Source organism: Sander lucioperca, chromosome 10, assembly GCF_008315115.2.
Source record: "Sander lucioperca isolate FBNREF2018 chromosome 10, SLUC_FBN_1.2, whole genome shotgun sequence".
In the NCBI taxonomy this organism is placed as follows: Eukaryota; Metazoa; Chordata; class Actinopteri; order Perciformes; family Percidae; genus Sander; species Sander lucioperca.
Window position 1 is genome coordinate 7,958,442 of NC_050182.1, and position 51,190 is coordinate 8,009,631.

Consider the following 51,190-nt stretch of genomic DNA (forward strand, 5'->3'; position numbering starts at 1 on the left):
TAATACATCCATGGGTCCACCGTTTCAAACACTCCTTATTCCCAGCCCTTAACTCTACCTAGGCTAATAGCTATATCGTAGCTGTCCTTGTCCTTATGGATCACCGTTTATAGTCTATTTGTATTATGTGTGTACCTGTTCTGATGTAGATCGATGGGCATGTACAATTGATAAATTAATATATTTGTTGTTTTTTTTGGCTGTGATTTTATATTGCAGACCCTGTCATGGCCAAGGCAAATTTCACTCTGGGGAAATAAAGTCTATCTTATCTTTCGTTACCTTACACGCATTTATATTCAAAGGACGACTGGCTCGACCGGCTTTTCGCCTATGGTTTTCGCATACGACGATAAAACACACTCACGGTGCTGTCTTTTGAGCCCAATGGCCTTTAAAACTACATCACCCACACTGCATAGCACCTAGACGTCATCACAACAGGAAGTATCAGAGACTGGGCAATAACGTTGTCGGTGTATGTGTATGTGTATGGCCAGAGCACTGTGGCTGGAAAAAAAAAATGTGTGTACTGTAAGTCAGTGTGTCTGAAGAGACACGGTTCCCCTTCTGCCAGCGCCCATGGACGACGCCCAGGAACAACACACCCCCATTAGGAACAAATAAATCCGACGGGCGAGCCTGTTCCCTCGGTTCATCTCGGTGGACAGTTCACCTATGATGGAACGGGCGATGGAGCAGCTCAACGTACAGCTCAGTCGGCTGACCCGTTCCCTTCGCCGGGCCAGGACCGTGGAACTCCCAGAAGGTAACCCATACAGGATGCTAAAGGCTTTAGCTAAAACAGCGCGAGCTGGCAGTGTAAACAATGGTGTTCACATGGTAATACAGTCATACTGAGGTGTCATAGCACCCTGCCTCGGCCTCTGTCACTGTCAGCCACACTGGTTTTTATTCTATAGCCTGTAGGTCCAGTCATGTCTGTTAAGTTGGTCAATGTAACGTTAACGTTACTCCTTTTTTGTATTCAGTTTGCTAGCTTTGACAGTCTAGCATACAGCAGCAGGCAGCCAGAGGGAGTTTCAGTGTTTTCTTATTCAGTCTGACTTGACAGCAGAAACTGAGGCTCAATTTACTATATACATTTTATTTTCTTTATTGTGCTATTGGAATTCTCTTAACTGGACTGTTTATGAGGAAGCAGGCAGCAGACCAACGCAATGTCTTTTAGGTTTTTGCAAATATGTTAACTTTTTTTCTCTAAAATATGTCTAAAAAAGTATAAAATATGTTAAGCACATGGGGTCCATCAATGGGGTGTTATTATGACTGATTTACAACAAAAGTGTTTCTGGAGTTCAGCAAGGAAACCTGTCCAGTCCGGGGTATTTCTTATTTGGCTTCTGGTGTAGGTCTTTGTATAGTTCATCTGAAGTCTGTGGTGCGTCTAGTAGGGTTGTTACAATTCCCCAAATCCACAATTAGTTTTTACATTCAATAGTCACAATTCAGTGCAAACCGGTAAGGGTTCAGGTATACTTGGTAAGACATATCGTCTGTTTGGAAGTGTTAAATTTGTCAGGTTTTGTCAAGTTTAATGGTTTTGTCTTCTGTTTCTCCCAACGCAGACAATGAGACTGCAGTGTACACACTTATGCCAATGGTCATGGCTGACCAGCACAGGTAAGCATCAAACCAGACTGTACAGCATGTGCAATGTATTGGCGTTTGCCACACTGTGATCCCAGCGCTTGAGTAACAGTGCACGCAATGTGGCATACTCTTCTGCTTTTGGTAGTTGTAACAATTGTCTCATTATGTCTTTACTTTTTTCTTTATATCTGTTACCACTGATGTATAGTGAATTTGCGTTGTCTCCAGAGGAAATGATGTACTTGTTCCATCCTGTCTCTAAAAGGTCAGTGTCAGAGTTGCTGCTCAACTCAAAGTTTGATGTGAACTACGCCTTTGGACGGGTCAAGAGAAGTCTGCTACACATCGCTGCCAAGTAAGATATTACTCTGTTCTCATTTAAAAGTAGGCACACCCTTAAATTCCTTCCTGTTCGGCATATTTAAAAAAAGTAGTAGGGAAGAAAATGTTTGAGGTGCAGTGCAGCCTTGTGCCCAAGTAATGTGTGACAACCCAGTAGAGCTAGACCAGCCGATATTAGCTCATTGCAGATATATTGGTATGTGTGTCGGCTGAGGTAATACAGAAACAGTGTCTTCCTTACATAGTTTGTCTATCGGTGACTTTTTGCAGTTGATTTTTCAACTATAAAATGTCATGATCAGAAATCCAGTATCGGTCGGGCTATAACTCATAGGGGGGGATACAGAGGTTGGGGACCTTATATGTGTTGCTCACGTGGTTTCCATGTGTTAAAAGCATCCAAACACTTTGCTACAATGCTTCTTCTGTGAAAGGTGGATGCTGTGTAAGGTAGTTTCCATTGGGTGCCAACACACCAGGGATATCGTCGGAAATCGTTCCAAGTTGCGGCGGCTTTTTTTTTTTTTGGCCGACTCAACATGTTAAATCAGGGTCGGAGTTGCCGGTGAAAGGAATCATTCTGATTGGCTGTTCAGCATAAGCAAATTAGTGCATGAGAAGAAACACAAAGTGAGAAAAGCAAGCAAACGACTGAAGTAAAGAGGGCGCACACAGAAGGCTCTTCTCATTTTTCATCTTCATCTCCTTTCATCAATACAATATACAATAGAGCTTTCAGAACTGGCCAAAAATGAAATTAGAATGTTCCTTCTAAAAAAAACAGAGATTCAAACTATTCTATTTATATATATATATTTTATTTTTTATTTTATTATCTCCATAAGAGGGCAAATGTACAACAACATACATATTTACTTGTACAGGTATATTTATCTCAACATTAGAGCTGGGCGATATGGAAAACATCTAATATCACGATATTGTTGAGCAAATACCTCAATATCGATATAGCGGCAATATTGTAGGGTTGACAATTGGTGCTTACAAAAAGATATTTACACAATGAGATTTTAGATAAATAATCATCATTAATGTGTATATAATAACTAAGTGGGTAAAGGCAAATAATGGCGTTTTTCCATTACATGTTACCTGCTCGATTGTGTCGACTCACCTCGCCTCGACTCTACTCGCCTCACTGTGCGTCCATTTTCCATTGCAGATTTTAGTACCGCCTCAGCGTGGCTTGTCGTCATAGCAGCGCCGTGACCTAACGCGACACACACACACACACACACACACACACACACACACACACACACACACACACAGAACGTCGAAGGTGTGTTGTTGTTGCCACAGCCAGAAGACACATTTTGTTTCAAAAGAAGCTGGAGGCAGCAAAAAAAAACCACAGCTGGCTAAACTATTTAAAAATGGCGGGTTTGTTCAGGACACCCCCGTCTGTCGCTTTCACGTCACCTTTTGGTATCGACTCAGCTCGCTTGGAACCTCGACTGAGGTGGTACTAAAAAAAGGACCTGCTAGCAGGTACCAGGTACTTTTTTTCTTAATGGAAAACCAAAAAAGGCGAGTAGAGTCGAGCAGGTACCATGTAATGGAAAAGCGCCATAATAGAAAAGCTAGAACAGTCTGGTAAGTTAAAAACATTACATCACTTCACTGTAATCCAGCCATTAAAACCAGGGACAGATAACACTTGTGTCACATCACGATATTAAAGCGTAACTCTCGCCAAAATGCAACCTAGTGTCTTTTTGTGAATGTACCTGAGTCAAACTTTCTTTTAAAAGCATATTTAGGACGGAATCGCCACTTTTAAGATTTACCGCACTTTTATGCTAGCCTCAAAATAGCTATTTTTAAAACACTAAGAAGGCTCGACACAACTTTGCTCCAAGTATCACCAGGGGCTCTACACATGAACTACACCGGTGCACAAGGATATGCTAAATCTGTGGCTACTTGTTTTGATATTGACTCGTTTTGACTGCCGAGGTGGTAGCAGCCAGAAACAACAAGACCTACTACGGTGAGTTGTTCAAAACCTTTCTTTTTAGTGAACTCTGGGTACACAAACAATGTTGTCAATGCTTTCGTTAAGGTGTAGAGCCCCTGGTGATACTTTGAGCAAAGTTTCATGTTGTGTCGAACCTTCTTAGTGTTTTAAAAATAGCTATTTTGAGGCTAGCATAAAAGTGCCCCTAGCACTCCCATTCAAAAGGCCATTTGACCGAAAAACGAAAATACGGTACATCTTAAAAGTGGCGCTTCCGTCCTAAATATGCTTTTAAAAGAAAGTTTGACTCGGGTACATTCACAAAAAGACACTAGGTTGCATTTTGGCGAGAGTTACACTTTAAGATATCCAAAATCTAAGACGATATCCAGTCTCATATCACGATATCGATATAATATCTTGCCCATATATTGCCCATCCCTACTCAACATAAACATGTCTTTTTGAAAGATCTACATACCTACACATTACAAGTATAACAAATAGAATGATGTCCTGTACCATATAACATAGACATATCTTGCTCTTTCCATCTGCACTGTGGTTGGTGCTAGTCTGAGCACTGAGCCCCCTAGCAAGCAAGGTAGCTAAGTAGCCAGCCGGCCAGCCACTAAATTAGTAAAATGTAACAACTTAATGTTTCATTCACACACTGTGGTCACAGCGTAGGAAAGACGTCCTGGCAGGGAGTGAGGCAGAGGGACATAGGTTCTGTGCTGTTGCTTGCTGATTGCGGCAAACGCTGTTTTGTTGTATGTATCATAGCGATGGTTGGAATATCCGGTTTCCTTTTTTGAATGATAAATAGATTACGTTTGCCTGCTGGCATGGGGAGCTATTTCCTCTCATGCAGGCCCATGCTAGTTGGCCAGCGACTGTAGTCTTTACGGTGTGTTCAAGTGAAACTTTTTGGCCAAGACAAAGGCGAGGTGAGGCGATGCCACAGTCAGCCTTCGTCGCCACTAGTTCTTTGCCGTCTACCTAGTGTTTCAGCACCTTTTTAGAGTGTAACATCACTACAATAAGTGATCCAAACAATGATTGATGACAGATATGGATTGCAGAATATTGGAAATATCAGTAGAGGGTCCAAAAATCGATTTTGGTGCATCCCTATCATCCTGATGACCTCGAAGGGAAAATAATTATTACGTTATTACTCAGCGAAAATCGGTATCTTGTATAGCACCCAATAAGCAATGCCAATGTATTTGCTTCACACATAACTGTATTTTTGGATCACTTTGAAATCTACGTATGTGTTTTTTTTATTACATAATAAGTATTAGTTTTATATTACATAAAACATACACCTGCACACTCAATTATTCATATTGTACAGATTTCTGTTCCATGATCTCCAATGAAAGGGTAACTGCCGTTTTTTATAACCTGGACCCTATTTTCCTATGTTTTTGATAGGAACAACAATCTTTGAAATTGGTCCAGTATTAAGCTTGAACACTGTAATTGGCAGCCACAGACCGGGCTGCAATGTAACCCTATGGGGCAAATGTTCAGGGTCAGTTGGGTCCACTAAAAGTGCTGTTTTTGCCACTGACTTTTTAGGCGCAGATTAATATTCTAAGTGTCTGACAACATTATGGAAAGGATCCCTTCAGAGATAGACCTTTAAAACCTCTTTGAGACTTTTCTGATTAACCAGAAACAGCTCTGAAGTTGCTAGCTCTAAACCCACCAGACTCCATTTAAAAAAACAATACTTTTAGCGTGTATAGAGCCAACATATTTTCACATGTATATCGGTAAACTATGTGTTTATTACAACCAAAACTAGTTGTTATTGTTAGAAAAGTGGAAACACGACCCAAAACGGCTTTTCATAGTTATATTTTGTTTCTGTGTCGACTTTGAATGAAGTTTACTTTACGATGCTACAATTACTGTTTATTTACATGGAGTCTGGTGGGTTTAAGCGAACGCAAGTTCGCAGATGTTTTTATGTTTAAAAAAAGGATCTTACTCTTTAACAGAAAGATCGACCTCCTTAGAAATCCTTTCCATAATGTTGTCAGACACTTAGAATATTAATCTGAGCCTGTCAGTGACAAAACAAGCACTTTTGTGAAGGTAAATACAAGCTGCACAATTGCACTATTAACTTACATTGTCGCATTTTTCTTCGCTGCGGCCTGCAGCGATCTCACTTAATACTGGACCAATGTCAAAGATTGTTGTTCCCATCAGTCACTTAGACACAAAAACATAGGAAAATAGGGTTGAAAAAACTGTAGTTACCTTTTAAGCTCATCTCAATTATTGAAGGGTCAGTTCATCCAAATTGTGAAAAAAACAATTTTGGGGTCTATTTTTGGGTAGTCCTCTCCAGTGAGATCTATGGATTATCGAAAAGTAACTGGGACACTGTTTCTGGAAAGAGATGTTGCCGTTGAATTCTTTAAAGGGGTGATATAATGATTATATAGGGTATTTCACACTGTTCCTTAAGGTCTCCTAATAGGGTATGTAACATTGGTTGGGCTGAAGATGTCCCAGGTGCTATTCTTTTGGCCCTAATGCATCCCTGTGGAATGTCTCTATTTGGAACGACAGCTTTTCTTCCAAATATGGAATGCTCATGAATATTTAGATGAGCTGCGCGCTGACTGACCCTGAACCACTCACACATACATTGGAGACGATACAGCATGTCTCATTTCAGACACACACACAACACACAACACACACACACACACACACACACACACACACACACACACACACACACGGCGCACAGGGCACATACACAAACACAGACAGACACAGCGCTGCGCACACACAAACAGAGACAGACACACTGTCTGTTACATGCCCAGACATGCCCGGCCGCGAGCCGCGGCCAAAATAAAACGTTTCGACACTTTCATTACAACTAATGTTGTTGTAACGTTACCCTTGGGACATAAAAAAAACCTCCACCAAAGAATCTCTGGGCCAGTAGGCTATTCCGTTGTACAGTCTGGAACACTGCATTTACGACCGTGGTTAATTTTCACTATCCTTGAAAAACTTCCAAACTTTCTTCTTTCTAAAGTACACAGCGCAGCTCGTGTGTGGGATCCTGACAGAGCTCCAGCGCAGCGGGTTTGTGAAGGGGGAGAGGCCGACAGGGAAGGCAGCAAACCCGGCCAACAGCCGCCACCTGTCCCGGCAGATTGTGGAGCTTGTGAAGTCCGACACTGTCTTAACAAATTTGCAATTAGCCATCGATTTTCGTAAAATGGCCCATATTTGAGCTTTACATAGTTGACTTCTCGCATAAAAAAGTCTCAGAAGTGAATTTATGGAATGTCAGAGATCTGCGTGACCTAGATTCAGAAGACTACCTGATCTCAGATCAGTGGTGTCGCCTATGTAAATGTTGGGGTGTGACAAAGAATAGAGACTAGAGCCACCGAGTTGACGTCAACTCGGTGGCTCGTTGAGATTCGCCCGTTTTCAGAGGCAGTTTCAAATTGTGAGATTTGCAGAGGAAAGAGGTGTCAATGGGATTTTGCGGTTCTATGGATGTCCTATTTACCCTCCAAACTGTCGTTATTCAACTATGACAAGGTAAAATCGGTTTTGCATTCTATCACCCCTTTAAATAGTTTTCAGTGGGAAGTGAGAGAGTAAATCTGTGGTAAACATATCTACCTTCTGGTGTTTATGAAATGGTTATATACTTTGAAAGCCATGCTAAATGAATTGTTTCTTTATCACTGACAACACTTCTCTGTCACATATTGAGCAGTGGTGATTTTGTGTGCATGCAGGACAGTTGTCTTGTCTGCCCACACTTAGTTGCTCTGTGTTGTCTCTGTACAGCTGTGGGTCAGTGGAGTGTCTGGTTCTGCTGCTGAAGAGAGGAGCCAACCCAAACTACCAGGACATCTCAGGCTGTACCCCTCTGCACCTCGCTGCCAGGAATGGGTATGAGCCTCATACTACACTAATTCTCTGTTTGCAAGTTTGTGTTCAGTTTTTATTCAAGATCTTGTGACAATTGGTCCAGTGAAGTCACTTTCAGACATACCGGCCTTTTCTAGTTATTTGCTGGTTCTTCTAAACGTGTGAATCTTTGTTGTCCAGCGAACACGTTGAAGGCATTTCCTTCCTCAAGCCAATTTTTGAGTTATGTTTAAATCTGGCATTGTTTACATCTGTGTTTGCTACTGTGCACTCATCTTCCCTGCCTTCAGTTGGCACATTGCTGCCTTTCTTGGCACGTTACCGCTTCCTGTGAAACCAATGACAGGAATGTGGATCGCGTCATGCATGTGTGTGCATCAGGCCCCGAGGAAGTGTACAGAGCTTTGAAGCCAATTTGTTATACTGTGTATCGGCCAAGCGCACATTTTGTATGTGACACATTGACCCATTACAACTTCCGTGTCTGTCACATGATGCCATGGGGCCCAAAAGGCTTTTTCCCATAGACTTACGTGGCGAAAAAAGAGACGTCTGTAAATCAGTGGATACATTTTTTCGAGCGTCCAACCCCCACGAAATGACTCGTTTCACTATCAGAATTTGATCCATTCGGTTCGATAACATTTGGAAAGTCTAGAAGACCCGCACAGTCAAATCATTCATTTTATTTGCTTTGTTAGGACAATGCACATTAATCAACAATTTCTGTAAATGCGCCAGTGTTAGCCAGTCGGCTTATTTTCAACTGTAGTCCTAGTTACCTAGAATGCATGTCTTTATGGTGGGAGGAAACCCACGCAAACATCGGGAGGACATGCAAACTGCACAAAGAAATGCCCCGCCCGGAACTCTGTCCAGACCGGGGATCTGCAGTGCCTAGTTGCTGTGAGGCAGTGGTGCTAACCACTGAGCCACCGTGCTGCCCTATTACTTTCCCCATTCAAGTTAGCGGAGCGCTAAACTGGAAGTAGCCGGCTCGGCCAGCGGAAGTCTCTAGTGCGAATCTAGGGGCCCCACGACAGCGCAGATCATCTGGGTAAATCTATGCGCGGAAGTTAAACTTTTTTGGCTTAATACGCGACTCAGCAAACTGGGCCGGGCTAAGGTAACATTTTAACCATTCAAATTTTTCCTGTATTTCTGCTGCTCGATTGTACTCTGATTTTTATTTTTTAAATGTCTGCTTATTAGACTTGTAGATGTTATTTGCATGTAGTCACTCACTTGTAGTCAATGGACCTTCAAGAGTGAAGAGTCATGACTGTAGCCCCCTTTCACACAGAGATTTCGCAATAGCACCGCAATGAAGGTCTGCCGTTATACCGGTTTTACGTAGCATGCGGGCATTCCATGAGCAAAAGAGGCACGCAGGAACGCTGCTTTGTCACATTTTGACCTGCCTGTGGGTCGACTTGTTTGAGTTTATTTAATTCATTCAATTCGTTAAACAACTGAATAAAAAGCAGAATTTACATCAGTTTAGAAAAATAGAATGTCTAGCCCTGGAAAATTAAAATAAATAGACATATCAGTTATCCCCAGTGTTGTCTTCTGGATAAAAAAATCAACGCTTTTTCTGATGTTTTGGTCTCTTTTTTTTGGACACTTTTGGCGCCTTTTTCAATGTTTTTGGCGCTTTTTTTGACGTTTAACGCTTCTTTTCACTACCATGTATAAACACCACTAACACCAACTTACTACCACTATAGTTTTACACTTATTTTTGGAATTCATGGTTAATAAAAAACCTCATTTATAGGAAACTTAAAGAAGAAGAATAAGAATGAGTTAAAGAAGCAGAAATTATGAATTATTTAGACTCATATTAAAGAAAGGATAATCACAGAAGGGTCAATGTTCAGCAAGGATACTTTTTTGAAACATTTCAAGTATTTTTCAAGTGCTAAACATTTTAATAAAACACCCAAGATTCAATCAAAGTAGAGATCCGATCTTTTGTTGTACTTGCGAAGCGCGTTGTATGGGATCATTCATCCATGTTTATTTTTGGGTAATTAAAATTAAGTAATTTAAAGGAACCCATATTTCTGAGATAGACATTTTGAGAACGGGTCAAATTTGACCCGAAGACAACACAAGGGTTAAACACATATGCGCCCATACATTTATACTCGCATAGTCCTTAAAAAAAAACAACAACAGCCATCCACTTAAACCATTCATATGGTCCATGTAAGTGCCTTGAATACAGCAAACTCCAGAGACTTTAGCTAGCCATTCCATTCAGCGCCCTGTTGTACAATCTGACGGTCGTAAGCAGCGTTGCTGTCTTCCGTCTGTTTGTTCTGCAGTGAATTTCTGTAAGATGGTTTTCTGTTTCATAGCAGCCTGTTGGTGTTTGTAGCTCTGGTCAGTGGGAGCAGGTCATGGAGAGAGGATGTTGTTCAGATGTCATCTCTTTGACCAGCTGAACTGCTGCCTGACTTGTTCTTTCCTAATGTATAGAGCCCCTCCGTGCCGGCTGACCTTTTCACACAGACGTCGGTTCAGCTCTGTTACAGCTCTATGACTAACTCTTCTGCCGGTTTAAAGGCACAACAACTCTGCCCCCCCCCCTCCCCCCCCTCCATTCTGTCTTCGTAACTTTCGTAAAGACAGCGTTGTGCCTTAAAGGCGCATCACTCCTGCCTTGAACAGGCTGCGTGAAAGAGGCTTGTGTGTGTGTGTGTGTGTGTGTGTGTGATGATTCTGATGATTAACTGATTAACCCTTTCCTCCACTGTTCCCTCAGACAGAAGAAGTGTATGGGCAAACTACTGGAATACAATGCTGATGTCAACATCTGCAACAATGAGGGACTGACCGCTGTGAGTGGACTATAATCCTCCGACTGTGGTTCATATTGTACTGAATGTCTTAAATAGACCTGTAACAATTATTACATAATTGTCTAGTTGTCAATTATTTTTTTTTACGTCATCGCAGTTTCTTTGTTTAACCGCAACGAATTGCTAACATTAGCTAAGGTCCTAAGGTATGACTGTTGTTGTGATTTTGTTTAGATGTGCCAAATTGCAATTATAAAAATAATGATTGGTCAGACTGTTGAGCTAAAGCTATGCTAGTTGTTGGCACTTGACCCTATACACGTTCATAGCAACAAAAATGACATGGGGGGGGGGATACAGTTAGAAAAAATGTTTTATGATACTAAAGAGGCGTTGTTTACTTAAAAGGCTGTGTTCCTATGTTATTACATTATCTCGGTCACATTACAGTGATATAACCAAAAGATTAAGCCTGGAATTCATTCAAAACTTTGTTTTTAAACTTTGTTTAAAAAAGTAATACATAAATACATGTTTTTAAATTTGACTGAAAGAGACAATTATATTGTTAATCGCAATTATTTCTGAGGCAATTAATTGTACAGCGACATTTTGAATTGTTACAGCTCTAGTCCTGAAATCATTGTAATCATGCCCATTGCTAATCAAATGACTGTGGTGTTATATCTGGGTGTGTCTGTAGTCAGGATAGTGATTGTCCATGTGAACCTATGCTGCAGATCCATTGGTTGGCAGTGAATGGGAGGACGGAGCTCCTTCATGATCTGGTCCAGCACGTGTCCAACGTGGATGTGGAGGATGCCATGGGGCAGACAGCTCTACACGTAGCCTGTCAGAACGGACACAAAACTGTGAGCCAATTCTAAATCTATTTCATTGAAAAAATATGATCTGTATTTTTAGCCCCAGTTAGAGCATAGGACTCTAAAGCTTGTCAACATATGTTGGTGTTTGGCTTGGTCAGTCCAAGCCACTTTGGTCTGGTTGGGGATTAGGAGCAGCATGGCTTCTAGGGGATGCTTGTTAGGCTTTTAGGCCTGTAGTTTGAGGGCAGTAAATGTTGGGTTTTACCGGCATTCCAAACGGTTGTTCGCTACAGAGCCCCTGTAAGAGCACTGTGGGAAATGTATTTCTTCCTTTTTTTTGTCACTTTAATTTTTATTGAAAATGTTGTAACCTTACAACTTACAAAACCACATACAGACAAAATTACAATTGAGTTGAAGACCCGTAAGAAAAAAAATTGAATAAAGCCAGCATGTAGTAAAATAATAATAATTTCTTGCATACATTCTATGGCTATTTCTATTTATAATGACAAAATAAAATTAAAGAACAATAATATAATATGTGTGTGAATCCATGTCAAATATTTCTTCTACTACACCCAGCCATTGTTCCTTCGTACTGTGGATCTGCTTTGCACCATGCTCTGGTTATAGTTTTCTTGGTGGCTGTCAGCAGTGCGGGAAATGTATTTCTTAACTAATTTTGTTTTGCCTCACAACACTTTTTGCATTCTCTTTGATCTATATTTCCAGGGAAGCTCTGACATCAACCATAGCCTAGCTGTGGTTCCGTGGGTGACATGCAACTATGGCTGGCTATGGCTGAAATTGTGATTGGCTGGCTACGCTTTACAGCGCCTAAGATTATAAAATTGGCCAAGACAGTGTTGTAGAGCCAGGCATTCCTGCCAGGATTTGAACCTGATACTTCTATCAGACATGACAGATGTGTGTGTGTGTTCAGGAATAGCTTCACCACAATGCTTAAGCCAACACATCCCTGCCAACCTGCAGAGGCCCTGCATGTAGGTAGTGTTACAACCATTGAATACACACGTGTCACGCTGTAAAGCCTGTTTTATGGTTTTGCGGAGGCTCCACGCAGAGCTTTCGCCATAGCCTACATAAGTGGCCTGATGTTTATACTTGTGCGCTGGTGTGTGCGTCGAGCCGGCATGTGTGTGTGTGTGTGTGTGTGTGGGGAGTGGGTGATAGAGCGAGGGAGAAGTGAGAGAGTGAAGATGATTAGCTTCGGAGCGACTAGCGACTCTAGAGTCATAGTGAGAGAAACAAAGTGTCTCCCCTGTGTTTTCTGACCACGGTGGGAAATCTGTAGCAGGAAAAGTTAACCCTCTCCTTGATTTCATGTTGTTAATGGAGTTGCAGTTAAATTTTTCGAGAGGTGCACGTCAGGCAACGGCGTAGGGTCCGGCGTAGACGCAGAGAGGTCTGCGGGGGTACACCGTCAATTCGACGCAGAAGCATAAAGCGGCATTTATGCAGCCTTTCGGTTGAGTTCCTTCCGACCGTAGCATGAGCCAGCCACAGCAGAGGACGCGCCCACTTACACAATCGCTAGTGGATGGAGGGACCGTCCAAGCTTGGCACTCCTCCAGAAATATGAATATTAGAGATTTCCTTGTATAACCTTTTATCTTCCATTACATAATAAGAATGTAGACATCAACGTAACAAAGTATGTCAGTTTTCCCAGTATGTGATACCAGTGTGTGTTGTGTCTGCTTAGACGGTGTTGTGTCTCTTGGACAGTGGAGCTGACATCAACCGGCCGAACATCTCTGGAGCCACGCCTCTGTACTTTGCCTGCAGGTGATGTCATCAGTGATGTCATTGTAATATTGATGATTCACAGTGTGGTTTAAACTCATCTCTCTCGCACTTCCTCTTAACTGTTCAGGAGCAGAGATCAGGCCCACCAGGAATCCCGCTAAATCGATGCCAAAGTGTTCCAGTTAGATAGTAAATGCCGTAAACATGTTCCTTGTAAATCTTCACAATCATTCCCCAAAAGAACCAAGCAGACCTGCCTGATCAGAATTTTCTTCAAAACTTGCCATTTACAGCGTGTAGCTCGCTAGCCCGAAATTTGTTGTTTCCCGAAGCAAACAGAGTTTGAGGGCGGCAACACTCAGAGAGCAGAAGGTGGGGGCATCCGGCACGTGGATGTCAGGCAATTATCCTAAAAAAGACTAGTTGTTTGGTGACGAAAGCTACCACCATACACGCCGTCACGTGCTCTGTCACGCAGCACCAGATCAGCCAATAGCAACAAAATTCAATTGCAAAAGCTGGATTTCAACCAGTAGAGAGCAGTCTTTATGCATATTTATGTCACAGTATGTAGAATTCAAACACTTACCATCAACAACACTACTAAATACCCACATACTGTACATTGGTTTTCAGCTAAAAAAAATTGTCTTTTGATTTTAGTTTAGTTTAGTTTAGTTGATTTAATTTAGACAATGACTTAACAGGAGTTGGCTTTTCACAGTTGTTTATTCACGTCAGACTGCTAAAATAATCAAAAATTTTAGGGATTTAAATATTCTAAAGTACCCATGGATAGCTTTAAATATCAGAGTGCCGATATATGACAGTCCATTACTGTGTTATTCTGTAGCCATGGCCAAAGAGACACAGCGCAGATCCTGCTCTCTCGTGGTGCCAAATACCTCGCTGACAAGAATGGAATCACTCCTCTGGATCTTTGTGTGCAGGTGAGTTTACTTTACACTTCTTCCTCGTAGTGTTCACTTCATGTGGTTACTGTCTCTCCTTGTGTGTGTTCAGGGTGGATATGGGGAGACCTGTGAGATCCTCATCCAGCACCACAGCAGACTTTTCCAGACCCTCATCCAGATGACACAAAATGATGAAATGAAAGAGAACATGGTATGACCAGTTTGTTTCTACATTCATTGAAAAGCCCTGTGTATATACTTCTATTGACCGTGTGTGTCTGTCTGTCTGTCTGTCTGTCTGTCTGTCTGTCTGTCTGTCTGTCTGTGTGTAGCTCAGGCAGGTTCTGGAGCATGTCTCTCAGCAGAGAGACAGTCATTACCAGAGGATCCTGACCAGTCTTGCTGAAGTAGCTACCACCAATGGACACAAGCTTCTCAGGTATAATTGTTGATTTTCCCTCTTTAGATATTTCTTAGGGGTTGTCTTTATGTTAGACCAGTGATTCCCAACCAGGGGTACTTGTGCCACAGGGGTGCACACCTGCTGTTGCCAGGGGGTACTTGAAAAGATTGTGAAGCAGCTAGTAGTTCCGGTTGTTTCTAGCCTTAACAACTACTCCAAGCGCTTTTACATATTAAAGGCACCATTCACACACATTCATACACTGTGGCCTAGGCTGCCATATAAGGTGCCACCTGCTTATCACATAAACATACACACATTTACACACTGATGGTGGACGTTGAGCTGCATTTGTGTGAGAATTTTCAAGTCAATTGGACTTGATCGTTAATTATAGCGCCACCATGTGGCCAACTGGTCTCATATTTGGGCTTTTGGCTGATTACTTACCCCTTTCCTTGTCCTTGTTTCTTTTAGTTTTAATACTTTTAGTTTTAATACTTTTTTCTCCTTAGCATTTCTATGTAGCGCTTAAATATAAAGTGTGTTACAAATAAAATTAATTATTATTATTATTATTATTATTATTTTATTTCTTGGGAACAGAATGCACATAATTTCCAGTCAGTGGGCAGCGGTGGAAGACGACGAATAATAATAAACCGGACCAAAAACAATAGGGTTCTACCCCTTCAGGGTTTGATCTCTAATTATAAATTGTGTAAAAGAACATATCAGCTGTAACACCTGTACACAGAAGTGTAAACCGGTAGCTAAAAGTAATTAATAAATGGTAAAAATTAGGGGTGGAAAAATAATCGATTCTTAGATGCATCACTATTCTCTCTAGAATGATATGACGCTCGATGCAGATAAGTTAAAGGAACACGCCGAATTATTGGGACTTTAGCTTATTAGCTACATTACTCTTAGGTGTGGTTTGGGCGTAACGTGCATTAAACCTATCAGAGCGTTATCTCACATTCCCTTTGAAAGCAGGCGCACTTGTTCCATGGCGGATTGCTATTATAATGGCAGATTTAATAGGCGCAAGCTCTTAATACATCCATGGGTGCACGCCAGGAGTGGTTTACAGCCGAGTAGACCGACGTTTGCTATTGATTTTTCTTTTTGTCAAAATGTAAATAAAGAAATGTCACAAAAACATACTTTCCGATGTTATGGGCTCACTCTCACTGAATCACAAGGTTATGAATGCATGGTGATATTTTTGCAATGTAGTCTAACATTAGACCGAGATGACCTCACTATAGACGATGCAGCTCTTCTGTCTCTCCTCTCCCGTGCTGCTGCTGGGGCATTTGGGTTAAGTGGCATCGGCACATGCAGTTCAACATCACATCACCTTAAGTCCTCTAATATTTCCTCATTTATGTCATCAACACATCCATGATTCATGGAAATGTTGTGTAAAACAAGGTCATATTTTTCCTTGTATTTATGTATGGTTTGCAAAAATGGGAACTGCTGGCTCCGTGAGATGAGAGAAGCAAAGTGTATGCGCGGTGTGCACACTCTACGTTACGGCCAAGCATGCGCCCTTAAAATAGCATCTGAATAACGTGCCACTGACTTTAGACTAGGTTTTTCCTGGTCTGTGGTGGAACTGTTTTCTGAAACTGCAAAATAGCACTAGGGAACGTTTGCGCCGGAACTCGCCTCCTCTTTTTGCTGAACCGCCCCCGGGAGCGCAAGTTCATTCCCTAATTTACCGACGTGAGTCTGTGGAGGGAAAAGTCCGCTGTGCGTCGGGTGCAAAATAGGAATGATACATGAGTCGGTGTATAAAGTCAATTGCGCTGGGTGCAAGATAGGGCCCAAGGACTCCGGGGAATAAGCTCCCTAGAGTGAAGTTAGTAACAAGAATTTCTGGGGCATGAGTGCACACAGATGGAAAGAGAGAGGAGAGAGAAGCTCAGTGTGTCAAAGGAAGTCCCCCGGCAGTCTAAAACTATAACAGCATAACTAAGAGCTGGTCCAAGGCAAACCTGAGCCAGTTCTATAATGGTTGGTAGATGAATCTGACGACTATGAAGAGACAAACATATTATCCATTACATGTCTCCCTACATTGCACCTGTCTTATCTGTGTCAGTGTGCCTGATTTTGTGTAGCTGCATTACAAATGGTGGCTCATTTTACCTCTGTCCATCCTCAGCCTGTCCAGCAGTTATGAAGCTCAGATGAAGAGTCTGCTGAGAATCGTTCGTATTTTCTGCCATGTGTTCCGCCTGGGGCCTTCTTCACCCAACAACGGCAACGACATGGGCTACAATGGCAACAAGACGCCTCGCAGCCAGGTCTTTAAGGTTAGTAGGAGCTGGATATACAGTACGTTGTGATCTGTAGGTGCTGTAAGAACCACTGAGTAGGCTACTGGGATGGAAGTAGTGAAGGCTCTGTGTTATTTGCAAAAGTGTGAAATTAAAATGGCAACAAAAAGTGTTTTTTATTTATTTAATTATATCAAAACTGATAATCACCAATTCTACGTTTAAATTATACATTGGTTAATGCTTAATTCTGGGATATTTAATGAAAGTATGCACATCCAAAAAACACAAACCACCTGGCAATTTTTTTAACCCTTGTGTTGTCCGTTCTCAAAACTTCTATAAGATAAATATGGGTTTCTTTTTAACCAAATTACCCAAAACATTAAGTACAATTGCAAATACTTGATCACTACTTTCATTGAATTTTGGATATTCAATTGTATATCATTTGAAAAAATTTAAATGGATTTAAAACCTGACTAAACTTTGAGATACACGTCTGTGATTATCCATCAACATAGGTTCCTCTAATATTAGTCAAAATAATTTATCATTTCAAAATTAGGTATACTGTAATTTCCTATAAATGAAATGTACTGATCATGTATTCCAAAACTAGTGGTAATAAGTTGGTGTAAGTGAAAAATAGCAAAAAGTGACAAAAACATTGAAAAAAGTGCTTTAAAAAAGGGACAAAAATGTCGGAAAATGTGTCAAAAATATTTAAAAAAAATTTGTTAATTTGACCCAGAAGGACAGCAAGTGCATGGTCAACCAGAAGACAACACAAGGGTAAATATAATCTTCATACTTTATTTTGCTTCCACAATATCTTTAATTGATTAATGTAGTGCAATGTTTCGATTGGTCTAAGATCTCCACCAAGCATAGCACCAACATAGTGTGTGTATATATATATATATGTGTATATATATATATATATATATATATTATATATATATATATATATATATATATATATATATATATATATGTATGTGTATATATGTATGTGTATATATATATATATATGTATGTGTATATATATATATATATGTATGTGTATATATATATATATATATATATATATATGTATGTGTATATATATATATATATATGTGTGTATATATATATATATATATATATATATAAATCCAGAGGCTTTAATACAGCTTAACATAATCATTCTTCAGACAAATATATTGGAGGAGACATTAATAATGTTATTGGAGAGAGAGAGAGAGACACTACATGTTTATTAGCTTATTATCAATATAACAGTATCAGCATGCAGTATATGTTGGCCAACAGTTAACAGGAAATGTCCCTGCAGAAATATCAAAGAAATTAGTTAATTTAGAAACAATGTCTCCAATGCATAGTTTGTCCACCAGAGAGCACTAACATGTTAATTTTTACACTGCAGTATGTCCTGCTCACTACATATCTTAGTCACTAATCTTTAAGAACCACATTTATGTGACCAATGTCAAAAATGTAAATGGAAAAAAAAAAAAAAAATGCGGTGAATTTTATAATATCATTATTGACCTCAAAATTCAGTGTCTGCCAGGCTATGCTCCAGCTTTTTGGAATTTGAAAGGAAACAATCATTCAGTGGTTTAAGTACTGACTTTCAGCTTTTGAGGGTGTTTACTTTTAAGGTTGATGAGAGCAGTGAGAGTGAACCAAAACAATGAGCTCAAAGGCTCCAAAAAGCTCCACAAAGCTGCAGAGTTGGTGATAATTCTTTTTTGGGTTTGTCTCTACGAGTGACCACTTTCATAGAACACATAGTCACCTGATCATTTGTTAATATGAAAAATATTGATTACTGCACCTTTTTAAAGCACTGTTGTAGGGTTTAAAAATGTCCGGCTTTGGCAAGTCCTGGTGGTAGTATCAAAAACAGCACTGGGGCAATAGTGGAACTTTTTCTAGTTATTTTTTTTCTTTTATTGAAGGATAGTTGGTAACACTGGCACATGATCATACTGTCTTGACTGTATATCCTTTCAACTAAAACAGCACCAATAAGAATTGACTCCATTGGTTGCAGATGTGTGCGAGACAGATGGCTGTGGAGACGGTACAAAAAGATGAATGTCCTTGGACAGGTTCTGCTGTCTTTGATGTGAGCCATGGACATTTTTATCATTTGCAGCAGCAATCATAAACCTCTGCATGTCAAATGCATTGACATGTTGAATTTTGGGAAATACGATCTCTGGAACCCTGCAATCTTATAATTGTACTTACCATCACAATAGGTAGCTGGGTGTTTTAATGATTTAATGTTACATTTGAAAATGATTGACATTTTGGTGTGTGTGGACAGAGTTAGGGTTGGGCAATATGTATAAAATCTTCTTTCATGCTACATGCCATTTTAGATTGCACTTTGAGATGTACGGCATGTCATGATATTGTTATCTATAATGATGTATTTATATAAGAATATATATCTATCAAGGTCCTTCCAATCCTGCAAAAATCCTGCTCAATGGTTTGTAACACTGCCTGCAATCACTTGACACAACAAAAAAATGGTAAAGCAGCAATTACCTGGGTATAGAAAGGATTTGCAAAGTCTCAGACACATTTTATAGTATACTGTATATACTGTATATACTGTATACTAATATTGCCCAACACTAAATAGAGTCTTCATCCTTTTGGGGTTAGGATTGTGTGATTACGGGATTTTCATTAACACTGTCCAATTTCACTTCTAAAATACTTTTAACACACAGGAAGGAGGAATGTGCTACTGTAGTGTTTGGGCTTTCTATCTATGGCCGGAATGAAGCTTTAAAAAAACAACAACCTGCAGACCACCCGAAGGCCAAAGTCACTCCTCTCTTGTAATGTTTTCGTGGATCACTCCCTTTGTTTTTTCCTTTGATCCTGTGTGCCTCTCACCACCTGTCGGTCTCTTTGCAGCCAATGGAGCTGCTGTGGCACTCCCTGGACGAGTGGCTGGTGCTTATCTCCACAGAGCTGGACAGGAACAGGAAGAACCCTTCCTCCTCCTCCAGCAGCAGCGAAATAGCCTCGCTGCTGCTCAAACAGCGGGAGGTCGACCACTCCGGCTCCACGCCGAAGCTGCCCTCCTTGCTGGACGCTCAGACCGTCATGGAAACAGAGGTGTACGCCGATGGGGAGGACGTCATCTCCATGACAGCCAGTCGGCTCAGTGCTGTGATCCAGGCCTTCTATATGTGCTGCTCCTGTCAGATGCCACAAGGGTCTGTGTTCAGCCTTCATCTGTCAGCTGTAATATCTAATCAATATACAGAAAAAGGGTGACTTTCCTCTGTGACGCCAGCTGACGGAGCTCGGAGCTGAAATCTGACACAGCGCGTCATGTGGCGGATCTCAGCAGACCTCCGTTATGTGTTTCGCATCATCTGGCGGTTCTTGGCAGACCTCGGCTGCTCTGAACTCCGTGCGCTGGTGGCATGGAGGGAAGCCACACACCGTTCATCTAAACACCCTGCCCACACAAAGATGACACAGAGCTGAATTGAAATCGGCAAAGTATCTTTTTAATAGGGCTCGGACTATATTCTTTTGCCCTGATTCAATTATTTCACGATACACGGGTGCCAATTCGATTTGTATCGGGATTTTTTTTATTTATTCCGATTCTAGAAGTATTGTGATTCTTTAGTATTGAGTATTGCGATTTTCTTCTCCTTCTTTAACAAAAACAAAAGTTGAATAATACATGTCTAGATACAATATATCATTAATATATCTAAAAACTAATTGTTTTTTAAAAGGCATGCACATCACAATCAGTCAGTCTGACAGTAATTTAATTCCTAAAGAAGTACATAACATGTATTTTCTGCTTTCCATCTGTTTTTTCTGGAAACAGATATGATATAGTCGTCAGCGCTACCGTATAAACACAAAATATTTAGGTGAATCATTGGTAAAAAAAAAAATATTGATTCTAGGGAAAAGAATCAATTCTAAAAATCTACCCCTACTTTTTAATGCTCTGCATGTTAAATCATGCTTATCTGCTATGACTGCTACTGCTATAGCCACAACTACAACTGCTGGTGCTATTACTGCCATTACTGCTGCTGTAGTACAGGTGCAGACACTAGTACCACTACTACTACTGTGCTACTGCTAAGTACTGTTGGTACTTCCACTGCCACTATAGTCTCCTTTGCCAGACCTTCCTCAACAGCGCTGCGGAGGAGGGTCTGGTGAGTCTACACAGCATTTCGGGATGGGAGAAAAACGTGCTCTGGTTTATTGGCATTTCTTTAAACCAATCACAATTGTCTTGGGCGGCGCTAAGCGTCATACGGAGCAACGGCAGCCTCTGCAAAATAGCCTCAGGAAGGAACTTGTTTTGGTGGAACATGTGTACGTTCAAAAGTTGTTTTAGTCGTGCAATAGAAAACTCAGATTGGACAGATAGTCTAGCTAGCTGTCTGGATTTACCCTGCAGAGATCTGAGGAGCAGTTAACATAGTCCTCATAAATCCAGCGTGGTTTAAAATTACAACACAAAGGAACCCCAAGGCAACGGAAATCCGGCCTAAATGAGGGACATCAGGCGGAATTTCCGGCAGCACCGGAGCAATCCCGGAAGTAGAACATTGTGTATATAGACAACTGCTACTGCTGCTGTACTACTATTGACACTATTACTACAGCCACTACTACTGCTGCTGTTCTACTGCTGATAATGTTACTTTTACCACAGCCACCACTTGTGCATTAAGAGAAGCTACCCACTGCAACATATATGTAATGCGATTTGATTTAGGGCTGCATTATATGAGGAAAAAATGCGATATGTGATAACGTTGACATTTTTCGATAGCGATATTACTTGCGATAAATAAACAGATATTAAAGTGTACTCAGTTCTGCCTTTCTGCTAATGTCAGTAGTTTGCTAAAATCAAATCAAAATAATTTCCAACTAGGGCTGGGCGATATGGAGAAAATCAAATATCACAATATTTTTGACCAAATACCTCGATATCGATACCGCAACGATATTGTAGTGTTGACTATTGGTGCTTTCACAAAATATTTACACAATGAGACTTCTGATAAATAATCATCAGTAATGTGGATATAATGACTATGTGGGTAAAGGCAAATAATAGAACAGTTACAACAGTCTGGTAAGTTCAGAAAATGTCACTTTACTGAACTTGCAGCCTTTAAAACCAGGAAAAGACAACACTAATGCCATATTACAATATCCAAAATCTAAGACGATATCTAGTCTCAAATCACGATATCGATATAATATCGATATATTGCCCAGCTTTATTTCCAACATGTTTTTTATTGAACAAATTGAACATAGACTTGAACAAAAAATGCACCCCCCAAAAAAAGAATGACAGTTACATTTTCTACTGATATTTTCATTCAACTAACACAAAAAATCTCGGAGTGTCTTTTGCGATATGTCGCATCCTTTCGCGCTGTGTTTGTTGCGGCAAGTTGATTTTGCGATAACGATAACAAAGCGAGATATTGCAGTGCAGCTCTAATCTGATGTCAGTGCTCTACTCACTCTTTTTTCCCTGCTACTGCAGCTGTTTGTAAAGTGTTTCATAAGCTTTATTTCCACCCCAGCATCCATCTGTAGGCTAAGAGTCTAACACCTGCGCAGCAGCAGCTTCAGCTTCAGTTCAGTCCTGTATCAGCGTCACACCAGATGTGTTCAGCCACAGTACTGCCATTGTCTAAGATGCGTTTTGGCAGCGCTCAGTGTTCAAAAACGCATTCACTGTAGTTAGGCGCAAAGGATGGAAGAAACTAGACTCTAAGCCAAAAAAGACGGATCAGGTTGCTGTCACATGCTGCAGTGAAAGTGAAACTGTCACGCAGCAGGTGTAAACAGCTGTATTGACTAAAATACAAGCGTATCTGTTCTGTCAAACGCATGTGAGGCAGACAAACGCAGCTGAAAGGTGTCCTCGGTAGACAGCTTAAGTTCCCTTGGTGGGTTGTCACTCTTTAAGGAATCTCTGCTGTGCTGAGCTGCAGGGAGTGACAAGGACAGATAAATGCCTGAGATGTGTACATGTTTCTCTACAGATCTGCATTCGTGTTGCAAACTACAGTACTACTACTAGCACACTGATCGCTACTGCTGCTACTACTCAGGGTTTCCTCAGGATCTTAAAAAGTATAAGTCTAAAATTTAAAAATCAAACTTTTAGGCCTAAAAAAGTCTTACATCTGCACAAGTTCTGTGTTCTAGGTCTTAAATAATTTTAAACAGGTCTTCATTTTCCTACGTCCATGCAACTCTACCTCTGTTTTTTTTTTATTCCGTGATGATGTAGTTCTTTCTTTCGCTAGTCCAAATTTAATTGTGCTGTATTACGACTCCTAATCAGACCAACATGCAACTTATATTGCAGCCAATCAGCTTTCGTGTTATTGCCTCTTTCAGATTGTTCCACAGACATAAAACTGATTTTATTCTCCAGCTATGGGGAAGTACAAGTTAAGCGATACTTGAAAATTGAATTTAGGGCTTAGTTGATGTTGTGATAAAGGTCTTAAATGTCATTCATAATGGTCTTAAAAAGCACTTAAAAAGTCCTGAATTTAACTTCAGAAACTCTGCTACTACTACCACCACCACTACTACTTTTTTGCGACTGCTGCTACGTCTGCTCCTACTTCCCATAGACAACTAGTTTAGTTTGCCTCAATGCTGCAGTAATAATGTTATCTAGATCAGGTGTCTTCAACGGTTTTTAGGCTAGGGACCCCTAAGCTGAAAGAGAGACTGAGTAGGGACCCCATACTGCATATATTGTATACAATTGACTTGCATATTAAACGGGGCCGAATATATATTATTTATACATAGTGTTTTAATGTTAAACATACTGTACATGTGGAAGGCACAGTGACTTTGTTTTTTACAAATAGGCCAATTTATCTTTGCTAATAAAATGTTGGATTCATATTAATGTATATTTTCAGACATATTTAAGTTTCTGAAAAAAGAAACTTTCAAAAATATTTTTGCGGCCCCTTCACTAACTTTGAGGACCCCCCCTTGGGGTCACGGACCCCCTGTTGAAGATCTCTGATCCAGATGTAATAGTAAAAGGCTGTACACAAACTTATATACTGTATATCAGGATATTCCAAAGTATTACTGTTTCTCTTTCAGTACTTAGTTTCCAAAAAGCCCTGCTTTATCTACCTGCTGTTTGCTCTCACATTTTTCTCTTTTTTTGTTTTTTTAACCCTTCTCCAGGTCCAATATTAAACGCAATTTTAATCATTAAATACGCTTAATGAACAGCCAATAGAGCAACCTGATCTCACAGAATTCCGTGAAATGAACACGGCCCCTTAACTCAAAATCTGTGGCAGTTTCACGTAATCGCAAAACATTCCGTGATGGGCCCACGGAAGAATTCCGTGAAATGAACACGGATCGCCGGAAATTCCGTGATGGGCCCACGGAAGAATTCCGTTAAATAAACATGGCCCCTTAATGGCGTTTTTCCATTACATGGTACCTGCTCGACTCGCCTCAACTCGACTCGACACACTGTGCGTCCGTTTTCCATTGCAGATTTTAGTACCTGCCTCAGCGTGGCTGGTCATCTTGCCGGCTCGACGCACACACCAGCGCACAAGTATAACATCAGGCCACTTGAGCTTGTTTTACAGTTCTGTGGAGGCTCCACACAGAGCTTTCGCCGTAGCCTATGTAATATGTGGCCTGATGTATACATTTGTCAGCTGGTGTGTGCGTCGAGCCAGCATGTGTGTGTGTACGTAGGATGCGGCGAAAGTTCTGCCTGGAGCCTCCGCAGAACTGTAAACAAGCGGCGCCGTAGTAAACTGCCGTGACCTAACGCGACACACACACAGAACGTCGAAGGTGTGTGTTGTTGCCAGAAGACATTTCATTTTATTTCAGAAGAAGCTGGAGGCAGCAAAAAAACAAACAGCTGGCTAAACTGTTTAAAAATAGCGGGTTTGTTCAGGACACCCCCGTCTGTCGCTTTCACGTCACCTTTTCGGCTCGCCTCAGCTCGCTTGGAACCTCGACTGAGGTGGTACTAAAAAAAGTACCCGTTAGCAGGTACCAGGTACTTTTTTTCGTAATGGAAAACCAAAAAAGGCGAGTAGAGTCGAGCAGGTACCATGTAATGGAAAAGCGCCATAAGTTAATGAAAAGGTCACGGGTGGGCTTACGGTTCCGTGACACGCGGGAAGAACTGGACGGAAAAGATAAAAGCGACTCTAGGAAACTTGACATGCGGGACACGAACCCCGCTCTCCTGGGTGAAAGTCCTGTGTTTGACCCATCCACCACCCCATCCATCTTCCTTACGCGGAATTTCGGCCTTACAATAGTACTCGCTACCGTAGTCGCTCTTAATGCTACATCATCTTCTCATTGACTTTACATTGGCATTGTTTTCCGTGGTGGCCACACGGATTTTTCACACATTCCGTGCCACCACCACGTAATGCGCTGTTAACAATTCGTGATCATTTCACGGGATTCTGTGCGACCAGGTGAATAGAGGCATGCAATTGACATCCCTGCTGAAATGAACCGTCTCTCTTCCTGTTTTTGTTGCTCTCTTGCTTTTTTTATCCTGCTTTCCAACAGCAATAATAATAATAATAATAATAAAAATCCCAAATCATTTCTTCAGTGTAGGAGATTTTGCCATTTTAGATAGAAATGAAAAACAAATGCTGTTGATGAGATTGCCGTTCGTCTCGTTTCCTTTCTCACTTCATCTTTCTCACTCATCACCTCCCCTCTTTTTTCCTCACCCAGAATGACGTCCCCTCGCTTTATTGAGTTTGTCTGCAAGCATGACGAGGTGCTCAAGTGTTTTGTAACCAGGTGAGTCAATGCGGCCCTGCGCCATGCTTCAACCTCCCCACCCAGCACCTAGGAGACTGGGTAATGATCCAGAAATCCAACTTCTTTCCTTTGACACTTTTATCTCTTTGTTCTCTCACTTCCCCTGTTTCGCCCCTGTGCCTCCTCTTTTTCTTTCTTCCCAGGAATCCAAAGATCATCTTTAACCACTTTCATTTCCTCCTGGAGTGTCCAGAGTTGATGTCACGCTTCATGCACATTATTAAAGGCCAGGTAAGACATGATGAATTATTTTATGAAATGTTTCGAGGGACTTAATATGGAAGCACCAGCTGAAGCTAAATTGAATCTGCTAGAAACCATTGTCAGTTCTTTATTGAGCAACACTGTCAGTAACAGTTGTATTTAGTCAGAAGGTGTACAATTTAAAGGGTAACTACTGTTACACAGTAATACAGGTTTTTTTCAACCTGGACCCTATTTTCCTATGTTTTTGTGTCTAAGTGAGTGATGGGAACAACAATCTTTGACATTGGTCCAGTGTTAAGCAAGATCGCTGCAGTTGGCAGTGGCAAAACAAGCTACAATGTAAGTTAATGGGGCAATTGTCCAGCTTGTATTTACCTTCACAAAAGTGCTTGTTTTGCCACTGACAGGCTCAGATTAATATTCTTAAGTGTCTGACAACATTATGGAAAGGATTTCTAAGGAGGTCGACCCTTCTGTTAAAGAGTAAGGTCATAAAAACATCCGCAAAATTGCTTTCGCTAAACCCACCAGACTCCATGTAAATAAACAGTAATTTTAGCATCGTAAAATACACTTTATTCAAAGTCGACAGAAACTAAATAAAACTATGAAAAGCCATTTTGGGTCGTCTTTCCACTTTTCCAACCATCACAACTCTAGTTTTGGTTGAAATAAACACATGGTTTACCGATATACACGTGAAAATATGTTAGCTTTATACACGCTAAAAGTATTGTTTTTTTTAAATGGAGTCTGGTGGGTTTTACGCTAGCGGCTTCAGACCTGTTTCTGGTTAATCAGAAAGGTCTCAAAGAGGCTTTTAAGGTCTATCTCTGAAGGGATCCTTTCCATAATGTTATCAGACACTTAGAATATTAATCTGAACCTGTCAGTGGCAAAACAAGAACTTTTGTGAAGGTAAATACAAGCTGGACAATTGCCCCATTAACTTACATTGTAGCTTGTTTCGCCGCTGCCGACTGCAGCGATCGTGCTTAATACTGGACCAATGTCCATGATTGTTGTTCCCATCAGTCACTTATGGCACTTACCCACTGCTTGTACCAGCTCTGCTCGACTCGACTCAGCCATGGTACCCCGTCCTCCTTTTTCCATTGCAGATTTAGACCGTGACTGGTCGTCATAGCGACGCCCCAGGAAACTGCTGCGCCTTTGACACACACACACAGAATGTCGAAGGTGTGTTGTTTTTGATTCTCGGCATGTGGCTGTTGCCACAGCCAGAAGACACATTTTTGTTTCAAAAGAAGCTGGAGGCAGCAAAAAAAAACACAGCTGGCTAAACTATTTAAAAATGGATGGTTTGTTCAGGACACCCCCGTCTGTCGCTAGCAATGATGACGCAGTGATTAGTAACAATTCTCTCTGACCAATCAGAAGTCTGCAGGTTTTTCACTTCACCTTTTGGTATCGCCTCAGCTCGCTTGGAACCTCAACGGAGGTGATACTAAAAAAAGTGCCTGTGCCTGTTGGACTTTTTTTCATAATGGAAAACCAAAAAAAGCAAGTCGAGGCGAGTTGAGCAGGTACCATGTAATGGAAAAACGCCATTTGACACAAAAACATAGGAAAATAGGGTCCAGGTTGAAAAAAAGAAAGGGTAGTTACCCTTTAAGTATATAACACCCAACTGCCATAAACCTTAATAAATGTATTCTTCTTACAGTTTGAATGGCCCGTTACTACTGCTACACACTGAAACATGGCAATAAACAGTGGATTTAGTGTAGATATAAAGGCAGTACCTAAATGTTTTCATAATCTTGAAGGAATAGTTCACCCAATATGGAACCCCTATGTCAGCTGAAACCTTATTTAAGTTTGTAGGACCACTAGATACAGTAAGTTAGCCATACGTTTGCCACTGTGCATTTTAGCCCATTTTTGACATTTACCAAACATTCCACAGTAGGACTACATCTAATGGCTGATGTTTTTTTTATTACCTATTAATCCGTCAGTCATTTTTTGATAACTTGTTAATTTATCAAATGTGGGAAAATTGGGGAAAATGGTCCTCATACTATCTTAAGTGTCTATCAAGCTATACTTACCTCAAACATGTCTTTGACATTTCTTTGCTCCGATTTCTTGTTACTTATCGGCCGACATGTACACTGATACTGATGCATCTGTGATAAACTAATACAAATATATAGGCTCTCTAGGCATATATCAACTTTTCCAATTTATCGATCAGGCTTATGTTCAGCTCTTCTCTTTGCATGGTAACCCTCATTTTTTTATTAAAGGTTCTCACCAAGGTGTACCCTGTCAGGACCTTGCAAAATCAGCCATCAGCTATTAGCTCCCAAACGTAGTGAAATGCATAAAAATTTGTCCCATGAACTTACGCTGGCTGGATTTGTCTCTCTTGTATACAAACTACACTGTGGCTCCAAAAGCATGTACCTTATTCTTCATTCGCTACTTTGATAACTCAAAGTCCCTCGGTGGGCCCTATTTTAACAATCTAAGCGCACGGCGTGAAGCGCATGGCACAGGTGCGTTTAGGGTGTGTCCAAATCCACTTTTGCTAGTTTGACGGCGGAAAAAAAGGCTCCGTGCGCCGGGCGCATGGTTCAAAAGGGTTGTACTTAGTGTCTTACTAATTCACTAGGTGTGTGTTGGGCGTAACATGCAATACACCAATCAGAGTGTCATCTCCCATTCCCTCTAAAAGCCAGGCCCGTTTGTACCTTGGCACATTGCTATTATGATGGCGGATTTGCACTGTAATATTGGCCCATGGGCGCAAAGATGGGCGCAGGTGCATTTGCTATTTAAACGCCGCGGGCGCTGGACGGAAAATTGACAATTGCATCGGTCTTAAACTAGCAAAGACGCTTGCGTCGGGCTTTGTGCTGCGCCGGGTGCAAGATAGAGCCCGGTGTCTTTGTTTGTGTCTTCATGGACTTTATGGAAAGTGACTTTGAAAGTCCCCTGTCTTCACTTCAGGATCATTTAATAGTGTTACAACCATGGCGATAACACTTGTCTTAAGTTCCATTTATATGGCTTCATAAATTTTAAGAGCTGCTCTGTGTTGTGTGCTGTTCCCTCACTCTTCAGTATTCATATTTGAGCTGCAGCGTTCGAGCCTCGTTACCCATGGATTATGGCTCGCCTGGGAGTAGGCCCTTGTTTTAATTACAGACTTTAACCTGGTGAATTTGATTTCATCTCCTGATTCTTCTCTCTGTACGCCCCGCAGCCCCAGTGGGAAAAGCCTTTTTTTTCCTCTCTTCCATGCTCATCCTTCACTCTACCTCCAACGCTTAGAGAACAAAGGCATATATTATGCAAATAGACCCCCAGCCTCATCTCTGTATTACAGGCGAGTTTTTCAGCACTGAAGGCTTTCCAAGCCGTCGGTTGAGGCTGAAAAATCCACAGTCTGAGAGTTGAAAGCACAGCGAAGTGGTAATTAGTTCAGGAAAGTGTGAAAGCAGTGTGGGATGAAGTCTTGTCTTCTCCCTCAGCCCTTCAAAGATCGCTGCGAGTGGTTCTATGAGCATCTGCTGGCCGGCCAGCCGGACTCAGACATGGTTCATCGTCCGGTCAACGAGAACGACATCCTGCTCATCCACAGAGGTACAAAAGGTCCTCTTTATACATGAACAGAGGGGAGTCTTCTGAATCACAAGCATTACGTTATTACATGTATGCATCATTTCCTGTGAAAACCATATGTGTGGGTACACCATTTGAATAACACACAGGGAAGGCAGACTCCGCCACGAACAATGAAGACTACTGAATAGAAAGGCAATTACAGAATGTAAAGACATTTGAGGGCTATTGTTGAAAGGATGCCAACCATAAATAGTAGCAAAAATGACTTTTGATATAATTAATGTGTAGTGGATTGTAACTAAGACACCTTGGGATAGATGAGATCATTCATCATTAACATTCAACATTAATTTTTTTCAGATTTTTTTTTGCCTGCTGATCCTATTAATGATTTCCAACAACATTTTCTATGTATGGTGTTTGTGACTGGTACACAGTATAGATGCTGCTTGGTGCAAAATGAGTGATAATGTGATAAAATATCAAGTTCTACAGGTTGTGAATTTATGCCAATAAGCAATAAATTGCCAGCTTCAGTCTATAAAAGAATGCATGTAAAAAAAAAAAAGCATGTAGCTCCAACCCTGACCGACATATTTTCCATCTGTTCTCCACATCTTTTTCTCCTTAATGTTTTGTTCTCAGTGTACCGATACGATTTTTTTCTCTCACTGACAGATTCCATATTCAGGAGTAGCTGTGAGATGGTTTCCAAGTCCACCAATGAGAAACTCAAACAGGGCATCGCTGTTCGCTTCCATGGCGAGGAGGGGATGGTGGGTTTCTAAATTCATGTGGCACTGCATGAGTTCTTAGTAATCAAACTCCTTTTTCTATTGGCCTGTTTCAGCTGTCAGATGATCAGCAGTACTGTAGTCTAGAGCTAGGCGATAGGGACCAAAAAAAAAAATCCAATATCACGATATTCTTGACCAAATACATCGATGTCGATATTGCGGCGATATTGTAGGGTGGACAATTGTTGCTTTCACAAAATAGTCACACAATGAGATTTTTTTTTCTAAATAATTATCAGCAGGGCATGAAGTTAACTTTTTTGACCACCAGCCACTGTGGCAGGTAGATTTTTAAATCCACCTGCCACAGTGACTTTTTACCAGCCAGTTTTTTTTTTTTTGCCTCATAAAGGTGAAAAACAGGAATTGCTGTGTCTCTATGATCCTATCCTGTCCTATTGATGGTAGCCTACTCGTGGACATTGCGCCGTCATCACGTGCTGTAGTAGGGGGGCCCGCCTTGATAATCTTGCATAGGGGCCCGGTGTTGGCTCGTTACGCCACAGCATGTAAGAGATGAGATGACTGACAAAATCAGGAGTAGCCTACGCGCACCACAACAAAAAAACACTGGTGAATGCGCACCATAACACAAACATTTTTTTTGTATAGTTAAAAAAAAATAATAAATAAATAAAAGGAAACTTGTTTTGGGGAGAATAATACTTATTACTATTAATTCATTACTCTGGGCTGAGATTTCCTAGGAACCTTACCAAAAAGGCTCAGGATGCTGCAAATGTTGGTATAATATGAAAATGGCTGGTGGATTTAAGACAAAAAGTAATAATTTATTGAATGAACATATCGGTCATTGTCATTGGCTTGTTAATCTTTACATTGTTAGTTAATTTCCTATCCTGGCCTGGGACACACATTCATACGGTTTAATAAAGTACTTATTGGACTTTAACTTATCATTGCACTTACAATAACGAGCGTAGCTGTCCTCAATTTAGGTCATCCTGTAGGTCTCATCTGTGTTTTTTTCCTGCATCCACCGTGTGCGTTTGTGTGTGTGTGTGTGTGTGTGCGCGTTTGTGTGCGTGTGTGTTTGTGTGTGTCTGTGTGTGTGTGTGTGTTTGTGTGTGATTGTGTGCGCATCAGTCGCGGGGGGAACGGAGCAGCCCCACCCGCTGCAGAGAGCCGACAGATTGAAACAACAGTCGCTGACTTTATAGTAAAAAATCGTTACAGCGTACACTGATGTTAAAATGTCTACAGGTTGGCAGGACGGTCTGAAATGTCTTTCGCTGTATGTTTTGTTGGTAAATGTGAGATGTTCGAGTCACACACACGTCTCGTCTTCATATCAGAAACTAGGAAATTAACTTTACCCGTTCTCACTCCCGCTTGGTCAGTGGCTGCACGTGGGATGCTGGGATTGTGTGAGTAATGAAAATGCGATAGGGGGCCCCGGCTGTCAATCAGTGTCTTCCAGTGATGCGGGCCCCTGATTGGACCAGGCCCGTAAGCAACGGCGTACCCTGCTTACCAATAGTTACAAGTCTGAATCACTCAATTCTCATTGGCTACCCGCCAACGTGGCAGGTAGATTGACAGTTTCCCCCGCCAATCACAAAAGTTACCCGCATTTGGCGGGTGGGCGAGTGCCAATTTCATGCCCTGATTATCAGTAATGTGGATATAATGACTAAGTGGTTAAAGGCACATAATAAAACAGCTAGCAAGTCTGCTAAGTTCATAAAACGACATCACTTTACTGTAATGCAGCCTTTAAAACCAGGAAAAGACAACACTTATATCCATAATTTAAGACGATATTGACGTGGTCCGGTTTGGTCAGTTAGGACAGAAGACAAACAACTTCTCTCATTTAAGGTGGTATATTAAAGCTGGAATAATAATAGCAACTTGTTTTCAAGGATTCTTCCGGTTTGAGTCACAGTCAGCGGAGTGCTGTTACTCTGTCTCTCCTCGCCCCAAAAATAATGCAGTCTCAGGTTACTTTAAGAGGAATTCAAACTATTTCAACCAGTCTAACTGCCCCCTCACCCTCAAATGTCAGTGCTCTGTGTGTGTGTGTGTATATATCGCTATGTGTGTGTGTGATTTTGCCCAAGAACAGCCATTCTTTTAAGATGCTTGTTCTCTACAGTACTAGTAAATATTCCTAACAATATCTAGCCTCATAGATCGATGTTGATATAATATCGATATAATGCCCAGCCCTACTCCAGTCCCATGTCTCATTGAATCCACAGCTGTGAGTTGTGATGAATTTTTCGGTGTTTTTACAGGGCCAGGGTGTGGTTCGGGAGTGGTTTGACATCCTGTCCAATGAGATCATCAACCCAGACTATGCTCTGTTCACTCAGTCAGCTGATGGTACGCGACGCTTTCCTTACTGTGATAACATTCATTGTGACAAGCAGAACCTTATCATGTAGAATGACGACGTGTGTTTGTGTGCGTGTGATCTACAGGTACCACTTTTCAGCCGAACAGTAACTCCTCGGTGAACCCAGACCATCTGAACTACTTCCAGTTCGCAGGTCAGATCCTAGGTCTGGCTCTGTACCACCGACAGCTGGTCAACATCTATTTCACCCGCTCCTTCTACAAACACATTCTGGGTAAAAGAACACAGGCATCTGTGTAGATAAGAGTCAAATTAGTGTGTCGGTTAATAATATACGTATGGGTTAATTAGCTAACAAAAGTCAAACTGGAACACACATGCATCATACACACACTGCTGATTGCATGTCTAGGGTTTCAAGCGTTCGGTGTTGGATAACTTGATCATTTTTATTGTTTATACATTATCGTTGACATGACTCTAGTGATGTTTTCATCAGATTCCAGAAAAGTACGTTACTAGTCATAACAGTATTAGCATTATTGTAATGTTACATATTTTTTGTTAGATCATTTTTATTTGTAATACCATTTATGCTTTTATTTATTTATGATTATTATGTTTTAGATATTGCATTTGTTTTAAACATTGCAAAGTGGAGAATTGTATAGTGCCATAGATTTGGAACATTAAGAAAATCTGGGAGTTGAGCCCTAGTGAATATCAAAGTTAACATTTTGTGTTAATTACTAAGTTAAAAAAATATTCCTATACTTTCCGTACTATATCTAATGTCTACTATATCTAGAGTCTTTGGCATTCTGTGGACAGCAAAGGAAGAATTTCATTGTACAGGGAAACATGTTTCCTTACTGTGCATGTGACAATAAAACTTGTGAATTGAAAATTGTGTGTTTCCCAGGTATCCCAGTGAACTACCAGGACGTGTCGTCCATCGATCCAGAGTATGCCAAGAACCTGCAGTGGATCCTGGACAACGACATCAGTGATCTGGGTCTGGAGCTCACCTTCTCCGTAGAGACGGACGTGTTCGGGGCGATGGAGGAAATGCCGCTCAAACCCGGAGGGACCAGCATCCTGGTCACCCAGGACAACAAGGTCAGTCGCCACAAACAGAGGCATTAATGTCACCCGCTGTCAACATAACGCAAGAACATGTTTGTTTGGTCAAAGGGCAAAGTTCAGTGATAGGTGGTTATGCTTTATTTTACATATTTTTCTAATAGATTCTTTATAAAATGTCTACAGTGTTTCTCCTCATTGGGCTTGGGTACCCCTCGTAGGTTGTTTATTATTAATTTAAAAAAAGACTCAATTCTGCTACACAAAACTGTGTACATGTTTCAGACTTTCCTCTTAATATTTGCTTTAATTTCTTTGCGTGATTGTGATTGCGTTGTTCACGGAAAAAAAAAAGAAGAAAAATCAAGTAGACTTGTCTAAATAAGTCTTAACATTTGACTATTAGTAAAAAAAAAAATAAAAAAAAAATGTAGACACATTTGTGCTGTAAGACAAAATTACAATCATTTAATGTGAGCTGTAAGAATGGCCGGGATGCAATTGATAAAATGCGTTTAATATTTATTACCATGGCCTTTCTATGCATCTATGAGATCACAGATTGTACAAAATAAGATGGTACATGTTCACATGTAACCACTGGTTTCCTGGCAATCTCCCATTAAACCTTTTGTTTTAACGGATTAATCTAACATATTATTAAGAGAGCAATAGAGGTGTCATAGTAGTTGGATTTAGAATTTTTGTCTTTATGCTAAGCTATGCTAACTGGCTTCTAGATCCAACTTCATATTTACCTGACATGAGAGGTATCAAAAAAAATCTGTCAAATTTATAGATGTGGTTGTTTTGATTTAAATGTGTGGCGGCCAAGATTTTAAACAGCGTACAAGATGATGTGACGTACTCAGAATATCTTAGAGCTTTTAAAGACGGGTGCTTTCTGCTTTTTCATTTTGGTTTGAATATTTGGACAGGTGTCTCACATGTACAGTATGTTGTTTATGACAGAATCAAGTCAGATCAATAATTAATGACTGGCTGAAGTTACCCTCTAGTGTATTCATCCATTGTTGGTCTCTTAAGGCTCTGTTGGCCGACTGTCAGCAGAAAAGGCAGTCAGACTGACTGCCTCCCCGAGTTGGTCAAAAAAGTGCCTCGGAACACACCGAAGCGTAATAATGAACCATAATGGCGGCTCGTTCAGAATCTACGATCTCGTATTTTACGAAAATAGTTCACCGAAACGTGTTTCTGAAAACATTTCTGGGATTTGGGGTGTTCTTTTGTGTCTCTGGTGCTTCCACACACATACAAACTTTGAAAAAAATCCATCCATGCTGTTTAGAGTGAGATACAGTTTCTGAATGTGTCCTGCCTTCAGTCTCTGGGTGAGCTGGTCAAAATCGGCACGGCTTGTGACGTCACAAGCCGAAACGAGCAGGCTAACCGCAACCATTAGCTCGTAGCGTTAGCATGCTAACGCTAGCATGCTACCTCGTTCTCAATAGCAAAGCACTGCTACAACACACACAAGTTCACCATAATCTACAAAAAACTACTTACATGTGCGCCCTCATTTAGAAGTCTCCCAGCTAATCCTGCCTTGTAACTGACCGAAGTTGTAGAAACAGCCTTTCTTTTACTGTCTATGGAGCTAGCTAGCTGACATGATCTACATCTGAGCTACTGAGCATGTGCAGTGCAATCAAAGATAGTACAGAAGAAGAAGAAGAAGAAGAAAAGAGGTCTCACTCTGTAGCTAAAACAGAGACCAGCTGAAAAGAGGATCTGCAGCAGTGAGAGAGAGCGGTGCAGTACAACACAAATATGGTGTTTTTAGAAAATTAAACCATGTAAACCTATTCTGGTACAACCTTAAAATACAATTATGAACCTGAAAATGAGCATAATATGGCTGCTTTAAGCGAGAAATAGGCCATGCAGTTGCTGAATCTGTCTTCATTTCAGATCAACAAAGGTCAGTTTAAAAGATTTTCATCAGATTTTGAGAGGCGTTTGTCACGCTCATCCTGCTCGTCATTTCAGTTAGCACTCCACCAGTCAGATTGGTCATTGAGTCCGACTGCCCGCCCACCGATTCAACATGTCAAATTGGCCCAAATGAACGACGGCTCCTCCGACGAACGACTGCACGAAACACACCAAACAGACTCGTGTCACTGACCTCGCCAGACTGTCCGACGGCCGATTATCGGGTTGGTGTGTCAGCACCTTTTTGAACAATTGATCTCTCTCCTCCAGCTAATTGGGAGGAAGAGTCCCAATTAGAGAGTGCAGTACCGCAGTGTTCCTGCAGATGGCACTGTCTTCTAAAGCAGAGAACAGGAGCCGAAATAATAACTATGCATGAGCTATGTCTCTTTCTCTTGTCCATCAGTATTTCTTGGGGACTTTGATCTGTGTGTGTGTGTGTGTGTGTGTGTCTGTGTGTCTGTGTGTCTGTGTGCGTGTGTGTCCGTGTCCTCTCTCAGGCTGAGTACGTCCAGCTGGTGACGGAGTTGAGGATGACGCGAGCCATCCAGCCTCAGATAAACGCCTTCCTGCAAGGATTCCACACCTTCATCCCCCCCTCGCTCATCCAGCTTTTTGACGAATACGAATTGGTTAGTCATTCTCCTCCAACCTTCCTGTCCTCTCAGAATCACAAAAGGGTTTATTGCCACAATAACTTACACATACGTGGAATTTGCCTTGGTGATTGGTGCATACATGAACAAACAGACATATTGAACTTCCGTTTGAAACAAACAAATACAGAAACAAATATACACAAAATAGCTCTTTTGCATAAGAAAAAGGTGGCTGAATGGGTTGAGTGCAGAAAGTGCAAAACATATATATATATATATATATACATAAATATATTTCCTGCTTTTCCTCCTCCTCTCATCCATCGTCTTTTATTGTTGGTATTCTCCTTGTTTCCCTCCGCCTTCCCGCCCGCTAGGCTCTGATGCAGGGATTGATTAGCCATGTCTGGATGTGGCAGGGTTGTAGCGGGGGGGGGGTTGCTACGGTGACCTTGAAGCACAAGCCTCTTCTCCAACTCCATTTCTGTGTGTGTCGGCAGATTTCATGTCCTCACTTGTGCAACGATCAATAGTGTAGCATGATGATTACCCCACCTTGGATTTGTTGGACATGCCTCGGCCATGCTGTCATCGCAAGGCAACTGTCAACTGAACGGCCTGTTTTGTGTCTGTTTTACTCTCGCTGCTGATTCCATCAGTTTACGTGTACCTAGAGTTTAAAGGATAAGAATAGCAATATTACATGTTTTTCTTATTGACCGAAAAAAAATCCCACGTGCAGAGTCAAACCAACAATGATTGTATCCTGCTAACAAGAATTGTGTGTGTGTATCCAAAGCCTGACATATCTTATTCCTCTGTGCCATGGAGCTTCATTGTTCTCCGAAGACTATTAAAAAGACATCAATGAGCCACACTCTTGCACTGGGTGATGTGTTCCGTCATTACAATGAACACACACACACACACACACACACTGTAGTTTATTTTGGCTCAGATTCACACACACAATGTCCCGCAGCCCCATATACTCACTAGAGCACCAAATGTGGATGAATCTGTAGCTGACATTTTTTATCTCCTCTTGTTTAAGTATTGTTTGCTAAAAACCACACTGTCCAGCTGTTTTAGGAAATTAGTGATTCTTTTGTGTGTGTGTGTGTGTGTGTGTGTGTGTGTGCGTGCGTGTGCGTGTGTGTGTGTGTGTGTGCGCGTGTGCAGGAGCTCCTGCTGTCAGGGATGCCAGAGATCGATGTGCAGGATTGGTACAGGAACACTGAGTACACCAGTGGCTACGACCCTCAGGAGCCAGTCGTCCAGGTGGGCTTTTTTTTTTCTAATTATTATTATAATTATGTTTGACTTGAATAATCTGGGTGACGATCCCATATGCAGAGGCTCAGTCCTCGACGCAGCGGCTCAGGGTTTGAGTCCGATCTGCGGCCATGTGCTGCATGTCTTCCCCCTCTCTCTCCCCTCCTTTCCTGTCTACAGCTGTCCTGTCTATTAAAGGCTAAAATGCCCCCCCCAAAAAAAACTCTTAGTCTATATGTTTCTAATTTCCTGTAAAGTGTATGTTCCCAGAGTCTGACAGCAGGTCAAACATGCTCAGTCTTTACCTCAGCATTTAGTTTGAGAGCCAGATGTGCCCACACGTTGCATCATTACCACTGTATGTGATATTAGCGTGACATGAGTTTACACACAGCTTTTGTTCATCACGCTTTGCATTTTTGCATTGCATTTTTAAAACCGTTCATTTTAAAATGCACCAGAACCTGGATATGCTGTAACCCTGGCAGGTGCCTATTGAAGCTCAAGTTCAGTGAATGAAGTGAATACATTATTTCAGCCCAGCACTTTGAACACTTATGCATCATTTTATATTTTGAATCCGAAACGACCAAACATGAGGGCAGTTTCTGTGTTCAGTGACGTGATCAAATGTTCACCACTTACAGGGAAAGTACCCCAGAGTTGAATATAACTAATGTTCTTAGAGGAATGATGAAGAATGATGAGCATAATGTTTAGGAGAAATAGTTTTACAGTTTCCGCGGGGTCTTAAAAAGTCTAAAATTGCAAAATCTGAATTTTAGTCCTTAAAAAGTCTTAAATTCGCTGAGATATTGGGTTGTAGTTCTTAAATAATTTTGAACAGTTCTTAATTTCCCTACCTCTAATGCTCATTGAAATGTTCTTGCAGCGCTGTACAATGTTCTTTTTTAATTATTTGGTGTTGTAGTTCTTTCTGTCACTAGTCCAACTATAATTTGCTGTATTACTACAAATGAGACCAACATGCAACTTATATTGCAGCCATTCTAGACACCAGTCCTATAATGCCAATAAAGAAATCGGGGAATTGTTTTAGACATTCTTTCCACACTCTGACATCTGGATTTTTTTTTATTTTTTTTTTTATGTCGCTATATAGTTCTTAAATTTCATCCATAATGTACTTAAAAAAGGTCTTAAAAAGTCTTTACTCAATACCAGGACCTGTTCTGTTCTACCACCGGTCAGGCAGAACTATATTCATGTCCCATTGCAACAGCTTCTTTCTGGACAAACAGAATCAATCAGCTGATCTGTCTGCATTTGTTTTGCAGTGGTTCTGGGAGGTGGTGAACAGCCTGACCCAGGAGGAACGGGTTCTTCTGCTTCAGTTTGTCACTGGAAGGTCTGTCAGCTGTGTTTCAACTCTAGGTCTTAATATACAAAATGTGCGAATGTCTAGTAATAAGAACATAGAAATAAAATGGATAGAAAGGCCAGTTTCATTCAAATCAAAGTAGCAGAATGGTCAGAGCAGCCGGCATTTTTATGTGTACCATTCTGCCATGGTAACGTATAAACTTTGGATAATAAGCCGACTTTCGGCAAGTCTCGGAGCTGAGGTTTTACAGAAACGGACAAACGAGCAGCAGAGTAGTAAGGTTACGAGGCAGAGAGCCAGCCGCTTAATGAGTCAGATTAACTTCATGCTTCATCCACACAAAGCACATGCTATCACATGCTATCGCCACAAGTGACAGCTCTATTCAACTCGTTTTCTGTGAACGATGTGGCGAGGTGAGTTAAGGTGGCGTTAGCAAGCTAACGTTAGCCAACTAACACCGGCTGGCTGGCTTGCTGCATCGGTTACAGAGAATGAGCTGAACAGCGGGATGGGGCTAATGTTTGCGGTCCGCTGACCCACTGCCGCTGGCTCTAACTGTCCCTCCTCACTCCCTGCAACTCCGGAGAACGTCTCCCGAGCTGCGTCGGGCGGCTCTCCTCCCAGCGAGCTGCGACACAGTTTACGGCCCCACTGATGCGCATTGTCTCTATGACAACTCACAACAATCGCCATTTTGTTGTGTACCAATCAAATGACCACGGGAAACAGTTCAATGGCCTTTCTATCCATTTTGATTCTATGGTAATGAAGTTTCCTTCTCTATCAGTTCCAGGGTTCCTCATGGTGGCTTTGCCTACCTGATGGGTGGCAGTGGTTTACAGAAGTTCACCGTTGCTGCAGTGCCATACACCTCTAACCTACTGCCTACCTCTAGTACCTGGTAATGACTCAATGTCTTCGTCAGTCTCTTTCTATTGACTTAGTTCTATTTAGAGATAGTCCAATACTGTTTTTTTGCTTCCCGATACCAATTCCGATAAATGAACTTGCCTATTGGCCAATATCCTGTATACTACTATCCCTGTATGGATGTGATAGGATTTCTGTCTTTGTTGTTGCTCAGGTTAAATTTTTTGTGAAACATGAACAAACGTAAACAATGAATGCCATAGAACTTTCTTTTATCATCCAGTTTGACAGTCAGTCATAGCAGAAAAAAGGACAAAAATACACTACTTTAAAGTAGTTTTTCTTCGGGGCTAAATTACGTGGTATTGGATCGGTGCATAAACTCGAGTACTTTCCGATACCGATACCAGCATTTTAGGCAGTATCGGAGGCTTTTCCGATACTGGTGTCATCATCATCTCTAGTTCTATTCAAGCATTTGTAGCATGTGAGTAGGATTGGGCATCGAGAACCAGTTCCAACTTGGAATCGTTTCAAAAATTAAGATTCCAATATAATTGTTTGGAATTATTTCGAATCCGATCATCGGTTCCAAATTTAACCTGCGTTAATAAGCATGTGACCCACTACAACTCCACCTCTCAAAGAATCGATAAGAACCGGGATCGAAAGGAAGAATAGGAATTGGAATCAGAATTGTTCAAATCAAAACGATGCCCAACCCTACTTGTGAGTCTGTTTATTCTATTATCCTTGACTTGTCATGGTCTCGTGGGTGTTTTGACTCAGTATTATTTCAGTCTCGGGCCACCGGTATCACTCGCTACAGTCTTTGTCCTCAAACAAGTCCAGTTGGCCTTTTGCCTTTTCCTGCCCACCATCACTTGGCTCTGGTGGCAGCCTGGAGAGGCTGCTCTGCTGTCAGTCAGCCATTGGTTCCCCATAGACACCTTAAATGTTGTAATATCTTTATGGAGTGCAGGTACTTTGTATTTTCCATTGTATGTTTTTGCCATGAATTTTTCGCAATAACAATTTCCTTGGTATTTTTCTGAAAATAACCATCTAATGTGGTATTATTTATTTCAAATTAGTTAGCGGAGTTTATAAGCAGTTGTTCATTTCCAGGAAGTTCTTTACAGACAGAAAAAAAGAGATCCATTTAAACCCAAGTAGATATTTTTACATATATATATTATATTATATATACAACTTTTTTTCATGGTTGTTTGCCCGACATCATCCTTATAACGTTTGAGTTAAATCAGTTGATTCTGTTCTGCATACACAGTATTTGATCATACTACTGCACTAGTTGTTTGCTGTTCTTATCACATATCAAACTTTTCAAAAGTCAAAGAGGAATTGAATTCCAGGCCTAAGCCAGTGGGAATACATAAAAAAGAAATATATATTTTCAAGATGTTTTTTAAAACTACAGTTACAGTGGGGTGGCTTGGTTGGAAACTTAGACAGTCATATTTTCAAATCTCCATTTAGTTTTAGCTTAGCACTGACTTCGCTTATTTAAATTCTCAATTTCGTGATTCCTTTGATGATACCGTTACCACAGAAACTATTGGGCTCTACATAAATGCTGCCATCAGTCTGTGATCATACTTCACTCGCCCCCGGCTGCCTAGGGGAAACCCTGAAGAGCTGCAAAGATTAATTGATTAGTTGTCAACTATTAAATTAATCACCAACTAGTTTGATAATCAGTCGGCCTCAAAATCAGTGTGAGTTATTTTTTTTAAGAACAAAAGTCCAAAGTCAAAACTCTGATTCCAGCTTCTTAAATGTGAATATTTTCTAGTTTTGTCACTCCTCTATGACAGTAAACTGCAACTCTAAAATATTTCTTTGAGTTGTGGACCAAACGAGACATCTTAGGATGTCATCTTGAGCTTTAGAAAAGCTGATTGACATTTTTCACCATTTTCGGACATTTTATAGACCAAACAACTAATCGATTAACCAAGAAAATAATTGATAGAATAATTGACAATGAAAAAAATCCTTAGCTGCAGCCCTAATTGTATTCCTTTAATAAGTCATGACTGGTCCCCAAAAGTGCTCCCAGTTGGACTCAATGTCAGTGGTCAAACAGCTCCGGTTCAGTGCCATCAGCCATTTTATTGTGTAAAGATGCTGCGGTTTTTTTCTTCATTGCAAGAAACTAAGCATTGTTATGATCTATTTCTTTCTGCCCTTAACACTCTTAAAGATTAAGGAATGAAGAAACAGACATACAGACCCAGTACAAGTCCCTCTACAAGCTGTAACTGAGGGACATTTGACAATAATGACTAAGCACTAGAGGGCAGTGTGTCTCTACAGTGTTGCTGGCACTGGGCGACTAGTGGCATCCTTGCACACTGATGAATACAGGGAGAGGTCTCTGCATGCTTGAGCGTGCAACAGATAGTTCATATTGCTGCAGATCTTTCTTTTAGATAAGCGTGAGACTCCAGAACTCCTCCACCAGCTAGATAGTTATTTTAATTTAGTTTATTTGTTTCAATTCAATTCAATTTATTTATAGTATCAAATCATAACAAGAGTTATCTCAAGACACTTTACAGATAGAGCAGGTCGAGTCCACACTCTATAATTTACAAAGACACAACAATTTCCCACGAAACCACCAACAGTGGTGAGGAAAAACTTCCTTGTAGGGAGAAACCTTGGACAGACCCAGGCTCTTTGTGGGCGGCATTTGTTGCTGCCGGTTTGGACACAAACACTGATACAGATATACAGATATACAGATATAGAGAAATATGATTCATAATAATAAAAGCAGTTGAAATGAAACTGGAATGAAAATAGTATCAATAACGTATTCTGATGATGAACAGTGGCAGTTATAGTAACAATAAAGATAGTGGAACTATGACTAGAAATAATAGTTGTAGCAGTTCAGGACATAGCAGGGTGGGGCGTTGCGGGGTGTAGCAGGGCGTTGGGGGATGTAGTAGGGTTTAGTGGGGCGATGCGGGGAGTAGCAGGGCATTGAGGGGTGTAGTAGGGCGTTGCGGGGTGTAGAAGGGAGTTGCAGGGTGTAGGGGGCGTAAAAGGGTGTTACAGGGTGTAGTAGGGCGTTGTGGGGTGTAGTAGGGCGTTGTGGGGTGTAGTAGGGTGTTGCGGGGTGTAGTAGGGCGTAGCAGGATATTGCGGGGTGTAGGGGGCATAAAAGGGCGTTACGGGGTGTAATAGGGCATTGCGGGGTGTAGTAGGGCGTTGTGGGGTGTAGTAGGGTGTTGCCGGGTGTAGTAGGGCGTAGCAGGATATTGCGGGGTGTAGGGGGCATAAAAGGGCGTTACGGGGTGTAATAGGGCATTGCGGGGTGTAATAGGGCGTTGCGGGGTGTAGTAGGGCGTTACGGGGTGTAGTAGGGCGTTGCGGGGTGTAGTAGGGCGTTGCGGGGTGTAGTAGGGCGTAGCAGGGCGATGCGGGGCGTAGAAGGGTGTTGCGGGGTGTAGGGGGCATAAAAGGGCGTTGCGGGGTGTAGTAGGGCGTTGCGGGGTGTAGTAGGGCGTAGGGGGGCGATGTGGGGTGTAGAAGGGCGATGTGGGGTATAGAAGGGCGTTGCGGGGTGTAGTAGGGCGTAGGGGGGCGATGTGGGGTGTAGAAGGGCGTTGCGGGGTGTAGTAGGGCATAGGGTGGCGTAGCAGGGCGTTACGGGGCATAGTAGGGCACAGCAGGGCGTAGTAGGGCATAGGGGGGAGTAGCAGGGCGTTACGGGGCATAGTAGGGCACAGCATGGCATCGAGCAGGACCACGGCGGCAGCTGTAACCAGGAATTAGAACATAACAAACAAATTACATTGAAGAAATACAAAAATAAATGTGAGGGTGTGGTAGAAACCTGTAACGGCTTATATTAAAACCATAACCAAAGGACATACACAAATGTAGACGTACAAAATCCAAAATCCATTTCATGATATGAATCTCATGACCTTTTCTCCTCTCCACAGTATCAACATGCTAAAACTCCCAGAATACCCGAGCCAGGAGGTCCTGAGAGACCGGCTGCTGGTCGCGCTGCATTGTGGGAGCTACGGTTACACCATGGCGTGAACATCCTATCAGTTCCTGCTGCTTTGAGGTTCTGCAGACTCCTGCAACACTCCTTCCTCCTCCACAGACACTCTTTTTTGTAGTCAGGCGCTGCTTTTGCTGGACAAAAAAAAAAAAAAAAAGAGAGAAGGGAGTTCCAGATTCTTATTAATGAGCTGCTGGTGAGGCACAACAGACTGAATAGAGACCACAGTTTCTGGATCTCTCCCTGTGCCAGAACTTCTATTTTTTTGATTGATGCTGGTATCTGGTAATTTATGCAAATAATTTAATATATTCTAAATTTGACTATTTTCATGCATTTATTTAAGAAGAAAAAAAACAGCATTTATACCATGAATTCTCTTCGTAAAACAGTATCATAATAATCACAATACAACCTATTGATGCATGCTTACTTAATGCCAAATATGGATTTAGTTTAAGACCTTTCCATATAGAACCATTGCAAAATTGATCAGTTTCAAACATCAATCAAACTGCATTGTATCTATGTCCCAGCTTCACAGTGCAGATTCCTTTATAGAAAACTGGTATAATAAAACAAATGTACATTTTCGTTTTAGCCTCATTTTCAGATTTAAGACTATTATTTATTTATTAAATGTTTTGTCCATCTCCCTATTTTAAAGCTATAGTGCGTAGTTTCTGTCTCCCCCATTGAGGAATTCTAAGTAAAGACAACAACACTGTCGGTGCGTCCACATGATACAAGCCTTCCGTAGCCATACTGAGAAATACAGAGAGAGTTGTGTGGAGCTGATAGTCTTAATTAGCTTTGTACCAACTCATTTGGCAATGGCTTGAATGTAACGGACGTTCATTAATATCAAAAAAAGTTAGCTTTAACAGTCCTCGTATTTTGGTCTAGTAGCTCTTCTCCACTACCAAAAGTTGACTGACTTACCGTCAGGGCTGGGTATTATCAGAAGTTGAAGATGCCACGGTGCCAGTATGATTGCTGATTTTGTTTTGATACTTTGTTGCACTGTGAAGAAACAAAACATGCATTTTGTTGAACAAAATAAGCCAAACTTCAGAAATGACCGTAAAATCAATGCACTACATGGCCAAAAGTGTGTCGACAGCCTAACATTCAAGTCATGTGTGATAGCTGATCATGTCATTCCTAAAAACCATAGGCATTAATGTGCTGCTATAACAGCCTCCCCATATCCTATCTGGTTTCAGGCGGCAGGGATTTGCTCCCATTCAGCCACAAGAGCATCAGTGAGGTCCAACACCGATGTTGGGCGATAAGGTCTGCAGTCTGCAGCCTTGCAGTCGGTGTAGGGCTGCACGATATGAGGAAAATATGCAATATGCGATGACGATATTACTTAATAAACTGATACTAAAGTGTACTCAGTTCTGCATTTCTGCTGCGTTCAGTGTTCTGCTTAAAGCTATAGTGTGTAGTTTCTGCCTCCCCCATGAGGAATTCTAAGTAATGACAACACTGTCGGCGCATCCACATGATACAAGCCTTCTGTGATCACACCCTCAGCCCTCCTCCACGCAGCTGCTAGTAGCGTTTATCCCGTCAAATCAAGGACACGGAGGATTGAAAAAAACATGGTGGACTCTTCAGAAGGGATAATTATCTTGTGATTTTTATGTCCTCCTAGTCTCCAAAGCTGAACGCTGCTGTTGTCCTTTGTCAGCAGTGACGTGAAACGCATCACTCCAGCTGCTGCGTGCGAATATCGCCGGACTACGCCATTTTCTAAACATAGCCATACTGAGAAATCCAGAGAGAGTTGTGTGGAGCTGATAGTCTTAATTAGCTTTGTAGCAACTCATTTGGCAATGGCTTGAACGTAACGGACATTCATTAATATAAAACAGTTGCACACTAGCTTTAAATACAAAAATTGCTTATTGAATTTAAAACAAATGAAAGGAAATCCTTTCCAACATTCATGTATTGAACAAATTGAACGTTGAATTGAATATAAAAGCACCACAGAAAAAAGAATGAAGTGCAGTTTTCTACTGATATTTTCTTCCAACAAACAAAACAAAATCTCTACATCTAGAGTGTCTATCGCGATATGTCGCAGCCTTTCGCGATATGTACAAAGACTGCGGCAGTTGATATCGCAATGATGATATATTAAAAAAAAAAAAAAAACGATATATTGTGCAGCCCTAACAGCCAAAACACATAAGCGGCGTAGGGCAGCTACTTTTATTTCGGCGCCCATGTTATCCAACCTGTCTGTTCATACCAGGCGCGGAGCGGCCGCATCGGCCCGAGAGCTGCAGCGATAGTTTCGGCGTCACCTCTATTTCTTGCGCGAGACGCGAGCGTATGTGTCAAGCCAGGCAGGTAATCACATACAGGAAGACCACAGTGCAGCCGGATGCTTTAAAAAATAAAACGCATTTCAAAATAAAACAGCCAGGTTTATGGTGATTTTGGCTATCTTGACTTCTCACAGCGAGACACGCGATCAGGCACACGGAGAGAGAGACCGACGGACGGACAGAGAGAGAGAGAGAGAGACACACACACACACACACACACACACACACACACACATACACACACTAAAATTACCAGTCAGCCTGAGAGAGAGAGAGAGAGAGAGAGAGAGAGAGAGAGAGAGAGAGAGAGAGAAGAAATAAGGGTCCGGTGTAAATGATCAGGCACGTATCTACACTACGCGACACTTACACGCCTGGTGTGTTCCAGTTGTTAGTCCAGTTCCAGTTCATCCCAAAGGTTTTTTGTGGGTGGGATGGAGGTCAGGGTTCTGTGCAGGCCGGTCAAGTTCTTCAACACAAAACCATTTCTTTATGGAGCTGGCTCTGTGCATGTTGAACCAGGAAAAGGGGCCAAACAAACTGATGACACAAAGAATCAGAATCAGAATCAGAAAGGGCTTTATTGCCAAGTACGTTGCACATACGAGGAATTTGTCATGGTGTTGTTGGAGCATGTCACACATACAAATATAAGAAGGATAAAAAGATATAAACAATATAAGTATAAACATATACACACAGTACGTATTAATAACGATAAAATAAATTTAAATAAATAGTAAATAGTAAAATAAGTTAAACAAAGTTGGGACGAATACTATTGTGTATCATTGTATTAAGATTTAAAGTCATTGGAACAAAGGGGCCATAACGAGAAGAAACAGAGCCAGACCAATAGTACATTCAAGTATGTAGACGGGAGTGTTTGCATACTTCTGTATGTAAATCTGCAAATAATGATTATGCTAATTATTATTATTATTATTATTGATAATATTTAAATTTGGCTACTACCCACCACAATGTTCATCCTGTGTGTGGTAAAGGGTTAACAAAAGCATTTAGACCGTCATGTGCTGAGTGAGTTGTAGTAATGACATTGTAAGAAAAGAACATTTAAAAAAAAAAAATACAAAATGATGTCCACTGGCAAAAAGCAATATAGTGGGTGCTATTATTGCAGGAAGAAAAGTTAAAATTATTATATTTTACCACAAAAGATTAAAATGAACGCCAAGGATACATATTTATTGATTTATTTTCAAAAATGTGCTTTAATGTCATTTGGAGTTTAATGTATCTAAGATTGGACTGTGATGGGACATTTGTTCGTACCGTATGGCTCAGGTGTTTTCCATTTGTCTACATACCTGCATGAACACTCCATCCTGTGGCATACAATGCATGTGTGCTAGGTGAAATTCTTTGTTTCATTTTGGAAGTGAGCATTTTGCTGTCATCTGTATTTGTGTTTGATAATGAATAGCAATCTTTCTGTTTGTATTTGTCCCTGTTTAGTAGACTTTCACGGGGCAACGATTCAATATATCTACATGATCAATGTTTGGCTCGCAGTGCCAAGAAATAAAAGCTGAAATCATTTTAAATACCTTACTTTAATTTGTATTTTTGCCTATACACAAACATGCTGAACATGTGTTTTTTATTCTGAGAGAAGGGGATCATGCTATGAAGTTTTTCTTATTTCCATTTGTAAGGGGGAGTGTACATGTTGATTTAATATTTCATATCAATCAGTATTGTTTTGAAGGCCTCGCCTGAAATGCTTTTGTAAACTGCTGTTAATGTTTATTGAAAATGGAGCCTTTATAGATATTTCTGTAAAGTCTTCAGTATCAAATGATGTATTTTACCATACATATATGTTGTGGTTTGAGATTTTATCCAATAAAACTTGTTTTGACAATTCAGGTGATTTGGTAGTGTTTCCAGCGAGCTGCAACATGTCTCATGTTTGTGCGGGGATAGAAGAAAAAGAAGGAGGTATTGACAGGAGAAGGTAGAAGGAGCTGATGTGCAGCCCTCTGGTGTGTGTGCACATGAAGCTGTGTGTCTGCCTGGATAAACAGATGTGGCCACAGCAGGAGTGCTGTGTTGGGTCACCAGTTTAGAGCAGCAGGTCTACTGGTGCTAAACAGCCCCTAACCAGTATTCAGTGAGTTCAAAATCTGCTGCAGCATGCATGCCTCGCTCCTCACCATGTCATAGTATTGGAGCAGTATAGCTTTTGGAAGCCCAGCATTTATAACACCACGGTAAACAACATCAACCACAAGCCTAATCAACGCCTTGTAACAAACATGACAGCGTGATTTATGGTTCTGCGTTAAATCGGCGCGGTGGCTACGTACGTAGGTACGTGGAGACACGGACCCTACGCCGTAGCCTGACGTGGAGCTCTCAAAAACGCCCCACGCCTTTAGTGTGTATAGAGCCAGCATATTTTCACATGTAAATGGTTGAATTAAGGGTTTATTTCAACCAAACCAGAGTGGTGATTGTTGGAACAGTGGAAAGATGAACCAAGATGGCTTTTGATGGTTTTATTTTGTTTCTGTCAACTATGAATGAAGTATGTTTTACAGTGAGCAATTTCTGGGCTGTTTCATGTTAAACAAAAAGGATCTTACTCTTTAACATAAAGGTTGACCTCTGTAGGGATCCTTTCCCTAATGATGTCAAACACTTAGAATAATAATCTGAGCATGTTAGTGGCAAAACAGCACTTTTAGTGGAGGTAAACTGAAGGTGCGCAATTGCCCATTAACATTAGCTTGTTTCACCGCTGCTGAGTCCTAACTGCAGCGATCTCGCTTACAGTTTTTCACGATCGCTATGACAATTTTTTCAATACTTTTAACAACTTTCCTAAACTCTTAACGCACCAACACACCTACAACACACAATTGGCAAAACAGTTAATTTCATTCAATTATAATTTCTCAAAATCACACATTGTAAACTAAACTCCAACACTGATTTTCAAAATACAATAATTCACTAACACAATACACTATGTCCACCAAAACAATGCAAACATGTCTCAAAATCAAATAATTCTTCCAAAACACTAACACATGTTCTCTCTCAACAGGAACATTTAGTCAAACACTGCACAATGTCATAAAAACACTAACATCACATGGAATTACAGAAACTGCATTATTTTATATGTGTCAGGTCTGCCCTTATACAATAGACAATAGTATATTGTATTGACCATAGATTGTGTTTTGCACTGCAGTCTCTCTTGAAGTCTCTCTACATTTTTGTTTTGTTGGGTTTAGTAAATGCATGCATATTTTTTTTACTGTAAAGATTATGTTTTGGGCTTTTCCGCCTTTATTTGACAGGACAGCTAGTTGAGAAAGGGGAGAGAGAGAGAGGGGGAAGACATGCAGGAAATCATCACAAGTCGGATTCGAACCCTGGACCTCTGCGTCGAGGCATAAACCTCCAAGCATATGTGCGCCTGCTCTACCCGCTGCAGAGATTCAATAAAAAAAATCATCTCAGAGTAGTTTTATAGAATGTACAGTTTATGAAAAAAAGGAGACAGAGACAGAATTGTCCTGGTACTCCTCTTCCTCTCCCTCGTGAAGGCATTTTTCTTATTTTCTGTGTTCATCTACAGTATATTGTTCACATAGGACCTCTTTCTGTATGTACTACCATATGATCATGCGATTGAAAGAACCTCAACACCTGAGTGTGTTTCCTAGAAGGGAATCAGCTGTGATTGATCTATTTGTATAACGTCAATCAGCTGTTTCTCAATAAATGCATGTATAAAATGCAGGGGATATATTTGTGTTTCAATTTACAATATGAACAGCTGTTCACTTTGACTTTAGCCTATAAGTTAGGTTTAGAACACATTGTTATCTGTTCTGACATACAGTGTGAAAGCATTTGTATATTGGCAATAAAAATCCATTGTTTTGGTCTTGGTGGAGCTTGTGTGTAAAAGAAGTTCAAGCATTTTAAATTTGTGTTAACTGTATGCATTTTATGTCAACGGAACAAGAAATGTGTTAATTGTATAGCCTACACAGACAGATGTTGTGCTAACTGTGTTAAGAGTTTAGGAAAGTTGTTAAAAGTATTGAAAAAAGTGTCATAGCGATCGTAAAAAACTGTAATACTGGACTAATTTTAAAGCTTGTTGTTCCCATCAGTCACTTAGACACAATAACATGGGAAAATAGTGTCCAGGTGAAAAAAAAATACAAAGTTACCCTTTAAGAGTAGAACACCAATTATTGCAACTATCATTGTTTTCCAGGTACTCATTAAGCAACTCTAGCATGGTTAACTCTAACCCTATTATTAAGCCTGGTGATGTTGTTAGTATAGTTGTTATGCTGTAAGTATCACTGTATCATATATTCATGCTCGAAAAGCTAAGATTGTGGGGCGCCTGGGTACCTCACCTGGTTAAGTGCGTGCCCCTTGTACTAAGTCTCAGTCCTTACTGCAGCGGCCGCGGGTTCAATTCTGACCTTCTGCCCTTTGCTGCATATTGTTCCCCCTGTATCCCCTGTCCTGTCAAATAAATGCCCAAAAATAAGCTTAAAAATAAAAATCTAACAAACAAGGCTCAATATGGTGGAAAACAATTCCCCCATGTTGAGCCTTGTTTGGACAGAACCCAGACGCTGCATTGAAAGCTAAAGGTGTGTGATCAGGCCTAAAGGAGACAGGTTTTCACTGGTGGCAGGATAGAATCAAAGGTTTAGACCAACATAGTGACCAGGACACACGAGAATCACCATGGGCCACACCAAACGGATGCTATTTGATTTCTAATTAAAGGCTGCTCTACTGGCATACCCATATAGCTGTCTAACCTTATTCTTCACCACAGTACCTGGTCCCCATGGCAACCCCTCCCCCTCACCAATAATGGACTGCACTCTTCTTTAAACACAGGATGCTTGCCATAGCAAC

At 41.1% G+C, this 51,190-nt stretch overlaps 1 protein-coding gene across 2 annotated transcripts; it reads left to right on the top strand.

Moving 5' to 3' along the window:
• The first annotated feature begins 423 nt into the window (after positions 1 to 423).
• On the top strand, positions 424 to 44,079 carry hace1 (HECT domain and ankyrin repeat containing E3 ubiquitin protein ligase 1). 2 transcript variants are annotated; one of them, XM_036006311.1, is made up of 25 exons: positions 424 to 769; positions 1,590 to 1,644; positions 1,880 to 1,969; positions 7,787 to 7,891; positions 10,644 to 10,719; positions 11,421 to 11,552; positions 13,237 to 13,319; positions 14,134 to 14,230; positions 14,304 to 14,405; positions 14,527 to 14,633; positions 16,777 to 16,927; positions 18,954 to 19,028; positions 19,838 to 20,142; positions 25,718 to 25,786; positions 25,951 to 26,038; positions 29,518 to 29,629; positions 30,290 to 30,387; positions 32,670 to 32,757; positions 32,856 to 33,005; positions 33,654 to 33,850; positions 36,271 to 36,402; positions 37,552 to 37,650; positions 38,943 to 39,013; positions 39,780 to 39,893; positions 43,846 to 44,079. In XM_036006311.1, the coding sequence occupies exons 1-25, from the start codon at positions 679 to 681 to the stop codon at positions 43,946 to 43,948; spliced, it is 2,790 nt and encodes a 929-aa protein (XP_035862204.1). In that variant the 5' UTR covers positions 424 to 678; the 3' UTR covers positions 43,949 to 44,079. The 2 variants fall into 2 exon arrangements, with proteins under 2 accessions (XP_035862204.1, XP_031168925.1); XM_031313065.2 differs by lacking the exon at positions 18,954 to 19,028.
• Positions 44,080 to 51,190: the final 7,111 nt, after the last annotated feature.

Bases quoted from the DNA above. Each gene is read 5' to 3' on its own strand.
- hace1 (XM_036006311.1), top strand. From the start codon at position 679: ATGATGGAACGGGCGATGGAGCAGCTCAACGTACAGCTCAGTCGGCTG. The intron at 11,553-13,236 runs GTGAGCCAATTC...GTGTCTGCTTAG, and splicing joins GTCAGAACGGACACAAAACT to ACGGTGTTGTGTCTCTTGGA. The intron at 33,851-36,270 runs GTCAGTCGCCAC...GTCCTCTCTCAG, and splicing joins TGGTCACCCAGGACAACAAG to GCTGAGTACGTCCAGCTGGT.